At 46.5% G+C, this 72,089-nt stretch overlaps 2 protein-coding genes across 4 annotated transcripts; both read right to left on the bottom strand.

The window, feature by feature from the left end:
- Window positions 1-34,053: 34,053 nt before the first annotated feature.
- LOC148453616 (ciliary microtubule-associated protein 2-like) lies at window positions 34,054-37,945 on the bottom strand. 2 transcript variants are annotated; one of them, XM_088461890.1, is made up of 4 exons: window positions 37,880-37,945; window positions 36,085-36,213; window positions 35,591-35,712; window positions 34,054-34,336 (listed from the first exon to the last, which is right to left on the bottom strand). In XM_088461890.1, the coding sequence occupies exons 1-4, from the start codon at window positions 37,928-37,930 to the stop codon at window positions 34,246-34,248; spliced, it is 393 nt and encodes a 130-aa protein (XP_088318016.1). In that variant the 5' UTR covers window positions 37,931-37,945; the 3' UTR covers window positions 34,054-34,245. The 2 variants fall into 2 exon arrangements, 1 of the variants encoding a protein (XP_088318016.1); XR_015874883.1 differs by having other exon boundaries at window positions 34,055-34,336; window positions 37,794-37,920.
- An 8,493-nt stretch (window positions 37,946-46,438) lies between these two features.
- LOC148453615 (ciliary microtubule-associated protein 2-like) lies at window positions 46,439-56,743 on the bottom strand. 2 transcript variants are annotated; one of them, XM_088461891.1, is made up of 6 exons: window positions 56,483-56,743; window positions 48,144-48,231; window positions 47,485-47,648; window positions 47,290-47,412; window positions 46,587-46,722; window positions 46,439-46,520 (listed from the first exon to the last, which is right to left on the bottom strand). In XM_088461891.1, exons 3-5 carry the CDS (start codon window positions 47,572-47,574, stop codon window positions 46,609-46,611), a joined length of 327 nt encoding a protein of 108 aa, XP_088318017.1. In that variant the 5' UTR covers window positions 47,575-47,648; window positions 48,144-48,231; window positions 56,483-56,743; the 3' UTR covers window positions 46,439-46,520; window positions 46,587-46,608. The 2 variants fall into 2 exon arrangements, with proteins under 2 accessions (XP_088318017.1, XP_088318018.1); XM_088461892.1 differs by having other exon boundaries at window positions 47,490-47,648.
- Between the last annotated feature and the right edge of the window lie 15,346 nt (window positions 56,744-72,089).

Genomic DNA, 72,089 nt, shown 5'->3' with positions numbered 1-72,089 from the left:
CCCTTGGAATCAGCATTGTTGGTGGGCAAACCGTTATAAAACGCCTCAAAAATGGGGAGGAGCTGAAAGGGATTTTTATTAAGCAGGTCCTGGAAGACAGTCCCGCGGGGAGAACCAATGCCTTGAAGACTGGAGATAAAATTCTAGAAGTAAGTGTAATAGCAAATACAAACAATACAGTCTTACCGACCAATTGAATTGGAGACGCTGTGCCGCTGTACACATCCCGCAATGTTTGGCTGCGCTCCTATTTGCCTATTAGGGTAGGCTGAGCATCGCTAGTTTTCTATGGGGTGCAAGGAGAAACTAGCGATGTTGCTGGTCGCGATGTAACTTTCCTGGACAGCACTTCACGGCCAGGCCGCTAATTGAATTGCCCCATTATCCAGCTTTTTCCTTTTCAATTCTGCACTGTATTTGTAAATTTGCAGTATGGTTTGCAGAACTGCCACGATCATTTCATTCTACCGGGTGATGTGGTTGGATTGGGAATAGGAGAATTTAAGAGTAAATTCCAAAATTGAAATGTTCAAAACTTACAGCTACAGTTCATCCGGAAAGTATTCACAACGCTTCACTTTTTCCACATTTTGTTATGTTCACCCTTATCCCAAAATGGAATAAATTAATTTTTGTCCTCAAAATTCTACACACAATACCCCATAATGACAACGTGCAATAAGTTTTTTTGAGATTTTTTTGCAAATTTCATTAAAAAAAAAACACTGATGGAGCATACACACGGTCAGACTTTTCTTCAGATCTGAACGATAATGATTTAAAAAATCGTTCAATCGGTCATATCTGAAGGAAAATCTGACATATCTGTCAGATGAACGATTTGAATGATGCGCGTTCCCGATGGTCAGATAACTATATCTGACATCTGATGTGTTTGCAGTCAGACTTGGACGATTCCATTCATTTTAATGCGGTCAGAAATCGTTCAATCGTTCATCTGACAGATCTGACAAATCTGACCATGTGTATGCTCCATAAGAAATCACATGTACATAAGTATTCACAGCCTTTGCCATGAAGCTCAAAATTGAGCTCAAGTGCACCCTGTTTCCACTGATCATCCTTGAGATGTTCCTACAGCTTAATTGGAGTCCACCTGTGGTAAATTCAGTTGATTGGACATGATTTTGAAAGGCATACACCTGTCTATATAAGGTCCCACACTTGACAGTGCATGTCAGAGCACAAACCAAGCATGAAGTCCAAGGAATTGTCTGTAGACCTCCGAGACAGGATTGTCTCGAGGCAAAAATCTGGGGAAGGGTACAGAAAAATATTTGCTGCTTTGAAGGTCCCAATGAGCAGTGGCCTCCATCATCCATAAAAAGAAGAAGTTCGGAGCCACAAGAACTCTTCCTATAGTTGGCCGGTCGTCTAAACTGAGCGATCGGGGGATCGGGGGATCTTGGTCACCTCCCTAGTCAGGGAGGTGACCAAGAACCCGATGGTCACTCTGTCAGAGCTACAGCATTCCTCTATGGAGAGAGGAGAACCTTCCAGAAGGACAACCATCTCTGCAGCAATCCACCAATCAGGCTTACATGGTAGAGTGGCCAGACGGAAGCCACTCCTTAGTAAAAAGCACATGGCAGCCCGCCTGGAGTTTGCCAAAATGCACCTGAAGGACTCTCAGACCATGAGACACAAAGATTGTACTCTTTGGCATGAATGCCAGGCGTTATGTTTGGAGGAAACCAGGCACTGCTCATCTCCAGGCCAATACCATCACTACAGTGAAGGATGGTGGTGGCAGCATCATGCTGTGGGGATGTTTTTCAGCAGCAGGAACTCGGAGACTAGTCAGGATAGAGGGAAAGATGAATGCAGCAATGTACAGAGACATCCTGGATGAAAACCTGCTTCAGAGCGCTCTTGACCTCAGACTGGGACGACGATTCATCTTTCAGCAGGACAACGACCCTAAGCACACAGCCAAGATATCAAAGGAGTGGCTTCAGGACAACTCTGTGAATGTCCTTGAGTGGCCCATCCAGAGCCCAGACTTGAATCCGATTGAACATCTCTGGAGAGATCTGAAAATGGCTGTGCACTGACGCTTCCCATCCAACCTGATGGAGCTTGAGAGGTGCTGCAAAGAGGAATGGGCGAAACTGCCCAAAGTTAGGTTGCCAAGCTTGCGGCATCATATTCAAAAAAGACTTGAGGCTGTAATTGCTACCAAAGGTGCATCAACAAAGTATTGAGCAATGGTTGTGAATACTTATGTACATGTGATTTCTTAGTTTTTTTTATTTTAAATAAATTTGCAAAAATCTCGAAAAACTTTTTACATGTTGTCATTATGGGGTATTGTGTGTAGAATTTTGAGGACAAAAATGAATTTATTCCATTTTGGAATAAGGCTGTAATGTAACAAAATGTGGAAAAAGTGAAGCGTGGTGAATACTTTCCGGATGCACTGTAAATGCACCATGGGACTAATAGTTTGTGGAACAGTTCTGTAAATTTTGTTCCTCCTGGTGACGTCGCCTTCCCGTCTTATTCCACTGAGCTGGACGCCTACCGGTTCCTCACCCCTGGGACTTCCATGGCATAGTTACCAACTTACCCTAAGTTTCAAGGCTTTAAAGATTTGTTCCTGTACAGTTTCTGTATTTTTCAATCTAACCATTTGTACAGTACAATTTGTGGAGCCTATGATCTAATCCCCCGACCATAGGCACACAAGTGCGCACAAACAATAGGGAAAAATTAGTCAGAAGCGAAGCCCAATAACCCAACAATATATTTTTGACTTGTGGGAGGACCTTTTAGAATATGATGAATATACAAACTTCATTTAGGTAGCATCTTGCATTGCAAGGAAGCTTAATCGTGTAGTGCAGGACTCTATAGGGTGTGGTTACATGCATCTGCTTAGCAGCGAAGTTTGAAAATATCTGTAAATATTAAAGTATTACATATGTCAATTGAGACGTTTACCAGGTTCAATGTTCTTCATGTGTCTCTTGCCAGGAGTATAAGGACCTGTCGGATGACTTATGTTCTGATACAGGGCTCTTTTAGTCTGCTGCGGCCCTTCAAAGCTTTTTTTTGCAACCCCCAATATTTGTGACGATCTCCATAATCTTCTGTATGACATAATTGTATTGTTAGTATTTAGCATAGTCATAGCAGAGACCGTAGGAGAGGTAACCAAGTTGTTGGATAATAGTTGCAATTACATAAATTATCTGCCTCTATCGCCGCTGGTGTTACTTACAGGTGCTAACCATTCTGTTACCATTCTAACCATTCCGTTACCATTCTAACCATTCTGTTACCATTCTAACCATTCTGTTACCATTCTAACCATTCTGTTACCAGTCTCACCATTCTGTCACCAATCTAACCATTCTGTTACCATTCTCACCATTCTGTTACCATTCTAACCATTCTGTTACCAATCTAACTATTCTGTTACCATTTTACCCATTCTGTTACCATTACAACCATCCTGTTACCATCATGTTACCATTCTCACCATTCTTTTACCCCAGACAAGTGTGGGAATTGCATCCCACGAACACAGAGTACCGTAAAACCTCTGCCTTCGTTATCAACTAGTGAATTTAAATATTAGTTTAAGCTATGGTATCTAGAATTATTGCATTTTATTATTGTACTCCCTGTCTGGCCATTATGTAGATCATTCCCCCCTTCCAGTTGCATTGTTTTAAATGTTGGTACTAATTTGTACATTACTAAATTTGCAATAAAACTGATTATGTGTTTCAGTTGTTAAAAATGTTTCCTATGATAGAATAGTGACACAGAACCTGTATTTGAGGTGTATAATTTGCCTCTGAATATAATTTCCAGGTGTCGGGTGTAGATCTGAGAGAAACCAGACACGATGAAGCTGTGGAGGCCATTAAAAATGCTGGAATTCCCGTCGTCTTCGTCATCCAGAGTTTATCGGCTGCCCTACGGGTGAGAAAGCGCCAAATGCTGAGAGATCATTGTATCAAATGGCGTATTAGTTATTCGTCCCTGAGCAAGGGAGCTCTATATTTTGTTGGGTTGCTGTGCATACGTAACAGACCTGGCCGTGAGAGGAACACTGGTGGGAAGTACATAAAATAATGTGTAACAGACCTGGCCGTGAGAGGAACACTGGTGGGAAGTACATAAAATAATGTGTAACAGACCTGGCCGTGAGAGGAACACTGGTGGGAAGTACATAGAATAATGTGTAACAGACCTGGCCGTGAGAGGAACACTGGTGGGAAGTACATAAAATAATGCGTAACAGACCTGGCCGTGAGAGGGACACTGGTGGGAAGTACATAAAATAATGCGTAACAGACCTGGCCGTGAGAGGAACACTGGTGGGAAGTACATAAAATAATGCGTAACATACCTGGCCGTGAGAGGAACACTGGAGGGTAGTACATAAAATAATGCGTAACAGACCTGGCCGTGACAGGAACACTGGTGGGAAGTACATAAAATAATGTGTAAAAGACCTGGCCGTGAGAGGAACACTGGTGGGAAGTACATAAAATAATGCGTAACAGACCTGGCCGTGAGAGGAACACTGGTGGGAAGTACATAAAATAAATAGTTGTAACCTAGCTGCCTCCACACGTTAATGAGTGATAGTTTGCACAGAAATAGTCTTTTAAATTATATACATGGTAAATGGTCCTACCATTATAGGTGGGAGTGTGTCCCACCCTGTACTCTTTCTGTGGCTCACAACCAGTGAGAGAAGGGTCAAGGATGAAATGAATGTGACTGAGGCTACTCCCAAAATCTGGTCCTGCACGTGTATTGTATACCATACATGCTAAACTGCTATCTGGTCCTGCACGTGTATTGAATGCCATACATGCTAAACTGCTATCTGGTCCTGCACGTGTATTGTACACCATACATGCTAAACGGCTATCTGATCCTGCAAGTGTATTGTATGCCATACATGCTAAACTGCTATCTGGTCCTGCACGTGTATTGTATACCATACATGCTAAACTGCTATCTGGTCCTGCAAGTGTATTGTATACCATACATGCTAAATGGCTATATGGTCCTGCACGTGTATTGTACACCATGCATACTAAATGGCTATCTGGTCCTGCACGTGTATTGTACACCATACATGCTAAATGGCTATCTGGTCCTGCACGTGTATTGTATACCATACATGCTAAACTATCTGGTCTTCCACGTGTATTGTATACCATACTTGCTAAAATGCTATCTGGTCCTTCACGTGTATTGTATACCATACATGCTAAACTGCTATCTGATCCTGCACGTGTATCGTATACCATACATGTTAAACAGCTATCTGGTCCTGCACGTGTATTGTATACCATACATGCTAAACTGCTATCTGGTCCTGCACGTGTATTGTATACCATACATGCTAAACTGCTATCTGGTCCTGCACGTGTATTGTATACCATACATGCTAAACGGCTTTCTGGTCCTGTACGTGTATTGTGTACCATACATGCTAAACGGCTACTATTGTCTGAACATATGAATTGAGATGTGTAGGTAACAGAATTAAAAAATTTTAACCGGGGAAACCAGGATTAGGGGTTTCAGATACGGAATGCGCTTGGATTGGTCATCTCCATGATACAAACCCAACATTGGGCCTGATTCATTACCGTACGCAACGGCGATTACGCACGCGGTCGCCTGATTGTTGCGTCCGCGCATGCATATGCTTTGCAGTGCGCAAACTAGCTTTTGTGATCGGGACTGCGATCGCAGAGGCTACGCAGACTGACAGGAAGCACCGTTTCTGGGTGGTGACTGGGGGTGGTGGTCAGGGAAACGCAGGTGTGCCAGTTCGCACGCCGTTGCAGGGGCGTGCATAAATTGTCCATTACCATACATGGTCTCAAAGTGTGCGTGGTTGTTAGCAATTTCTGAGTAAGGTCAGGGCTTGTTCAAATGTGCATGAGTCTGCGATGGTACTCGATTGTACCGATGGTTTCGCTATTCTGCTAAGTATTACGCATGTGTGCAATGTAAAGTTGGCGTCCTTATATAGTGCTGAGTTTGCATTGCGATTGCAATGGATTTGCATGTTATCGCAGTTGAACTGCATGCATGAGTGCGCAATATTGCGATCCGTAATGAATCAGGCCTGTTATCTCTTGTCTGGACTTGGCATTTTCTAACACTGACCACTAGATGGCATCAAAACAACCATTAGTGCAGATTTTGATACTTTTTTTTTTTTTAACTTAAAATAAATAAAATTAACTTCTACACCCTAGAATGCAATTATCGGAGCGACCCACCCGATATCCACTAAACGCCCCGATAATTGTAGTGTGTGATTTCTTGAAAATGCGCAGGGCCTCTGATTTGAAAATACCTGGAAGCGACCTATATCTCGTGATAATGATTACTTGACTTTGGTTTCTTTCAGCTGCTATCCATCGTGGCTCCTAAACCCTCAAAGTTTGACAAAGCGAGCACAGACCCTGCAGAAAAGGTGAGATCCGCAGCGAGATAGGATTATAGCATAGAGTAACTTGTGCACAAAAGCACAGTCTCATTCCTTACATGTAGTGCTATCTGTGGGTCATTGCGTGGTGCTTTGTAGACACTACCAAAAGAGTGTTACAGGTACAATACGGGATAGCTGTGAAGTTCCTCAGTGGTGTCGCTGGTTCCGTAACGGCGTTCTTGTGTATCGGTTGACAAAATAGCTGCTACAGTTGCTTGTAGGTGACTGCTGCAAAAACAATTTATTTTAAGTATTGGTTATTTATAATTTGTTTTAGAAGTTTTCAGAAAAATTAGTAGAATCGTGAGCAACAAAACTGAAGTTGTTGGTATGGAGAAAGAATTGCGAGGGATGAAGTTGATGGGTTGGAGAAGGTAGAATTGTGAGGGACAATGTTGAAGTTGATGGGTTGGAGTAGGTAGAATCGCGAGGGACAAAATTAAGGTTGATGGAGTCTATGGGTTGAAGAAGGTAGAATCGTAAGAGGCAAAGGTGATGATGATGGGTTGGAGAAGGTAAAATCCTAAGTGACAAAACTAAGGTTGATGGGTTGGAGAAAGTAGAAATGTGAAGGATGAAGTCGATGGATGGAGAAAGTAGAATAATAGTGAAGGACAAAGCTGAAGTCGATTGATGGAGAAGGTAGAATAGTGAGGGACAAAGCTGAAGTCGATTGATGGAGAAGGTAGAATAGTGAGGGACAAAGTTGATGGATGGAGAAGGTAGAATAGCGAGGAGGAAAGCTGAAGTCGATGGATGGAGAAGATAGAATAGTGAGGGACAAAGCTAAAGTCAGTGGATGGAGAAAGTAGAATAGTGAGGGACAAAGTTGATTGATGGAGAAGGTAGAATAATGAGGAAGAAAGCTGAAGTCTATGGATGGAGAAGGTAGAATAATGAGGCAGAGAGCTGAAGTCTATGGATGGAGAAGGTAGAATAATGAGGGACAAAGCTGAAGTCGATGGACGGAGAAGGTAGAATAGTGAGGGACAAAGCTGAAGTCGATGGATGGAAAAGGTAGAATGGTGAGGGTCAAAGATGAAGTCGATGAATGGAGAAGGTAGAATAGCGAGGAAGAAAGCTGAAGTTGATGGATGGAGAAGATAGAATAGTGAGGCACATTGTCGATGGAGAAGGTAGAATAGTGAGGGACAAAGTCGATGGATGGAGAAGGTAGAATAGTGAGGGACAAAGTCGATTGATGGAGAAGGTAGAATAATGATTTATAATGAAGGAAAGGGAAGAATAATGAGGCAGAAAGCTGAAGTCTATGGATGGAGAAGGTAGAATAGTGAGGGACAAAGCTGAAGTCGATGGATGGAGAAGGTAGAATAGTGCGGGACAAAGTCAATGGATGGAGAAGGTAGAATAATGAGGCAGAAAGCTGAAGTCGATGGATGGAGAAGGTAGAATAATGAGGCAGAAAGCTGAAGTCTATGGATGGAGAAGATAGAATAGTGAGGGACAAAGCTGAAGTCGATGGATGGAGAAGGTAGAATAGTGAGGGACAAAATCGATGAGACCCCCATTCACACTACACCAAAACCCGGGAAATTCCAGGGTCGGATACATTAACACTAAACCCGGGTCTGCCCTGAAATTTGGTATGGATTTAAAAGGAACATTTTTATTTTAATTTTTTTTATTCACAGTAATGACATAGTATAAAAATTACCATTTTTAGAGTAAAGGCCACAAACTTTGTTTCCAATGTGTTTTTTTTTTTTATTGAAAACCAATAAATGTTTACATTACAATATAAGATAATTATGAATATAAGTCTTGGTCTATACAAAGACAAAATTTTCACATAAAAAAGTTAAACGTAAAATAATACACACTTAAATTAATTTGCTCCCCTGTCGTGGTCCGGGTGACTGCAGTTGATGTCATCTGCAGGTGCACGGAACAGCCAATGAGAAAGATTTCTTAAAACCCGGGTCTAGAAACCTGAGTTGGATGTATTCACACTACAGCCTACCAGGGGTTCACCCGGGAAAACCCTGGTACAGAGCAGGGTCATGGACCCAGGACTTCGACCCGGGTCATTTCTGTTCACATATAGCAAAAACCCGGGTTTTTGGTGTATGCCTGAAAGGGGTATGAGAATGCTGTGCAGTTGTTACATAACCTCATGACAAATGCAGCTATTTTGCATGCTGATCTACTTGTTCACTGAATATTAGGCAGGCCTCATGAATATTAGGCAGGCCTCATGAATATTAGGCAGGCCTCATGAATATTAGGCAGGCCTCATGAATATTAGGCAGTGCCTTTATGATGTCACTGGTTCCTAGTAAATGATTAGGTACATACTGGTCCAGCTAGCATGGTTGCCCCCATAATCTGTATATGTCCATTCCACTACCAGACCCAGATGTGCAATGTTGTCCACGCCTTATGTTCACGTAGAGTGCAAGCGTGGACTTCATCCTTCTGTTTAATGCCAAATTAATCATTAGAGCAGATGGGCATGCTTTATAGCTTGGTGCATCATGTTTTGCTGTAGTTTGCAGCTATTTTACTAATAGCCTTAATCATTAGTATAATTATATTGCTTTATTTACTCAGACAAATCGCTCACATCTATTCATTTTTTTGTGACTAAGCGTTTTCGAGGCGTCTCCAGATGGCGCTTACTTTTAAGTAAACCATGACTTATTCAATTAATATTTCCCAAAGAGTAGCATTGATATTCAGAAACCAGTAATTATCTTCTCTAATCAGGCTTCCTGATTGCATGTCACTCGTTAGTTAGCGGACGTGTTTACTTGCAGGATATTCATTATTAATAATAATAATAAAAAATAATATTATGTATTTGTGCTCTGGTGTTATATTCTTGTTCAGCTAATGTCAAACGGAATATCTCAAAGTGAAAGCCGTCTGCTAGACTGCAGCCTAATTCACTAGGTACCAGTGACCTCACGCAAATGTATGCAACTAATACCTCTGACTTCTGTTATCATGTAGGATTCAAGTATTTTTGCCAATATTGCTGCAGTGTGCTGGAGGGAATATCCCTTTTTTTTCTCTGGTTCAGTGTAAACCCCGCCCTTTACAAGCACCTGGGCAATATCATTAAGCTGATTTGAGCGACCACCATACTTTCTATTTGTAGATATGTCAGATTTTCCTTCAGATATGAGCGATTGAACGATTTTTTAAATAAAGAAAAATCTGACAGTGTGTATGCACCATTAGGCACTAGAAGGGACTGTTAGGCTCAGGCACCTACCCTGACGGTTAGGGTTAAGCACCAGGAGGGAGGGTTAGGGTGAAGATTATGGCTAAAATAAATATAAAAAAATCATGTGGCGACAATTTTTGTCGCTGATTTGTACATGTCGACCTTCTTACATGTCGACATTTAGTGTCGACCTATTGACTGTCTAACATCTGGTGTCTATCTAGACACTGTCGACCTTTTTACTGTCTATCTGTTAATCCACACCAATGGCCGCCAATGTGAGCGATTAAGCATCTGTGTGTGCAATCAGTTCAGTGGCACGCCCCTGACACTCCCATAACACGCCCACAAGATGGACCATCTCCGTGTCTGTGAATAGCCGCCTCACAGTCACCGCCCAGCAAATTTCCAGTACAATTCTGATACCTTGCTTCTCCGTGTCATCTGCCCCTCTCTGAGTACACACAGTGGAACGCATGCACTGTAAGAGTTCTTAGGGGTTTTTTTTGCGTATGCACAGTAGCAGAAAATCACTGTACTCCGGGAACATCGGCGTGGAGTGCGGCTCAGAATCAGACCCCATGGCTCGATGGCATACGGTACTTTTGCGTGCACTTTTACTAACTGATCGGCCATTGGCTTTTAACTGGTGCAAGTTGCAATTGCCTTTTTGGTTTCTTATAGAGCAGTGCAAACGCTGATTCCTAAATTCAGGCTTAGCAAGTTATCTGTCCAGAATATAGCCATATCATTGGCCGGAACGTCAGAGGAACATCTGTCCATTCAGTTGTAGGTTATCCTCCACAGCAGCCATTTTGTTGTTGCTGTGAGATGAGGAGATGAGATCCAACCTCCCTCTGCCTATCAGTAACAACCAGAAGGAGAATTGTGGGATAGGAGAAAATAAGAGAGCTGGCACCGCAGGCAGTCTTTATTTGAAGAGCGAAGACAGACCGTCTGCAACTGGCAGTACAGCAGTATACGCGTCAGATATCCATAAATCGTTCCTGTGATATCATTGGTGACGAACGTATATCTAAGCGGAAGGAGGTATCTGAAGTTGTTCCCTGGTGGGAAGCCCTGAAGCTGATTGTTTAATGCTGTCCATCCACTACACGATGCGGGGATGACGGCACGATTACGACGTCGTCGTCGTCTCCCGCGGGGTGAAGTGCATACACTGAACATTCAGTGTATGCAGATCAATTGTCCCCTGAACTTGGCAACATGATGGCGGTCGTCAGATTGACCGTCATGTTCGGGCGATGACTGATGTTAAAAACGACCAGCGGGCGTGCGTATCGCTGGTCGTTTTAACATTTTACTGCCCGATTTGCAGGCGATTACCAAGCGACAGAGCGATAACGACCGTCGTTATCGATCCATCACTAGGTTTAATCGCCTAGTGGATGGGCAGCATTAGATTTGCTTTATATGCTTAACTGACAAGTGTATACATGGCATGCACAGTGGCGTATCTATAATGGGTGCAGTGTGTGCGGGGCACAAGGGCCCCCGGGTCCAGGGGGGCCCCGCACCGCACACACTGCACCCACATTTTTTTTTAAACTTACCTGTCCGAGGTCCCACATCGGGTGTCACTGCTGCTCTGAACACCGTAAAAATGGCCACCGCGGCCATTTTTCCGGTGTTCTGCGCATGCGCAGTAGACTCCGGGCACACTCTAGTGCCCGGAGTCTACTAATGCTCCAGTGGCTGGCCAGCCGCGTCAGTCGGCTGCCAGCCACCAGGGAGAGAGGAGGGGGCCCCGCACGAGGAGTGCACACGGGCCCCCTCCTCTCTTAAAACGCCCCTGGGCACGCATATACATCGGAATACCTAATTTGGACTAATTGTTACTTAATACTGTATATTACACTATCAGGCGCTTGTCCTTCTCCCCCTTTTTTCCGTAGGTTATCCGTTATTTGTAAGGAGACACAAAACTTCTCAGTGACGGACGGTCGGTTTAACAAATCATACATTAAAAAAAAAAAATCCTACAGCAGAACCACAACATATGAGGCAGCTAAAGAAGGAGCAGAACTGAAACAGAGGGTAGAGAGGGCCCTGCTCATGAGAGCTTACAATCTAGCGTATTAGCCAGTTCTGCCTGAGATTGGCCTGGTACCCATCTTCGTCTGCTCTGTTTGGGTCTAATTTAGGTGCTGAATAGATGGCGTGATTTACATGCAGGCAGCAGCAGAACACTTTGTCAGCCCCGTCTACTACCGCAATGTCCAAGTCCTGTCGAGATCAGTTTTAGCCCTGGGCTGGGAATATAGGCGGTGGAAGCAGTGGTGGTTTGGCACAAGGGGGTCTATTCACTAAGCCAGGGGTTCCCAACCACGGCCCTCAAGGCACACTAACAGTCCTGGTTTTAATGATAGCCATACTTGAGCACAGGTGACTTAATTAGTATCCCAGTTAATTTGATTTAACCATCTGTGCTGCAGCATGGCTCACTGGTGGATCCAGGGGGGGGGGCGATTGTGGCGATCGCCCCACCCTAGAAGTCACCTCCTAGCAGCACAGACTCCGCTGCCGCTGGACAGTGCTCCGCGTCCCCATAGAATCCAGCAGCTGGTCATGTCACGCTGAAGCAGGCACTAGGGGGAGGTCTGGGCACTAGAGTGTGAATATGTATAGTAACAGGTGTGTGTGCAAGAGTTAAGGAGTGGCAGCCATTTTCCCGAGGACCATCTCCCATCAGGATAGCATGCCCGGCTCCCGAGTCCCGCATGCTGAATACACCCCCACCCCCCCTTTCCTTCCTCTCTGTTAGGTGAGGTCCAGGAGCTGTGGGGATCGAGCTATTAGTGAGACTGTAAGAGGGAACTGATTGGGGAGAGTGCTGAGGTGGAGACAGGCAGAGTGCAGGCTGTGGAGGTAGTTGTTAAGTACATCACAGGAGAGCACCCGGCTCAGGGATAACGTGGTACCATAACAAGGTAATAATAGCACATATGTTCCTTATATTTCAGTGTTGGTATAAATGTGGCTGTGTGTATATATATATATATATATATATATATATGGTTATCTGTGTATATATGTGGCTATGTGTGTATATATATATATATATATATATATATGGTTATCTCCGTTTATATGTGGCTGTGTGTATATATATATATATATATTAGGGGTGAGCGGGTTCGGATTTCTGAAATCCGAACCCCTCCCGATCCGAGTCAGACTCGACTTTTCCCGCCTGACTCAGATCTGAAATCGAGGCAATACGTCATCGTCCCGCCTTCCGGGTCTTGCGGGTTTTGGATCCTATATAAGGTACCCGCGTCGGCGCCATTTTCTCACTCGGCTGTGGATAGTCAAGAGGGAGGGTGGGAGTTAGGGCTGGCTGGGCTGTGTAGTGTAGTGTAGTATAGTGCAGTGTAGTGTTGTGCTGTGCTGCGCTGTGCTGCTGTTGTCCATAGGGGCTGTGTCCACTCCTCCAAAGTCCATAGGGGCTGGCTGTGTTGTGCTGTGCTGCTGTTGTCCATAGGGGCTGTGTCCACTCCTCCAAAGTCCATAGGGGCTGGCTGGACTGTGTTGTGCAGTCAGTTGTCCATAGGGGCTGTGTCCACTCCAAAGTCCTGTGCAGAGTCCCAGTCCTAAAGGGGTGCTGTAGTGTTGTCCAGGGGGTGCTCTGTCCATCAGGGGTGCTCCCCCCAAGTGCAAAAAAAATAAACATTTTCTGTGTTTGTGAATTGTGTGCGCAGTAGCTGCACGTGCATCAACAAAGTAGTGCCAAGCGTGCGCCTGTGTCATAAGTAAAGGGCCGGCTGGCTTGACCGTTAAAGGGTGCTGTAACCCCCAAAGTACACTCCAAACAAAATAAAAAAATATTTTCTGTGTTTGTGAATTGTGTGCGCAGTAGCCGCACGTGCATCAACAAAGTAGTGCCAAGCGTGCGCCTGTGTCATAAGTAAAGGGCCGGCTGGCTTGACCGTTAAAGGGTTCTGTAACCCCCAAAGTACACTCCAAACAAAATAAAAAAATATTTTCTGTGTTTGTGAATTGTGTGCGCAGTAGCTGCACGTGCATCAACAAAGTAGTGCCAAGCGTGCGCCTGTGTCATAAGTAAAGGGCCGGCTGGCTTGACCGTTAAAGGGTGCTGTAACCCCCAAAGTACACTCCAAGCAAAATAAAAAAATATTTTCTGTGTTTGTGAATTGTGTGCGCAGTAGCTGCACGTGCATCAACAAAGTAGTGCCAAGCGTGCGCCTGTGTCATAAGTAAAGGGCCGGCTGGCTTGACCGTTAAAGGGTGCTGTAACCCCCAAAGTACACTCCAAACAAAATAAAACATTTTTTTCTGTGTTTGTGAATTGTGTGCACTGTGGTTGCACGTGCATCAACAAAGGAGCAGCGCCAAGCGTGCGCCTGTGTCCCATAAGTAAAGGGCTGGCTGGCTCATTTCTTAAAGGGTGGTGTAACCCTCAAAGTGCACTCCACAAAAAATAAAAAATTCTTCTTTTTTTTCTGTCTTTGTGAATTGTGTCTGTCTGTTAAAGGATTACATCGGTGACAGCATCCAAGTAGGCATGTCAGTCCTGTACCTGTACTGGCAGGAAAAAGAGGCAATTTGGAGGTCCCTGTACAAACTGGCTCTATTTTACCTGAGTTGCCCCCCCTCCAGTGTGTACTCCGAAAGAGTGTTTAGTGCAGCCGGGAACCTTGTCAGCGAAAGGCGTAGGAGGTTGCTTCCACAAAATGTGGAGAAGAAGATGTTCATAAAATGAATTATCAACTCTTCCAGGGAGACCAGCCTCCAGAACGTACAGAGGGACCTGTGGTTGTGGATTCCAGCGGGGACGAATTAATACTCTGTGAGGATGAGGATGTACACAACACTGAAGAGGGTGAGGAATCGGTGGATGAGGAGGATGAGGACGACATCTTGCCTCCGTAGAGCCAGTTTGTGCAGGGACAGATTAATTGCCAGCTTGTTTTGTGGGGGCCCAAACGAACCAATCATTTCAGCCACAGTCTTGTGGCAGACCCTGGCGCTGAAATGATTGGTTTGTTAAAGTATGCATGTCCTGTTTATACAACATAAGGGTGGGTGGGAGGGCCCAAGGGCAATTCCATCTTGCACCTCTTTTTTTTCTTTGCATTATGTACTGTTTGGGGCCTAGTTTTTCAAACTGCCATCCTGTCTGCCACTGCAGTGTCACTCCTAGATGAACTATGTGTTTGTGCCGCCCACTCGTGTCGCTTAGCATAGTCATCCAGCTACCTCGGTGCAACCTTTTGGACATAAAAACACTATTGTGAGATATGAGGTGTTCAGAATAGACTGGAAATGAGTGGAAATTAAGGTTATTGAGGTTAATAATAGCATAGGCGCAGAAAAACCAACAATGTACTAGTTAAATGATAGCTACACTCTTAATTGGTTGCTACAGGCAACACCTGCACTTTTTAGAAGTTTTAGTAAATCTACCCCCAAGTTTCTGCCTCTGCTTTCTTAGTAAATCCTACATGTCAATGCAGAGAGAGCATTACAATTATTAAAGGGTATTCTGACAATTTAAAGCCGCTTATAGAATTGCTTTACAATGACTATTTGTGAGATCCAATGACTATGAATGGGTTACCATTATGTACTTGTTAAATGTACTCACTGTGGACTTGTTTTAGAGTTAATGTTAGTTGGTTGCAAGTGCAGCTGCATTGTGTGCCCGGAGATAAATCCGGATCTTGTCCCATATTCAGAGTTGGGCGCATCTATACGACTGCACCTATCCATCCTACCGTGAACGTAGCCGTCATCACTATCAGCGTCAGTCCTATAAATGGTGTAAAAGATCCGTCTGCTATCAGATGGACCTCTGCAAATGCTCAACACTGCTTAGATCACAATTTTGCATATACGCCAACGACACGCCCCTCTGTAAACCTCGTCTACATGCGAATGCCCAATTGCTACCCAGTTACACCCATTCAACCTCTAGTAAAACGTGACTGAGATTTGCATGGCCCAGAATCACCTATAGATACATTTCAGCTCCTGTTGCTAAAAATTGTAAGATCTGTCTGTGAAACTGACTCACATTTAATTCTGAATCGGGTCCTGTCTACTTCAACATTGGAGAGGTGTAATACCAGCATATTGTAATGTTTTGCTTAGGGATTTCCCATATCTAATATTCTTTTATAAATTGTCTTATTTTTTGACCCAAACCTAATCCTTAACTTTTTTTTATTTCATTTTAAAGATCAATAATATTGGAAATTATTGGAAACCTTGGTTTTTCCAACATGTTAAGTCTTATTTGAAGAGTAACCGAAGTGGAACAGAGTACATCCCCCTACGGCATTACTATCACAGACACACACGGAGTATCTTCTGGGAGTTGCAGGTAGGTGTCCAGCTCCGCCAGTGCACAAGTGCTCTAGAAAGATAGGATTGTACCAGTGCTGCTAGTAGGACTAGATTTGTAATATCATGTCGATAAACATCGCCTGTTCCAAAACGTTACAGAAGTATTAAGAGCTTTATCGTTTATTAATAAATTATTTATTAACCGTGTGTCAAAAAATTTGTAATAAACTTTTCTTTTTGTTCTCCCTTTGTTTTAGGACATAGGGCCTGATTCAGACCCACTCGCGAGTGGCTGTCCGCTCGCAAGTGGGTCGATGGTGTGCACTGCGCATGCGCACGACGGAGGGAGCTCCATTGTGCGCATGCGCGAGACGCGACGAGCGAAGGACTTTCCTTCGCTCGTAGTGTCTGATCAAAGGGGGCGTGCTGTCGATGTTGATTGACAGCACGCCCCCTTTGTTGGGTGTGCCAGGGGCATGCCTGCCAGACGGAGGCGTTCCCAAGGGGACGCCTACCGTCAGAAGCCGGCCCCACTGACATCACTAGTGATGTCAGTGGGAGTGATTTTGGCTCTGATAGAGCCAAAATCACTCCTGGCCTTGCGGTTGAGAAACTCAACCACAGGCTTCTGGTCGCACTGGCGATGGTCACGATGGTCAAGACCATCGCAACCATCATCCTGCACGCTTGTATAGGCTGTGGGTGGTGACCCACAGCTATGCGAGCGTCCAGGAGGACGCTCCATAATTATGGAGGTGGGCCCTGATTCAGAGCGAGCGCTCTGGTCAGAGCGTCCGGCTCTGAATCAGGGCCATAATTCCTTTTGGTAATCACCCAGTGTTCCGGTACCTGTTTGGTTGGATGGTTCCTCCAAAAATCTCCTTATTAAAGCTCACCCAGGGCGAGACCATCCGAAGGCTGTATGAGCAGCACCACGTGGTTCAGGATATGCTTGTTCCCATGAAATGCCTACAAAAATCCATCACTGCTTTCCACAAGGAGATTAATGTGAGTTCTAAACAATTATTACTGCAATGTACAGAGAATATGGCAAGCTTCAAAAAAAATACATTTTTGTTATTGATAAATGATTTCCTCTGTGTCCTTTTTTTTTATTGTTTTGCAAAAAATTTTTTTTTAAATGTTCAGACTACTGGATCTGATTTGGATGCTTTTCTTGCCCCAAAACGTTATGTCCCACAATCCTTGAAACAGTCTTCCATGATTATTCCCTACCAGTTAGGAATTGGTAATCAGGGGTGTTCGAGGAGTTTAGGCGCCCAGTGCAAATCGAAAAATGGCGCCCCCTCCAAAAAAATTTGTGGCCTGGTCCTATTGCCCAAGGTCACTTACAGGAGCATGGGCCTGATGCCCACTAATCAGTGCCACAGACCTAAGGCCTGATTACAACCACGGGTCTAGTGCCCGACAACCTGGTGGTCTAGGGAGGGGTTAATGACGGGAAGGCCTCATAGAAGGCTTACCTGTCTGGCGGGAGAGGCTGCAGTGGAGAGCTTCGTTAGCTCTTTTACTTTCCCACTCTCCAGTCCTCTGCTGCATTCTTCTGCTAAATCAGCCACGGCGATTGCATATGCAGCTTGAGAGCCCACTGTGTGCTAAGACACTTGCAGTGTCTGCATCAGGTCAGACCAGCTGTAAATGCTGCGTGAGTGGTCGATGTGCATCAATGGTACCGATGTTTATACAGAAGACCGACAGTGGACGGATGTGAGATAGCAGCAGTGGGAGTCTTTATGTCGGCGGTGCTTTGGCAAGCATTAGCCAAATGCTTGCCAATTAGCGTTCACAGCTGTGATCGCCCGCTGAATCAGGTCCACTGTCCCAGCGCCGGCCACTGATGTGTCCCACTGGGGACCTCTCACTGGACTGCTGGTGCTGGAATCACACACTCGATCCCAGTGTGTAGCACATCTACACACTCTACATTGCCCTGGCCGGCGGCGCTCCTCTCTTCCGGGCCTGTCATGGCACCCAGGGCACGTGCCCCGCTCACCCTGGCCTCGTTACGCCACTGTTGGTAATGGCTCACCTGTAGACAGATGGTGCCCCTCCTGCTACCACAGGAAGGAATACTTAATATTTTGTGAGAAAGTGAGGCTAGTAAGGAATGGACATTGGAGGTCAGCTGAAACCTGGGTTTTGACAACCCTCATGCACTGAAAACCTGAAATATATCGGATCCCAGAGTCTGAACCCTTTCCAGAAAGAAAAAAAAATTGTGTGCGACACCCCTAATGTGGACAGTGGTGGAACTTGCACCCCACCACCCAGAGATGGAATTACCTCCACCTTTTAAACACACGTCCAATTTTCGCTGGGAGTTCTGCTTGCCCTGTCTACTAGGCCCCAATAGAGCCACACTCTGTAGCCTGTTAGCTGTTGGAGAAGACTCTCTGCTAAATCATTCCCTTATCTATAGTAGGAAGGCAGGTTGCCCTGGGTTGCTATCCAGGACTGCAGGAGGATACAGGCAGGACAAAGTCCTGATTAATCTGCAGGTAGTTTACTCTGACATTTGTCACAGCCATTATCTGCATCAAGCAAGGATTAAGGCTCAAGACAATCCTGTAGATCACTAAAATGATTTAGGCTTTCTAGTTGTCAGAGTAAAAGGACAAAACCCTTCCCTGAGTAGGTAAGAAACAAACAGGAGACCATCCTCATTGGGTAGTTACCATTGGTCCGGTCCATATGCAGGCTGATGTGGCAGGACAATTGGGAGGAAGAAGCACTGGGAGACTGGTTATAGATAGTAGGCACATGCATCTGTAAAGTGCAAGGTCCCCGACCAGTCCGAAACTGCTTCTATAACTCCTACTATTGAACACGTCATGTGTGCAAGACTCAAATGCTGCTGTGTTTATTTGTAGCCTGATTTGTTGCTAACTCTTTTAAATGTGATATACTTAGATATTAGTGAGAGCTTATCATGTTGATGGATCTTTGGTGCAATATTTCTACATACAGTATATCCTGTTTGTATTTCATTTCAGTTGTAGTCAGTGTTAGTGGTATATTTACTGAAGATCATATTTAATCGATTGAAAATCATTCAAAATCCATCAACATTTTTATTGTGTTTTTAAGTATTAGTAAATGTGTGATTTAGCCCCACACACAACATCGATGGTAATCTATTTTGAGTGATTTTCGAAATCAATTAAAATCAACTTTTAGCAAATATTCCCCTAATGCTGGGTACACACTAGACGATTTCTCGGAGGATATGGCGAATTGGACGGACATATCATCTGGATCGTGTAGCGTGTATGCACTATGCGCACCCCTGCACAGCGACATGGGGGTCATTCCGTTGACCGTGCATGTATGGCAGATGGAGCGAGCCATCTGCCGAAGCCAAGAGGGTGAACAATGTATCGGTCGGTGGGACACCGGATAGTGCAGTGTGTACGAACTGCCCGGTATATCGTTCCAATCGTACCATCAGGTGCCGCATTGGCGGGTCGGGTAATGTGTACCTGGCTTTAGTGTCAAGAATTCTAGACTAAGGGCCTGATTCCCTACGGATCGCTATTGCGATTACACACACGTCTGCTGTGAAAATATGCTAATGAATGCAATCGCAAAGCCGTCGTACAGCCAGCATAGAGATGCCCACTACCACTATCTCACATCTGTAATACCTTGCAGTCCTGTGTCTACATTGGGAACATCGAGTAACATCGGCCCCTCACGCACAATTACAGCAGGTCTGACCTTACTCGGAAATTGCTATCCGCATTGCACGCAGTGAGTACTCAAGTTGCGTATGCTTTCGCAATGGCTAATTTATGCACGCCCATGCAACGGCGTTCAAAAGGACTGGCACGCCTGCGTTTCTCCGACCACTCCCACGTCACCACCCCCAAACACTGACCTCCATCACTCACTCTGCGATGGCTTTCTTTCTGCGTGGGTGATCACTGTGCGATCACAATGCTATCACGCACACGGCGTTTCATACGCAAGTGCAGTACGCCCCATCGACCAATCTGCGCACGTGGTTGCAATTGCGATTCGTGATCAATCAGGCCCTATGAGTTGAGCTTGATGCAGCTATGTCCAGGAGCAATTTTGTTTTTACACTGGAATTTAAATTTGAGCTAGCACGTGCTCTTCCCAACTAGGGGATAAAGGGCCTGGTTCAGAGCTGAACGCTCTGAATCAGGGCCCTCCTACCTGTTTTAGGAGCATCCTCATGGACGCTCGCATAGCTGTGGGTTACCACCCACAGCTTATGCGAGCGTCCATGATGATGGTCGCGATGGTCAAGACCATCGCGACCATCGGGCTTGCGACAGAGACCCTGCAGTAGGGTCTCGCTGCCGCAAGCCCTGGAGTGATTTTGGCTCTATCAGAGCCAAAATCGCTTCCATTGACATCACTAGTGATGTCAGTGGGGCCGGCTTCAGACAGTAGGCGTTCCCATGGGAACGCCTCCATCTGGCAGCCACGCCCCCGGCACGCCCACCAAAGGGGGCGTGCTGTCAATCAACATCGACAGCACGCCCCCTTTGGTGCAAGACCCGGAGCGATGGAGAGCCCGTCGCTCTCCGGGTCTCGCGCATGCGCACGACGGAGCTCCCTCCATCGTGCGCATGCGCAGTGGGGCAACATCGACTCGTTTGCGAGCATCCTTTGCTCGCGAACGGGTCTGAATGACCCCCAAAGTTACTTATGGTCGTTTTTAATCTATTAAAAAAATCGATCAATATCGATGTTGTGTTTCAGAGACTAAATCACATATTTACTAACAGACAATTTTTTATATACATTTTTCAGTGTTAGTAGATGTGTGATTTAGCCCCTAAAATCAATCTTGATTGATTTAGAATTAAAATCGACCTTTAGTACATTTTACCCCTAAATCTCTCTGCAGATTAAGGGCCTGATTCAGAGCCGCTCATAAGCGGCCGGTCGTTCGCTCCGAGCGATGTTTGCCCAACTGCGCATGCGTACGGATCGTTATACGCATGCGCGAACCAGTCAGTGCGGCTGAAAATCGTTTGTTCGCTAAATAGCGAATGCCTGCTAATGAGTGACAGGAGGAGGCGTTTGTGGGTGGTAACAGGGGAAGGTGCTTGAAAACGGGGAGTGGAGATCCGAACGCAGGCGTGCTTAAAGGTCAAAACGGGTGTTTTAAGGGTGTGCATAATTAATACTGGAGCGTCATTGACCACGTCACTGGGTTATTTTATAGCCAGAACTGCTCGCAAATTTGTGGTAGCAAACACCAGCCACAAGAATAGCAAGCAGTTCATACGCTGGTCGATGTACTCGATTAATCTAATAAATAGCAGACATGACGTATGATGCGAGCGGCCAGGGGGCGTCTCTTTCAAAATTACAACCGCAAGTTTTGTTCGCTCGTTCAGACATAGAGGCGTGAACAGACCGCAAAGAGCGAACGGTTCATTTGAATAGCCACCCCTTTTTGTTGAACGAACGACCGCAAATAGCGACCGGCTCTGAATCAGGCCCTAAATCTGCCCTGTCTGCAGTGCAATGTGGTTTTCCAAGGCTCAAATTCCTTTTTTTGCTTTGTTCCTAACCCTGTATCAGCCCCTTTGTTGGGTTTTAAATCATGTAAATCTTGGGTAATAAACCGTGGTTCTTGGGCTTTTGTCAGGACTCCTGAGTCCCAGGTTGCAGCACATTTATCTTTCTGCTCTGTAACTGTATATTACATTTTGAGGCATATGTTCTTTTCTTTATTACAGGTTTACCCACTTTGGCTTTGTCCATTCATATTACCAAGTCAGCCAGGCATGGTACATCCCAAGGGCAATGAGGCTGAGCCTATGTAGATATTGGAGCATATGGGGAACCCAAGACAAAGCACTTTGATGCCAAGGCTTCAATGCGCCAGTTAGAAATGTTTGTCAGAGATGCTCATGGGTAAGTTACCGATATAAATTCCAGTTGTAGCCTCATTGGGCAGTTACTTTACCTGTATTATTTGCCTGGACTTATTTGGTCAGTATCACAAAAAACTATATTATTCCAGTACAAATGTGCAATACTACACTATTTTACCCTTAATCACTGATCTGCCTATTGAGGAAATGGATAGAATTTTGGGGCCTATTCATCATCGATAAATGGCCCGGTAATCATGTGGAAAAGCTAGTTTCCGCATATTTTAGTTACCGGGCCATTCATCATTAGGGGTCCCAAATGGGCCACCTGATATTCAGCAAACTCCGAAAACTTTTTGGAGCTTGCTTGCAAGAACAAGCGCCATGTTCAGATGGCGCTAGTTTTCTGATCCCCCGCTCCTTCATATGGGTTCCTATGGGAAGGAGTTCCGGGGATGCGAAGAGGGATCCAAGCGGATCCCTCTGCCGCCTTCTCGCTACCTTTTCACATGCGTAGCCGCGCCAACGTGGAGGAGGTAAGTAATGCAGCTACTTCTCTAGTTGCGATACTAACCGAGGGGACAGTTGCCTTTCAGAGCAGTTGTCCCCTCACCGAAGAAATGATTAATTAAGTTTTCCCCGCTGCGAGTTGGATACTTAAGTATCCCTTGCAGCGAGATCAATACTTAATCATCAGGGGCCATGCGGCCTCCGATGATGAATAGGCCCCTAATTGCTGTAGCATCCGTTGTACAGCTGCCGGAAGCATAGAGTGTGATTTGTTTATTATAACCCTCCTGTGGTTGCTTTAACTGGTGCTTTAACTGATGTTGCAACATTAATTTACTTGGGGTCTGATTCATGAGATGTACGGAAACCCGTTTACATACATCTCTGATGTTTTTAGATCTGCGCAGAGACCGCACTACGCATGCGCAGATCTGGGGCTGTGATGTTGCTTGCAGTGCCCCACATGCTGCAGCATGATTGACTTGCTGCTGGCATTTGGGGGTGGCAACAGGTAACGTCCTCGGATGCATCAGCGAATCAGAGAAGCCTACAGGTGACGTCTATTTACAGAAGACGCCTCCTGTGGCATTAGTCTATTATCACACAGCTGCTGAGTACAAAGACGCGGCAACTGTATGATTTCCATCCGTTTCTGACACAGGCCATTGGTGCGCATATACAAGCAGACCAAATGCATATTTACATCCTGTAGTTGTTTATTTGCCTCCAAATGATAATTATTTCTTTCTCTGTTCAGCTTCCAAATGCTGTATGCAGACTGTTACATGAGCCGTGATGAATTCTGGGAGATGTTTGACTCTTCTTTGTATCAGAAGCTGCGAGAGAAACTGAACTGCAAAAACGCTTTTCCAGAGGTGTATAATAAAATCTGTAAAGCCGCACGTCATTGATGGCAAAAGACATAAGCTACAGAAATGGACTGTATACAAAAACCCATACTACAAGCCTTTTCCCAGCCGCTTGTAGGGGCTCTGAGCCTAATATTGTGCCATCACTGACGCAAAGACTCTTTAGAAGCTGCACCTTGTACAACCTTGTGCAATTACACCTTGGCAGTCCCAGAGTAACCTATTGTTGTCCAACGCCACAGATTTTTAGGACCCATGTAATTCAGACATAATAATTGTGATGAGGTCCAAAACGGAACACAAGTTTGGGAAATGAAGACCGAATTTCTATCCGGGGCTGAATGTGAGTTTTTTTTTTTCAGAAATGTGAAACCAAATAATGGTAATGTTTGTGTATTGGGAAGTGCCAACAAGCATAATGGTTTAATCAAGTGCTTTGTTTGTTTCTCTATATTTTATTATGTCATAATAAATATTGAGTTGTGTGTAGCCACCTATGACTATTTATGAAATGCATATGAGCAATGCTCGTACACCAATATACTTACAGCATCTGCCTGTACAAATCATTCCGTGGGCCCGATTCAGAGCAAAGCATTGGGCACAATTGCGCATGCGTCCGAGAAGCACTACACGTGTGTCCTGATGGTTACCAGTAGGGATCGCAGATCAATATTGCATAAAGATCCATGCAATTGCAGTGGGGCTCTTGGGCGATGACTGTGGGGTGGGGGCTCACGGCAGCGGTCATGCCCGTGACACTGGCAGCCATGGACCCACTGCAGGTCCAATGGTGCGGCCATGGATTCGCGTTGCAGCCGGTGAGCTTCTCTATAAAACACACATCCGCCGCAGCATTACCCTACAGCCGCTACCTTCCTGCCTCCACCTCGGAGTAAGGCCCGTTACCTCTGTTTGTTATGTTTAGTAACTTCCATAATTATAGAATCTCTCATTGTGCAGTGAGAGAAACATTTCATTGGGTGATCTTCTCGCATCTACATCTATATCTGCCTGTTATCTGCGTACAGCTCAGTCTTTCCATATGACTTTCCATGCAGTTGCTCATCATCTTAAAGTGAGATTAAACTGCTAATTATCTTTGCTTTGCTCTAGAGCTGTGGTGTTTAACTTCTGGGAAGTAATTTGGGGGGAATTCAGGGCCTGATTCAGACCCGGTCGCTCTGAAAGCGCTCGCTCTGAATCAGGGCCGGGGTTTTTTTTTTTTTTTTAGAACGGCCTCCTGGCCGCTCGCATAGCTGTGGGTGACCACCCACAGCTACAGCGAACGGCCATGATGAGGGTCGCGATGGTCAAGACCATCGCGACCATCGGGCTTGCGATGAGACCCTTGTGGTAGGGTCTCGTGGCCGCAAGCCCCAGAGAGATTTCGGCTCTAACAGAGACGGAATCTCTCCACTGACATCACAAGTGATGTCAGTGGGGTTGCCCCCAAACGACAGGCGTTCTCATGGGAACGCCTCCGTTTGGGCAGCCACCCCCCCGGCCCGCCCACCAAAGGGGGCGAGCTGTCACTCAACATTGACAGCTCGCCCCCTTTGTTGCAAGACCCTTGGCGACGGAGTGCCTGTCACTAGCCGGGTCTCGCGCATGCGCACGACGGAGCTGGCTCCGTTGTGCGCATGCGCTGTGGGCCACCATCGACCCCGTTGCGAGCGCTCAGCGCTTGCGACCAGATCTGAATCAGGCCCTCAGTTCTATGCGATGTGATATCAGGCAGTTACAGGAGTGCCCACATCACAAGTATCCTCTCATTTCTATCTGGTGGAAGAAGAGATTTACGATGCAGGCGGATGCTATATGCCGTTTTGCGACGGTAAAGCGCATGGATGGTGGATAATTTTATTTATTAAATGAAATAACCTCTCTCTTATTGACAGTACCAAGCCTGGCATTCCTGCAGGTCTCGCTGTATTCCATCTCGTCTCTGATGATTACCGGTCATTACTCCATGTATTGGCTCCCCGGAGATCTATGAATGAATGCTGACTCAGAGCTGTGCGCTATTGCTGCCACAGATGAGATTTTCACAGTTGAGGATTTGTGAGAATATGCTAATGGCACAGCGGCCGGGACTTGTACTGAGATGCCCACCTGAGCCATCACACCTGCCGCAATTGCGTGCACATTCGCTGCATCGGACACAGATAATGCAAACATCGACTCCCTGAGTGAGTCTTTGGCCAATCAGAATGTCCACCAGAGCCATGTTATCTGCGTACTGGATCACAGACACAGCTGGAGAACCGCCCGGAACATACCTCCATTTTAGTTGACACTCCCAGTTACCTCCCACAAAATGTTCGCTTCCTGTCCATCACTTGCAAATCACTGCACCGTAATCGCAATTCAATCGCCACGTGTGCTCATTGTGGCTGTGACGCATGCGTAGATCATCGATAATCGCTCAATTGCGTGAACATCAGATTAGCGTACAACTTTGAACCCTACACTTGCTAATGACTGACCTTTGGTTTGTGTACTGATTCCCAGTGCTGTGCTGCCAGCTCCTGACCCCCGGCCTATCCCTAACAACATGTCTCATGATTCTATTGTCACCTCGGCCCAAACTTCTCAGTTGCTGCCTGGAGGAGCCAGGGGGCCACAGAATGTGCATAGCTCACAACAAAGCAAATTATGTCCTTAGGGTGGCCCTGTTCTATACTGGGGTATTCACTAGACCCATCCCCCATGTGAGCCAGCACAAACTACTAGTAGAAAGTGGGTATATTGCTGGTGCTGTGACAGCAGGTGTTTACTTGGTTCCATCAAAGACCACATCAAACTGTAAGTCCTTTTAACAGAATATTACAACTTTCTACTTCAGGGTCCATAGGGGGTCCACAGGGTTGACCTTGGGGTATAGCTGGATCTGGATCCACGGGCACCACGCAGTTAAAGCTTTGCTGCTCCCAGGATGCACTTGGGTCCGTCCTCCTCTATACCCCGCCCCGGCCACAGGCACCTCAGTTTTAGTTGGTGCCCGGCCGGAGTCGGGTCACCTGTCGCAGTGGGGCTGCAGGAGCAGCCCCTAAGCTTTATTTTAAAAGATAAATTTTTTATTTTTTTCTTCTTTTTTTACACTGTTAGAGCGGCAGCATCAGACTGTCCTTTAGGACGTCCACGCTGCCGCTCCTTCTCCCCGCTGGCGCCGCGACGCCAGTACAGCTCTGGGGATCGCGGCGGGACCCCAGAGCCTGTACTAGCCGGGCTCTGGGGACTCCCTTGACTGCTGCCGGACGCGACGGGGATCAGGTAAGCCGCGGGTCGCCCCGCGGATACTTCAATGCAGTCAGGAGCCTCCGGTCTCTGGGGACAGACCGGAGGCGCTAGCGGCGGCGGCGGGCTCCCCCTCAATTGAGGAATACCCCGCGTGTCCGCTAGACCACCAGGGTATCAGGCTGGTAGCGGGACCGGCAACCCGGGGGTTAATTGCTAGCCAGGGGAGGCAGCCTTCCCTGTCTAGCGGCTCCTCCCCTCAGCTCAGCGCGCCTTTCAACTAGGAGTCTGGCGTCGCTGAGCTGCTCTTATCTTACGGCCACTCCTCCTCTGAGGTCTCCGGCGGCCATCTTTACTGGCACATCGCAGACTCCCAGGCGGTATCAAGTGGACCGGTCCCCCTGTGTACCTCTCCCCTGCTAAAGGACAGTGTACACAGCGCTATAGCCCGCCCAGACACTGAATCTGGGCGGTTGATTGTAGCGGAAGGTGCAGTGAGTATAACTTTTCTGCATTGTATGTGACTATTGCTAGTGCTGCCTGTCTGTGACTTATTCTCCTTTACTGTCAGCTTATACCTATCCCTTTCCTTCTCCTACGAGCCCGGCAGGTGTGTGGGGGAAGGGCGTTTTTCTGAGACCCTCACTTATATAAAACACGTATTTGTGGGGTCAGTCACATACTGTTGTGTGCTACACAGTACCATATCTGGGCTGTTGTGTCGCATACTGGTGAGTGCGCGGGTGTTAAAACCGTAATTCCTCTGGTGATACCTGTTTCTTGTGATTTACGGTATCATGTCTGAGGAGACTGAGCGCTCTGTGGCTCCTGTGTTATTTTCCTGCAGACGCTGTGCTGCTGGAGTTGATGGGGAGGACTTATCTCAGGATGGTCTGTGCGGGCGGTGCCAGCTGGTACCGGGCCCCTCCAACCCCCCTGTATCACAGGACCCTCCTTGGGCGATGTTTTCACAGGTGCTGGCGTCTATTGCGGACCGGTTATCGGTCCCATCAGCGGTCCCTTCTAGGGCGTTACCGCAGCCCACCATCCCCCATTCCCCGAGGGTTCCACAAATGTTGCGGTCTTCCCCCGGGGCCCAGACTGTGGGTCCTTACTCGGGACTGCCTGTGTATGTGCAGTCTTCCCCAGGGTCGTGTCAGTCTGTAGTGCCTTTGCAGCCTCCGCCTTGGGTGGATGTTCTATCCAGCTCCGTACAGAGCCTGGCGGCTTCATCCTCGGCGTTTCAGTCCATGTTGCAAGGTGATGTGCCACCAAGGGTGTCTAAACGTCCGGTTGTGAGTTCACTAGCTGCGCAGTTGTCGGACTCGGAAGTGTCCTCAGATGATGGAGAAATCCATGAGGACTCTGACTCTGATGTCATGGGGCAGGAGGTGGAAGCTAAGTCTTCCATTAATGTTCCAGCCTTAGTTAGGGCGGTGCGGGCTATCCTACATGTTGAGGATGATGCGCCGGCTCCTAGGTCGAAGTTTCCTAATTTTAAAAAGGCCAAGGTGACCGCAACTGTGTTCCCCCTGTCTGATCAATTATCGGATCATATGGCGGCGGCCTGGCAATTACCTAGTAAGAGGTTCCATCCACAGAAGAGGTTGGCGGCGAACTATCCTTTTCCTGAAGCTCATTGCAGGAAATGGGAAACTCCGCCGGCGGTGGATTCCCACGTTACCCGCTTGATCAAAAGCGCGACGTTGCCATTGCCGTCTATCTCCTCTTTGAAGGATCCCACGGACAGGAAGGTGGAGACTTGTTTAAAGTCCATTTATTCTCTTTCCGGGGCGGTGGCTCGCCCGTCCATGGCTATCTCCTGGGTGGCTAAAGCCATTGAGGCATGGGCCAATGCCTTGGAGGATACCTTTCCTGATGAGGCTCCGGATATCCAGAGAGCGTTAGTGGGACAGATGCGGGATGCAGCTTCCTATATTGGGGAAGCGTCTTTGTATGCCAGCCTGCTCACTTCTAGGGTGTCGGCTGCAGCGGTATCTGCTCGGCGCTCCCTGTGGCTGAGGTCCTGGAGGGCTGATGCAGATTCAAAAAAGGGTCTGGAGGCCTTGCCTTTTAATGGTGATTTACTATTTGGTCCGGATTTGGACAGAATAGTGGATACTTTGGCTAAGTCCAAGTCGGCTTTTCTCCCTTCGGCCTCTGCGCCGGCTAAAGTGAGGAGCTCTGCCTTTCGGTCCTTTCGGGTTCAGGGTAAGGCCAAGGGCCAGTCCTTCCCGAGACATTCGGCGACCAAGGCCGCACCCAAGCCCAAGAAGCAAGTATGGAGTGCTCGACGCCCTTCTTCCAAGCAGGAGGATAAGCCTGCTGCCTGATGGGACGGGCCTCTCTCTGGGGGACCCCAGAGTGGGAGGCCGACTTCTCCAATTCGCCCAGTGTTGGCACAATACCACCACGGATGCCTGGGTTCGAGAAGTAGTCTCTCAGGGGTACGCCCTGTCTTTTTGGTTCAGGCCGCCCCACCAGTTTTTCTGTACGAGTCCTTCTCTGGACAAGACCAAAGCTGGTCAGATTCAGGTAGCTATAGAATCCTTGCTACAAGCAGGGGTCATTGTTCCCATTCCTCAGTCTCAGCGCGGGACGGGGTACTATTCTACTGTTTCTGGTACAGAAACCCAATGGTTCTCATCGCCCTATCCTGAATTTGAAGTCTCTGAACAGATACCTCAGAGTTCCCAGGTTCAGGATGGAAACGTTACGTTCCATCATTCTGGCGATGGAACCCGGGGATTATATGGTCTCCCTCGATATCCAGGACGCCTATCTCCATGTGCCCATAGCACCGGCACATCAGCGGTATCTGAGGTTTGCTATCCTGAACCATCACTACCAATTTCGGGCGTTGCCTTTTGGCCTTTCCACGGCTCCGAGGGTGTTCACCAAGGTGATGGCGGTTATGGCTGCCCACCTTCGGGGTCAGGGTCTACGTCTGTTGCCGTACCTGGACGATCTTCTGCTGCTGGCGAGCTCCCCGGAGGTGCTTCTTCGACATCTTCACCTGACCATTGCTTGTCTTCAAGCACACGGGTGGTTGATAAACTGGAAGAAGTCCTCCCTGATTCCATCACAGCGTATGGTTCATTTGGGAGCCCTGCTGGATTCTCGTCAGCAGCGGATTTTCCTGACTCCAGAGAAGGTCTCCTCCCTGCAGCTGCGGATACACAGTTGCCTGAGCAGTTGCCGCCTGTCGGTCCATTCAGCTATGAGAGTTCTGGGGTCCATGGTGTCGACATTCGACATGGTGGAATTTGCCCAGTTCCATTCCCGGCCCCTGCAGGCGCTGATTCTATCGGAATGGAACGGGTTACCTCACCGGATCCGCTCTCAGATGCTGGTGTTGTCCGCGGAGGTTCGGCAGTCTTTGGCTTGGTGGCTTCAGACGGTGCATCTGGTCGAGGGGCGCCCCTTTTGGATCCCGGACTGGGTCCTGCTCACGACGGATGCCAGTCTTCGGGGTTGGGGGGCAGTGACCGGCTCATTATCGCTTCAGGGTCGTTGGTCCGCGGAAGAAGCACTTCTCCCCATCAACATCCTGGAACTGCGGGCTGTGTACAGGGCCCTGCAGTCGTCCGGCCCCGCTCTTCACGGAAGGGCGGTTCAGGTGCAGTCCGACAACGCTACCATGGTGGCGTACATCAACCACCAAGGGGGAACTCGCAGTCGGGCAGCAATGTCGGAGGTGTCTCGCATTCTTGCTTGGGCGGATTGTCACGTTCCAGTGATCTCGGCAGTCTTCATTCCCGGAGTCCTCAATTGGGAGGCGGACTTCCTCAGCCGTCACGATGTGCATCCCGGGGAATGGTCGCTTCACCCAGAGGTGTTTCAGCTACTCGTGGACAGGTGGGGGCTGCCGGAGCTGGACTTGATGGCCTCCCGTCACAATCACAAGTTGCCCGTTTACGGGTCAAGGACAAGAGACGCAGGCGCCTGTCTGGTAGATGCTCTGTCGGTGAAATGGACGTTTCACCTGGCGTATCTGTTTCCTCCGATATCCTTACTTCCTCGGGTTCTGCGGAAATTCAAGCAGGACGGCGGCACGCTCGTGCTGGTGGCTCCGGCGTGGCCCAGACGTCCTTGGTACTCCGATCTGAGGTGCCTCTCCATCGACGCTCCGTACCTTCTTCCTCAGCGTCGGGACCTGTTGTCTCAGGGGCCCTGCCTTTACCCGGATCTGGGTCGGCTGTCTTTGACGGCGTGGCTCTTGAGACAGCCGTCTTGAGGTCTAGGGGTTTCTCCAGTTCAGTGATTGGTACCATGCTTAGGGCACGCAAGCCTGCCTCCGCGCGGATTTACCACAGGGTGTGGCGCACTTATTTTCAGTGGTGTGAATCCAGAAACTATGATCCGCAGGTGTTCCGGGTTTCCAGAATCTTGGAATTTCTTCAATCGGGTTTGGACCTCGGCTTACGCCTGGCCTCTCTGAAGGTTCATGTGTCTGCTTTGTCCGTGTGGTTTCAGCGACGGATTGCTACACTGCCAGATGTTTACACCTTTTTCCAAGGTGTTCTCAGGATCCAGCCTCCCTTCGTGCCTCCGGTGGCTCCGTGGGACTTGACGGTGGTACTGAGGGTCTTGCAGGGTCCTCCTTTTGAGCCGCTTGAGCTCAAGTGGCTGACGTTTAAGACCATTTTTCTCCTGGCGATTGCTTCGGCCAGGAGGGTTTCAGAATTGGGGGCGCTTTCCTGTCGCCCTCCTTTTCTGATTTTTCACCAGGACAGGGCAGTGCTCCGCACGCATCCTGAGTTTTTGCCCAAAGTGGTTTCAAAGTTCCACATTAATCAGGAACTTGTTGTGCCAGCTTTTCAGTCACCTGATCTTTCTGCTGGTGAGGCTTCCTTGGATGTGGTCCGGGCACTTAGAATCTATGTGGACCGGACTGCTTCGGTTAGGAAGTCGGATTCTTTGTTTGTCCTCTTCGGTTTTCACAAGAGGGGTTGGCCTGCCAACAAGCAAACGTTAGCCCGTTGGCTTCGTTCAGTTATTTGTGAGGCTTATGCGCAGGAGGGTTTACCTGTGCCAGCCTCTGTTAAGGCTCATTCCACTCGTTCTGTGGGTCCCTCTTGGGCTGCTAGACGTGGCGCCTCCGCTGTTCAGCTGTGTAAGGCGGCTACTTGGTCTACAATTCAGACGTTTTTGAGGTTTTATGCGTTTGTCACCTTCGCCTCTCAGGATGCATCCTTTGGGCGCCGGGTACTCCTTTCAGCACAGGAGCGTCCCCGCCCTTAGTTGAACTGCTTTGGGACATCCCCAAGGTCAACCCTGTGGACCCCCTATGGACCCTGAAGTAGAAAACAAGAGATATGGTAAGAACTTACCTTTGTTATCTCTGTTTCTACGAAGTCCATAGGGTCCACAGGGCGCCCGCCCTGACGCACCTGGCTTCAAATGGGCTGTGTGGCTGGTCACCGGTTTTCCGTCTCCCATTTCTGTGAGTATGGTTTCTTGTGTGTTCCAGTCTTCCTTCTCTCTGTTTAGTCTCCTCCTCCGGCCTTAGCTGCTTACCAACTGAGGTGCCTGTGGCCGGGGCGGGGTATAGAGGAGGACGGACCCAAGTGCATCCTGGGAGCAGCAAAGCTTTAACTGCGTGGTGCCCGTGGATCCAGATCCAGCTATACCCCAAGGTCAACCCTGTGGACCCTATGGACTTCGTAGAAACAGAGATAACAAAGGTAAGTTCTTACCATATCTCTTGTTTTCGCACATTTAGTTATTAAAGATTCCACATATATCTCTCTTCTGTGCTCCTGTAACACTTTCATGGGTGCTCTGATGTCCTACAATATGACTTGCAGGATCACGCCACCTATATTAGAGCTTTAAATACTAGGGAAAAAAATACAAAAGAATTGAACAGAGGTACAGGAAAGTGAGAAAGATGTAATTATAAGGCAACCTTGTGAGAAGTAGCGTAAGCCTCCACAACTCTGTGTGTGAGATGTGATGTGTGTAGTGTATGCTATAGTAGATGACTTGGGGGGTGATGTATCAAACATTCTAAAGAGTGGATAAGTTGGGCTTAGCAACCACTCAGCTTCTACCTATAATTTTATAGAATATACTAGATAAATGCTACCTCGGAGCTGATTGGTTGCTATGGGCAACTTCACTTGTCCACTCTTTTTAGAGCAGGGGTTGGCAAAAAAGCGGCCCTCCAGCTGTTGTTAAACTACAAATCCCAGCATGCATTGTAACAGTTTTAGTAGGGCATGCTGGCATTTGTAGTTCTACAACAGCTGGGGGGCCGCTTATTGCCCACCCCTACTTTAGAGGGTCTGATTCATTTCCCTCTAACAGTCATAAGTCCTCCTTTTTAATTAATTGTATATCAATTTATGTGGTATGAATATTTGCATTTCCTTACAGTGCATAATTGCAGGCTATACAAAGTTGGATGGAAGCGTAAATACAGCTAATTCAGACAATTCTTTTACCCCAAGTATAGGCTGGTGCACGTGTGAGCTGATGTTGATAAGTAATAAGCTACGCATATGGATAGTGGGCAGGGCAGAGCACAGATGCGTACAGCTCTGCTTCCAGGCGAACATACGCATCCTTTTCCATGCACGTAAAGAGGGAGCATCTGCGGTAGAGTTGCGTTCAACTCTGAATTGACCCTGTAGTTTGTGTAGGAGAACTATCTCCTCTATAGACCATGGGGTACATTTAATAAGTGGTGGGTTTGGTTCTGGTTCTGGCTGCGATTGTGGTGGAAAATGAAGGGAAACAACAGATCTGGTATTCTGCCTTTTACAGATACATTTTTCACATAAAAAACACTCACATTTACAACAATAAAATATAGCCCTGCATAAAATCTTTGTTCTCTCCAACCATAGTAGTGCACATCTTCCTACCAGAGAGTAGGGTTATGTCCTGCACCACTAGGAGATTCCTCAGATTCGTTTCCTTTGTCATCCACATAAGTACAAGTAGTGAGATCTGCTTCTACTGTGCTGTCATTCATTTATACTTCAAGTTGGAGGCACTCATGTATATAAAGTGTGGTTTTAAAATTGGATCCTTCTAGTGTGTTAAAGCATAATACTGTGAGTTCTATTCGCTGAAAAACTTACTATGGCTTTCCTTTGTTTACCTCTTTTTCTTGTTTGTTGGGCTTTTAGTATATTATTATTTAATATATCATTAAAATTTGTATTGCAGTATATAATTAGTGGGTTACTTATGTACACCACCATAGTATAACTTCCTTTCTCATTTCATTGAACATGATCATGTTGTAGTTATTAGCGGTAGCACCCTATGAGTTGAATATAAATCTGTTATAGTGTCAATGGTGAAGTTATTTAATCGGAGGGGGATATCATTGCCAACAATTATTATTGAAAGATAACAGCAGTGACTACTCCCTCATAGGACTCTAATTCATTTACCCATCCATGCTGAATCCCTCAATTACACTGAAGGACAGTGTTATGAATTGAGCTGTTGGAAAACCTGGGAGTGCTTCATAAAATAACAAGAGGTAATAACTATTGAATATCTCCTGGAACATATAAGAAACAGACCACTATATATAACAATTATCCTGATGAAAATGAGTAACGTGTGCAATTAATAGCAATAGACAGATTTTTGCATTAAGATGTTAATGATTAATTCCCACAGTTCCTCTTAACACATAAAACATTAGATTATCCATCATTTCAAGTTCTCAGCCAAAATGATGTCCGGTAAGCCTCATCCTCTCTCTCATGTAGTAGTAGATTGTAGTAGAGGACCATTAGCCGGTGCTACTAATGGCTGAACAGGCAAAGTACTGTGTGATCTCTGGATCCGTTCCCTAGAACAACAAACAGTGGAATTAGAAAATATAATGGCCGTCAGAATGAGAATTCAAGTCCATCTTCTTGTAGGGCACAACTTACATGTTAAGAGGATGTATAAACAATACACTACTGAGGGGGACATTTCTGAGACTGATGCACAGATAACAGAACACAAAAGTTGCTGTAACTCAGCAACCAATCAGTTTTTCTAGTACAGTTTGAATAAATTAAAGGCAGCATCTAGAGCTCTTTAGCCTCAGTGAGCCCACTGGTTGCTAATCACATGTTAGTATATATTATACTAAGGATGTGGTTCCCAAACTGGGTTCTGTGGTACCTGGGGTGCAAATAAATTACTTGGGCCACCATATTTGTAGGCTGGGCCATGTGCTACCTGTTAGCCTTAGAACGTCAGAGTGCAGCCAATTACACAGGCTGCACTACTTGTGTGTGGCTGTGCTGTACAGCCCCATCTGTCTTCTCATTTCTCCTCCCTCCTTCTCTGTGCAGCAAAGTGAGAAGAGGTTAATGAGCACCAAATATTTGCTGCCAATACAACAAGGGTGAATGAGCGCTCTGCACAGATTCCTGTCCTGATGGGAGAATTCATTGTTGTCTCTTCTTCACCAGTCCAGCCCTGACTTTGGTCCACCCACCCAAGTTTGTCACATCCTCTGTGTGCATCTCTGCTCCCTCTCTGTGTCCCTATCTGTCCCTCTCTATCTCCAAAATGTAATATGTACCTGTTTCTCTGTCAATCCTTTGTGGGTATATCTCCCATTGTCCCTCATCCCAGCTATTCCCCCTATGTTTTTTTGGGGGGAGATTCATTTAAGTATGAAGTTCCAACTGTGCACACAGCAGGTTATTACTGATGAAAAGTCTAGCTTACTCTTGCTTGCACCTCTATGGGGTGCAAGAAAAAACGTGTTAGGAATTCCCGTCATAGGACCCACATTGTATTAGTGCACAAGGTTCCAACAGAACCTCGAAGCTAATGGAGGAGTCTATTTACTAAGCTTTAGATGGAGATAAAGTGGACAAAGCTAAAGTACCAATCAACCAGCCCCTAGCTGTCATTTTTCAAACACAGCAGTTAGGAGCTGATTGGAATGCACTTGATCTTAGTAAATAGCTCCCCCCTGGCCTAGGGATGCTGTGAAAAAAATGCTGAGGACCTAAGGGGACCATGTACCAAACAAAGTTTGGGAACCACTGTACTAGGGTATGTTAACCATTGAATGCAAAAGAACCAAATTGTAACTCACTTGAAAGCTTTTTCTTTTTCCCGATCAGAGAAAGAGCGTGCGGTTTTTGAGAGAAATGCAGATCGGTAAGTTTTGCCACTTGTGGGTTTGTTGATATCGTATCGACCAACGCCGACTGGGTTCTGCAATGTGACAAGTACAGTAGATTAACTGAATGTGAGAAACAAGGGGACTGGATAATCCGGAGGTTCTAATACTCTGTCTAAGACATAAGCTTTCAATTTGAAGACAGTACTAATTCAGGGTCCATATTCATAAACGTGGCGAACAGAAGGAAAATGCTAAAAGTATTTGAAACTATTTTTATACTATAAAGCAAAAAAATAAAAAGCTTGCTGTAAATGTGAGTGCGAAATACCCATAGATCTCAGGGAGTTAATGTGTAAATTTGTGCAGAGCAACCCAAAATCTTAGGAAGAGCTAACTTAGGCCGAGTCAGCACCAGTAATGCAGAAATAAAAAGAACATCTATATTCTATGCACAATAAACTTACATTACTTCCAAAGAGGACTCTGCATGACTTTCTGTCAAATCGCTTAGCAGAGGTCAGGAAGGGAACCGAGGACTGCCTCACAGAAGCGAACACTGATTTTACATCATAGGAACCAGGACCTGGGGAATGCTATCATGAAAAACAATAGATCAAGATGCAGTGACACACAGTATATTAGTATAACACAGGCATAACAGGCCGCACAGACACTTCCTGTAAGAACTCTTGCTGCGCGTACATAAACATTGCAGATGTTATTGCCTAGGTGTCATTAGTATTGATACTGGAAGCTAGTCACTAGGAGGACTGTCACAGATCACCCCACTAACCATGTGCACTTTATTGCTCCCTCTAGGGACTGATTCTGAGCCAGACAAAGTGGCGTACGTGTTTGCGCTCTTCTGTCACAGTCTCACCTGTGACTTTATGCTAATTCTACAATAAGCACTTGGTGTACAGCCGTGCGCAGGAATGTGCAAGGACTGAGACAGCCACTTTGTGCATCTGTAGGTGCTACATTACTGCTTGGTGCGTCACTGCTAGGTGCAGATTCTCCGTCAGAGTGTGGCCTCCAATGCACGCAATTAAGCATCTGATTCCAAAACCCCTCCTGCGACACACCCGCAAAACTCCCATAACACACCCATAAGATGCATCTTCCTGTGTCAGAAGAGCCACCTCCCAGTTACCGTTCAGGAATGCCCAATACATTTCTGATTCCATGCAAAGGTATCATTGGGTCCTGCGACTTTGTACCCACATACTGTGGGACGCTCAAGCTGAAATTTAAACGCATGCAAAGTTGAAAAAACATTGACCAATGCGAGAATATCGGCATTGGAACATACTCATAATAGGGCTCAATGGGTACATTTACTCAAGTGAGTTTTTAGAAGTGGAGATGTTGCCCATAGCAACCAATCGGATTCTAACTATTAGATTCTAGTTAAATGTTAAGTAGAATCTGATTGGTTGCTATGGGCAACATATCCACCTCTAAAAATTCTCACTTTATTAAATATATCCCCTAGTGTCTTCATTTACCTTTATGTAGCATATGTGGTGTAGCACTTGCATGAAAGTACGTGATCACCAGCCAGCATCAGTGAGCTACTATAATTATATATGAGACGCAAGAGTGGGATGGCCAAGTATAAGCTTCCCCAATATATCATTTCTGCACGATTCATGCTGCCCAATAGACACCAGCACAGCAGTTCCAATGCCTTATTTAGCCCCTCAGTTCCTTCCATCTTTAACATACTGTATGTGCAGTCCTTTTAAATAACCAGCTCTGGAAAGCTGTGTTCTATATGTACAGTACATACATTTTGTATTAAGGAATGTATCAAATTCAGGATTCTGTTGGAGACTTGGATGGACCTTAACAGCAACTCAAACATTTGGGATTCATTTAGATCCATGGGATTCAGCCAACTAAACCCAAATTCTGAGCTTACAGGAATGTTAGTGCACAAAACACTTGTTACAGCCAGGAGTCAAAATACTATTTTATCATGCTAAGTCTTAATATGCAATTAAGTAATGGAAACATATTATATGGCCCATCCATAGTTGTGTACATTTGCATAAAGGGTGCATTTGTATACATTCACACCCATCCAAGTTTCCATGGTAATACAGGCTAGATTTTGAAGCAGACATCCTGCAAATGGTTTGTACTGGATAATCAAATCCTGAATACTGACAAGTGGCCGGGGACAGTGGGCAAGCGAGCTGTAGAATATCCTGTCCGTTGGAGTTTTTGGAAAGCGATGAATTGTTCCAAACTTGCCATGTTTCTTTTTTTGATCATTTTCAAGATCTTCAATGAATGACTTTGCATCAAAGTATCCTAGCTCTGTCTGATAACATTCCTAGGGATATAATGAAACAGACATAAATACACACACAGAATAACCACCATATTCTGGCCACTTGTTTTTGCCTTTTTGGGAGAATGTAGGTGGGTTGAGTCTAGCACGTGATGTTCTGAAGCTATATCATGTGCACTGTGAATATATTTCATACACTTCTATTAGCACATTCAGTCATATTTTTAACCTCCATCTGTATTGAATCAGGAATACTAGAAGCAGAATTTAGGGTTGGCCATCGACCATTGATGATTGGCAACCATCAATGGTCTGATGTCGATCATAACTAGTTTTACCGTCAATCGGAGGCCACCAATGGTGAACATCAATGGCAAAATCCAAATGGCTAATGCCGGCTGTGTTCAGCGCATGCGCAGAGTTAAACCATTGATGGCTCAATCATTGATGGTTTCTTACTGATGGTTTGAAACCATTAGCCATGGATAACAGAGCCGTTGTTGGTCGACCCTAGTAGAATTTTGTGCACATGATTGGCGTAGCAGCACTGATAGCAGAAAGGCCGAGTTTTGCATAAAAAAAAAATCCTGTGGATATTCATGTCCCTGATGTCCACTCAAAGCACTAATCTTATAGGTAGGCATGGTATGTAAAACAGTATCTATGCTTATAAAGTAAATGCAAAAAAGATGAGGCAGTTTGTGTCCAGTTCTCCAAAGAACAGGAAACCCAATGTAAGGGCCGATGCAGATTTGAACGTAACTTTGTTTTGCAATTGGCTTCTGAGTGTTTTTGTGCTGTGTATGCTCCATAGCCGAGTCCTATGCAACTCAGTCGCATGACCGCTTCGCAGGCCTATCAACAGAATTGCGTGCTATGCAGAGTAGTGTGTACACAGCGATATGGCTGTTATCAGACTGGTGCATTCATAACAATGGTGTCTATGAAAGCGAGCAAATGCATAGGGACAGTGGGCTGAACAGATGGGACAGCACAGTTGGTATAGTGGTTAGCATTGCAGACTCACAGTTCCAAGATCAGGAGTTCAGTTCCTGACCAAGGCCTTCGGCTCTCCCAGTTTCCTCCCAGACTCCAAAAAACATAGCGTAGATTTACTGACTTCTGATAAAAAAGGACCCTAGTGTGTATGTATGTTCATGGGATACGGACCATAGATTGTAAGAACCATTGGGGCAGTGAAGGACTGAATTGTTCTTTGTAAAGCGTAGCATTATATATTCTAAATGTAAATAAATAAATGCGTACAGCTCTGCAAACAGGTGATCAACCACATTAGTTTCCTGTGCGCACAGTAGCGTATAACTGCATCCAACTTACATTCAACCCCTCATCGGCCCCATAGTGTGAAACTTGTGAGATTATTATATATATAAATAATATAAAATAAGAGATATGGTAAGAACTTACCTTTGATATCTCTATTTCTGCAAGGTCCATAGGGTTCCACAGGGATACCTTGGGTTATAGTCATGGCTTGGCCATCGGGCACCACACAGTTAACTTTGTGCTCCCAGTATGCACTGGGTCCCCCTCCCCCAGGCCAAGGCACCTCAATTCAGTAATAAGCCAAGGCCATAGGAGGAGAGAAAAAGAGAGAAGGAAGTCTGGAATACACAAGAATCACATTCTCACAACAGGGAGACGGAAAATCGGTGACCAGAACCAGACCCATATGAAGCACAGGGCGACAGGGTGGGCTCCTTGTGGAACCCTATGGACCTTGCAGAAATAGTGATAACAAAGGTAAGTTCTTACCATCTCTCTTATTTTCTGCAGCAGGCTCCATAGGGTATCCACAGGGATACCTTGGGAGTTCCCAAAGCAGTATCCTCAACGGTGGGGGCGCTCCTGTGCAGAAAGGAGCTGCCCATGATGGACCCACAGACCTCATAGAATGAGCAGTAACAGAGGGCGGAACAGGAATGCCCTCATGACTGTAAGCCTCAGAAATCGCCATGCGAATCCACCTGGCCAACGCTTGCTTGTTGGCCGGCCAACCCTTCTTATGGAAACCATAGAGGACGAACAAAGTGTCCGACTTCCTAAGGGAACTGGTATGGTAAAACCGTAGAGCTCGTACCACAAGGTCTTGTGAGTTAAAGGCCGGCACTACAATTTCCCCATTAATGTGGAAACTATAGACCACCTTAGGCAGGAACCCAAGGCAAGTCCGAAGCACTGCCCTGCTGCTGTGAAAAACCAGAAAGAGCCCCCAAATCTGACACCCTCCTGGCGGAAGCAATAGCCAGGAGAAACACAGTCTTAGCTGTGAGCCATTTGAGATCCACTGAGCCCAGTAGTTCAAATGGAGGTCAATTCCCAAGGAGCCACAGTAGGCACAAAGGGAGGCTGTATGCGAAGAGCACCCTGCATAAAAGGTGCGAACATCCGAGAGTGGAGCAATCCTCCACTGAAACCACACAGACAGTGCGGAAACATGTACTTTCAATGAGGCTAGACGAAGACCCTTATCTAATCCTGCCTGGAGAAAAGCCAGAACCCTGGATATCCGAAATACCTGGGAATCGTACCCCCTGGGGCGACACCATTCAAAGAAGGTATGCCATACCCTGTGGTAAATCCTGGCAGAAGCAGGTTTCCGAAGCATGGATGTCTCAAGACCCACGCCGTCAAAGACAGACGACTCAAATCCGTGTAAACACAAGGACCCTGAGACAACAGGTCCGGACGTTGAGGAAACAGCAACAGAGCGTCTATGGAGAGACTCTGAAGATCTGAGTACCAGTGACGTCCGACCACACTGGAGCCACCAGCAGGATCATGCCTCCCTCTTGCTTGAACTTCTTCAATACCCGAGGAAGAAGGGAGAAAGGAAGAAACAGGTACGCAAACTGGAAGGTCCACCGAACCGACAGAGCGTCTACCAGGAGAGCCTCTGCGTCTCTTGTTCTGGACCCGTACACTCTTAGCTTGCATTTGTATCTGGAGGCCATGAGATCTATCTCTGGAAAACCCCATTTGTCCACCAGGAGTTGGAAGACCTCCTGGTGAAGTGACCACTTCCCTGGATGTACATCGTGTCGACTGAGGAAGTCCGCTTCAGAGTTGAGTACTCCTGGAATGAACACTGCCGTATGGAATCTCATGCATGAACACCACACATTATGCACAGTTAAGCTGCTAACATGACGCTCAGTAGCGAATGCACAATATCCTGCATGCGAACGCTGTTTATTAGCTGCATGCGTGCACATCTGCCCCAAATCAGATAAACCTAACTAGCGTCTTTACATCAAACCCCACATACTCACACATTACATATTCACATACAAGGTTCCAAAAGCTTTAAGGTATAAGATTCAAGTATGCACATTTACTATAATTGCTATGAAATAAAGATTATTTTGTAACTAAGGTTTTATATGTGATAAGTAAGCCATGTTTGGTATTGTACTGATGCATACTCTCTCAACAGTATTCCGGTAACATCGATGTAGAGATCGCAAAAGGCATTCTCAACTAATGGACCGCAGAGACTTCAAGCAACAAAATGAACATTATATGACCAACCATTAGGATTTGCATGAGGTGGGAAACCAGAGACCACCAGTTGTTAGAGGCTGGACTGTGTATATTTGAACCAACCTGTTAAATGCCTTGTAACATATGCCCTCTCCTTTAGGACCAATGGTATTAGCAACAAACTTCTCTATTGTGTTGTCTATTTCTGGAGGGTATAAATATGTGTGCTCTGACCCTGGGTTTCGAGTCTTCGTGCTGAATGCTGATTGATGAGGGGTTTCTTGCTGATGCCTACATCTGGTCCAGAGCGCTGCGTATGTATAACTGTACTTGGGTCTGTATAATTCCTTTGCGCTAAATTTGTACTTATAACTAGCGTGTAACTGACTGTACTTTTGCTTGAATAATATTTTGTGCTTTGGAACCACAGGTTCTAGGTCTGGAGTCTTTATTTACTGTATAACTGCGTACGCAAAATAGCGTCGTCCTTAGAGGTTTATAGGCAGGATATCAGAAGGTATAGGCAGGGGTGTATAGAGGTTCAAAGGCAGAATCCTTAATCCGACCATGTGATCCATCCCATCTGAAGAGGATCAGCCTCTGTAGAGGTCTTGAACGAAACTGGGCATATTCCACCATGTCGAATGTCGACACCATGGAAATCAGTAATCTCAATGCCAAGTGAATGAACACCTGGCGACCCTGGAGACAGGAACGTAACCTGGTATGTAGGGCTGAGATCTTCTCCTCTGTAAAGAAGATTCTCTGCTGCTGAGAGTCCAACAGTGCTCCCAGATGCATCATCCTCTGAGATGGCATCAGTGAGGACTTTTTCCAATCGATCAGCCGTGAGTATGCAACACCGATATTGTCAGTTGCAGATGATTGCGAAGTACCTCCGGAGACCCTGCTAGGAAAAGCAGGTTGTCCATGAAAGGTAACAGGCGAACCCCCTGTAACCGCAGGCGAGCCACCATGACCGCCATTACCTTGGTGAACACCTGCGGAGACGCGGAAAGAACAAACGGCAGCGGTTGAAACTGGTAATGGTGATCCAATACAGCAAATCTGAGAAACCTCTGAGGAGCCGTAGCAATGGGGATATGCAGGTAGGCATCCTGAATATTCAGGGACACCATGAAATCCCCAGGTTCCATAGCTAATATAATGGAACGTCGAGTCTCCATACTGAACCGAGGGACCCTCAGAGACTTGTTGAGAGCCTTGAAGTTGAGAATAGGACGGACAGAACCGTTCGGTTTTGGTACCAAAAAGAGATTGGAATAAGAACCCATCCCCCTGAGGGACGGGGGGACTGGAACTATGACCCCGTCTTGGAGCATAGAACTTACCACTTTCTGGATTTCCAGAGCCTTTGTGGAATGAAGGCCTACCTCCGGAGTGTAGGAAACAAAACTGATGGGGAGGCCTTCTGTTGAAGGAGAGGGCGTACCCGTGAGAAACCACTTCTCTGACCCAGGTGTCTGTGATAATCATCCACCAGTGCTGGGCAAACCAAAGAAGTCGGCCTCCCACCCTGGGGTTCCCCAAGGGGAGGCCCAACTCATGCTGAGAGTTTGCCCTAGGCTTGGTGACAAGGCGTCTAGCACTCCAAGGTCGCTTCTTGGACTAGGGTGTCTTCCTGGTGGCTCCTGATGGCCTGGGAAAAGACTGCACCTTCTGCTTACCTTGAGGACGATCGTCTTTTCAGCCTAAGTAGCAGTCCTAGACGGAGCCTGAGGCGATGGCAGACATGCAGACTTTGCAGCTGCCAATGTACTTACAATTTTATCCAGGTCTGGGCCGAAGAGGACCAGACCATTAAACGGCAAGCCTTCCAGGCCCTTCTTTGAATGCAGACGTGGAATCTAAGAACGTAACCACCACGATCGGCAAGCCGAAACTGCTGCTGCTGAAATCCTGGAAGTAAGCAGGCTAACATCCAACGCTGCTTCGCTAATATAAGTAGCAGAATCACGGATACTACCAGCACCGTCTGCTCCTCAGAAGCATCAGAGGAGAATGACGATTAAAAAGCATCAGCCCATTTTTCCATGGCCCAAGCCACCCAACAGACCGCCATGAGCAGTCTGGCGGATCCCCCGGCCAAAGAGTAAATGGATGTTAAGTAAATCTCTACCTTGCGGTCCGAAACGTCCTTAAATGAGGACATAGACGGCATGGGTAAGATTGCACTCTTAATCAGGCGTGTCACATGGGAATCCACCTGAGGAGGGGTGTCCCACTTAGTGAAGTAATCCTCTGCAAAGGGATAAGAATATGAGTCTCTTTTGGGGCTGAAACATTCTGCCTGGGAATTTCCACGCTTCCTCCATATGGTCCACCAGCTGACCAGAGAGGAAAAACTGACGCCTTACCTTTTAAAGTATGCGTAAGACGATGCAGTCTCAGGGAGACAGTCATCCTCCATAACCCTGCGGAAAGCTTTAATTAGCCCGGATACATAAATCCTGCACTTATACTCAACCGCTTAAGTGGGTCGTTCAGAGTCAGATTCCGGGAGCTCCCCTTCATCTGACATCATCATCGTCATAATGTGGTAACAGTGGCGCTACTAATGGTCTCTCAGCAGGCCGTAGAGCGGGCACCTGCAAAACGTCCGTTAAGTTCTGTACTGTGGCGGACCGAGGGCCTGATTCAGAGACGGATGCTCTGAAAGAGCGCTCGCTCTGATTCAGGGCGGTTTTCTTTTTGTGCGGCCTCCAGGCAACTCGCATAGCTGTGGGTGACCACCCACAGCTATTGCGACCGGCCAGGCCATCGCGACCATCGGGGCTTGTGGTAGGGTCTTGTGGACGCAAGCCTCAGAGAGCTTCCGGCTCTAATAGAGCCGGAAGCTCTCCCACTGACATCACTGGTGATGTCAGTGGGGCCACCCACAAACGGCAGGCGTTCGCTTGGGAACGCCTCAGTTTGTGAAGCCACCCCCCCGCCACGCCTCCAAAATGGTGCGAGCTGTCGATCAAAATTGATAGCCGCCCCGTTTTGGTGCAAGACCCGGAGCAACGGAGCGCCCGTCGCTAGCCGGGTCTCACGCGTGCGCACGTCAGAGCCGGCGCTTGCCTGCATGAACAGCGCTATCATCAACCACTCAGATGCTAAGTCTGAAGTGGGAATAGCGCTACCTGACCAAACATTAAGCTGTAGGAGAGGTAGGATGGTGGGGGACCCAGGCTCCACATTCCTACTCAGCGTTGCTGTGCATCCAAGATGGCCACCGTGCGTTCTGTAGGCGGAGCCGTGGGGAAGGATCCCAAGCACCAGCGCGCCAAGCCTCAGTAGAAAGGCAGCTGGTGCAGTGAGAGAGGGGTCTTTCCCATAGTCTAAAACCGGAAAAGCACCCTCTCTGGCAGGCCATTAACCCTCAGGATGCTGGAGCGCTTCCTTAATGCTCCAGCCCCATATCCCTGGTGGTCTAGTGGTAGCGCAGGATGAGTACCTGGCTCCACTAACTGCACCCCTCAGGTAGCCCCCAGCCCTGAGGACACTGGACTGTGCCACAGTGGGCTCCGTCCGCAGACGCCCCCTGTGCTTACCTTGTTGCTCCCTGTGCACCTGACCACAGTCCTGCTAGCTGGGACCCCCAGAAAAGCCTGCCGAGTTCCCTGGTTCAGTACCGGTGGCTCAGCGCCAGCAGGGGTGTAGGTGGGGGTAGTGGGGGCTTCCGCTGGACTGTCCCCACTAGCCGCACTTGCAGTCTTCTTAACTTCGGGGCTGTTTTTGCCAGCAGCCCCCATGCAGTGACCCGACTATGGCCGGGTACCAACTGAAACTGAGGTGCCTTGGCCTGGGGGCGGGGTTATAGGAGGGGGGCCCAGTGCATGCTGGGAGCACAAAGTTAACTGTGTGGTGCCCGATGGCCAAGCCAGGACTATAACCCAAGGTAACCCTGTGGATACCCTATGGAGCCTGCTGCATAAATATATTTTAAATAAACAAATTCAAATGTTGTTTTCTGTATTAGTTCCCTAATCGTAAACAATTATAGACATTCCACCCATAACTGCACCAAGTGGGACAATAATAACACCAATTTGACCTACAATGTTACAAGTTTCTCCAGATAAAGTTGGCCAAATCTGGCAATTTCCACATACAATTTATTCATTTACCACCCCTGCAGTGTCTTTGATCAAGAGGTCATAAAATCTTGTGGGTGGCTGTATTTTATTGTACTGTATTGTATTGTATAGGGTGCAGTTATTCAACCTCACCTCCTGATGGTCAGATCTGCCTTATTCAGAGATGTACGCAAACCCAATGGTGTGAGATCTGTGCATGTGCAGATCTCGTTCTGAGAGATCGCTAGCAGTGCCCCCTAAGCCACAACATGAATGACAAGCTGCGGCAGTTTGGGGACTGGGTGGTCTTGAAAACAGATGTGTCGGCCCCATTTTTGAGGCACGCCGTGGCCAGTGTCTGCGTCTTGCAACACAGGGTTACTCAGATGGCAGATGTTCCCACAGAGTGAGCCGATGCTGCACCCCTCGGATCTGCAATGCATACAGTAGGCGTCATTTTAAACTAGACGCCACCTGTGGCATAAGCATATTATTGCACAGCCGCTGCATGCAGAGTCGCAGTCTGTGCATTATCACCCATCTCTGATCAGGCCCAGAGTCTTCTGGATTTCCAAGTTGGCCACAGAACAGAGAAGATTGCTTTTTCTTATTTTTTTAAACAAGGGAATATTGTGATCATTACATGGTAGCCATAAATCACAAACAATACTTAAAGAGAAGTATACCATTTATATAATAATTGAAAATAAAAAAGTACAGGCATATACTATTGTATACCTCCTGTACCGTTCGTCATATACTGGTTCCCTAATTTCTTATATTCAGTTTTATACATGTACATACTATATGTGGTCAGCATCTTCCATTCAATGACCTCTAATGGAAGCGTTCCACTTTGTAGCATACTTACAGGTGTAGCAAAGTGTCCGTACAGGATGTGCTGTGATCTTGGCCCGGTGAATAGGTCATAAGGTCCTCTTTTACCCACAACGTGCTTCAAGGTTTCATCTATGGAGCATTTTAGGTTGTAGGTTCCTGGTCCCGGCACACATTCCTGAAATATGAGCAGTGCATTAGGAAAGCAATGACACACGGCCCCTCTCATCCCATAATCACTTACATTGCTGCTTGCTGAGCCACATTTAGTCGTTTCGCTGTCCATTATACCCTTGGAGCTGGCAGACTCTGAAGCCCTCTCTTCTATGAGTGTGTGGATTCCCTGCTTTGCCGTAAGTTCCAGGTCCTGGGGTACAATTCTGTGTGGAGGACAGAAACAGGAATCATGAACAAAATAGATCACATAGCAAACATTCATCTGCATGTGACATCATTCACACACTGCCAGGAAGGGGGTACAGAACTGATTCAGGTGTCTATTTATTAAGATGAGAAAAGTCCTTTCTCTGGTGTTTTCACCAAAGGGCTTTTCTGTGCTTTTATTACATTATTAACAGATTAGCACCAGTGAAATCAGTTTGTGAGGCTTACCCCCGCCCCTATAAATCTCTATGGAGATGGCAGCTTACTGTAATTTATTCAGATTGCGTTACACTGTACCCGACAACGGGGACATGCAAAAATGGAAATACTTTGCTTCGCCAGCGTCGGGTCAAGCTACCGTGTAAAACAGAGGGGGCGCTGCCAGGGCATGCTTATATTACTGTGACCGTTCGCCGGCAGCACTAGGCTGGGAATTGGTTAATCGGTCCCATAAATGCACAGTGTGTACCTAGAACTAGCCTACAGTTTGGCTGACCCACAATGTGTAGAGGATCATTGTGCATATTCCTAGAACTCCTCTATCACTGTTTAACATGCTCTACCTTTAATTCGTCCTTGAATCGCACATCTTTAGTGTTACACAGTCCTCGCACGCTGGCAGGTTTCTTTTCCATTAGCTCCAGAAATGACTTTATGTTGTATCGACCCGGCCCCATGTTTTGCTTCTAAAGTAATCAAGCATACAAACGTTTCAGAAAATTGATTCATGTTTCCCAGAGTGTAAATTACAGCTTCACCTCACCAGCAAACGGTTCCTCTCCCATGTTTCCTTGTACAGGACATGTGGCATCACAGTCAGCCGTTCTGTTTCTTCTGCTCTTTTCCATCCAGGCGTAGATGCAACTCGCTCCAGAACGAAAGGATTATAGGGATTATAGGTTCCAGGCCCTAAACGTCTTGCCTGGATTAAATCACAGTCTTTTTACAGATACAATTTATGTCCAACATTCACATTCTTACTTAAAAATAAGAAAAAACGTGAAAAATGTTTTCTTTCTCAAGAAAAACATATAGAGAAAACCAGTCTTACCCTATAAAATACAGCCCTGCAATCAACAGAGGCTTAGGTAGATGAGGGACAGAGGGGGTAAGTGGTGTCCTGTGACCTCTAAAAGGACATTATTGTTATTCGGATGTAGCCTTGAACTGTACATCTTTCATAAACTTTCTTGAATCTAAAATCAACTTCATCAACTAGATCTTATTTAATAACATGGTGCAATGAGCATGAACTGTTTCAATCCACAGCAACCAACCAGATATCACTTTACAGGACTCTAGAGACACAAATTAATTTATGTAGTTGCCATTGGCTACTGCATGTTCCCCTCCTAATATTTTATGAAATATGTTCTTTAGAGTTTCTTAGCCAGTGGTGTATCATATATGTACTCACTGTCTCTGAAGTTGCCCTCTTGCAGTAAGGTACTTGTGTGTAGGAACCAGGTTTCTTAAATTCAGGATAAACCGCAGATACATCAAATCTATGGGATAAGATAGAAAATCTAAATGTAACTATTTATGTAAAAAAATGTATTTGTTGTTCACTCATTGGTTCGTGGCTAAAAAGTGTGTAAACATTAAAGAACAGTGGGGCCTGATTCACTACGGATAACTATTGCAATCGCGGCTGCGATTACGCACACAGGTGTGCTGAAACAATATGCTAATGAATGCTATCGCAATGCCGTCGCACAGCCAACATACAGACGCCCACTACCGCTATGTCACATCCGTAATACCTTGCAGTGCTGTGTATACATCGGGAACATCGAGTAACATCGGCCCCTCACGCACAATTACAGCAGGTATGACCTTACTCATAAATTGCTCGTTGCACGCAGTGAGTACTCAAGCTGTGTATGCCGTCGCAGTGGACAATTTATGCACGTCCATGCAACGGCGTTCAAACGGACAGGCACGCCAACGTTTCTCCAGCCACTCCTCCATCACCACCCCCAAACACCCTCCTGTCCTTCAGTCTGTGATGGCTTTGTATCGATCGCAATGCTAACTCACGTACGCGCACTGCAATGCATACGAAGTACGTACCATCGGCCGATTTTCGATCCGTAATGAATCAGGCCCAGTGACCGCAAACCATGACTGATTCTACATAAGTAACTAATTGCTTCCTGACCATATGATAGAGGTTCCCAAACTCCGCCATACAGTCCATGTTTTAAGGATATCCATGCTTGAGCACAGGTGATCTACCGTATATACTCGAGTATAAGCCGAGTTTTTCAGCACAAAAAATGTGCTGAAAAAGTACCCCCTCGGCTTATACCCGAGTCAAGTGTAGCGCTGACCGGACGGAGTTCGGTCAGCGCTACACACTGCCAAACACACAGCCGCCGGAGCCGGCTGCTGCGTGTTTGGTGTAATCAGCAGCGGCTGAGAGTCTGTCAGACTCTCAGCGGCTGCTGCTGCTCCCACTGCGGGAGCCATCTTCCGGCTCCCGCAGTGGGTGATGGGAGACAAGTCGTCATGACGACGTCTCTCCCATGAAAGCGGCCGGAGGAGCGGACAGCGGCGGGACCAGGAGCGGGATTTTCAGGTAAGTGTTTTTTTTTTTTATTCTTGTTAAGTCTCTCTCTACTGCGGGGGGGGGGGGGGGGGCGGACTGTATAAATCACCGGGACTCTTGGAAATGGTTGCACCAGTTGTTTAGCAGATTAGAACTTAGATGCTGATTAAGTACCGCCGTGTGTAAAGTGGAATCCAGTTCCGACTTATATATTAAAGTAGGGTCATATGTTAATTTTTCATATACTGCAGTGTCCAAAAGTTGATTATCTAATTCCTGTTTGTACTGGAGAATATTTTGAATATTCAGGATTGAGGATGTTCATGGACACCATTGTTAATACACCGCTATTTAAGGTAAGCTTCCTTATTTGTCACACTTTTGCACCCTGATGACAAGACCGCCCAGGTCTTGAAACGTTGGCGAATAAAGTCACTTTTCTTCATTTATAAAGACCGTGGAGTGCCGCCTGTAGCTGTTTTCTGACAGACATCGCATTTTTACATACATACACATATATATATATATATATATATATATATATACACACTGTACAAAAAAAATAGGCAGCACTCGGAGACTGGATAAGACTCGTGAAACCCTCAGCCGAGGGACTTTTAATCAATCATAGGTCGACGTTTCGGGGTCTTGCACCCCTTCCTCAGGACAGCAGAATAACACAATTCAAACAAACAGACATATTTATATCATAACTACTCACCACTAAACAGGCGCCATGCACACCTGAGCTCCGTCCAGCAGCCGCACTTCCGGTCGCGGCAAGTCCGCAAAAACCGGAAGTGACAATTAGATATCAGGTCTAAAAAATTTGAGAGGAGAGGGTATCCGGTGGAAGAATTGATTAAGGCTAGACAAAAAGCATTGTCTGAGTAGGGAAGAGTTATTGAGAATTGATCCTAAGGACAAAAAGCTAAATCAGCTACCATGGGTCCATGAATACGATGTTAAGAGCAAATATACCAACAAAAGAGCTAAGAAGTTATGGCCCATTATTACATCTGATCCAGAGCTAAAGTGTTTGCACAATACTAAACTATTACCTAGCTATACCAGAGGGAGAAATATCAAAGATCTGGTGGTTAAAACTGATGTGACAAATTTTTTAAAACCTATGCCTAAGCCCAATTTCTTGACACGTAAAGATGGATGTTTTAAGTGCCTAGGGTGCACGACGTGTTCATATCTTGAGACCGGGGATACCATACTCCATCCATACTCGGGGAAAAGATATAAAATTAAGTGGCCTTTGACATGTACCTCTAGATTCATCATCTATGTTATTATATGCCCATGTGGCCTATATTACATAGGCAAAACTGAATGCCAATTTAAAATCAGAATGGCTCAACATAGATCGGCAATTAGAACAGCTATCTCCACTAATGGTAGTGAACAACCGGTAGCACGCCACTTTGCGCATAACAAACACAGTATAGCGACCCTCAGATATAAGATTATTGACCATGTACCCTTGTCACTAAGGGGTGGTGATAGAGGAAGGAAACTCCTGCAATTGGAGACACAGTGGATCTGTAGATTGGATACTCTTTTTCCTCGAGGGTTAAATGACTCTTTGGGTCTTATTAATTTCTTATAAATTTGTGTAATTTTGGATGGCTTTATATGCCAATGTTGTGGATCTTCTATGACATGAATATGTTCATTAAGGATTGTATATGCATTTAAATTTGGTAGTAGTGGTGTTTTTTTGCCCACTAGATGGCTCCATTTCTCCATTATGTAGTATTGATTTTTTACTTGTCATATTGATGACAATAAGACGCAATGTCATTAGTGGCAAAATGTTTTTTATAGTGTTACTAATGCATTTTTTATCTTTAGTTATATGTCCACGTTAGAATATGTGTATTTTATTTGAGTATTTATATGTATGTGTATTCACTTTACACTTTTTGTAAGTATCACTTTTTATACACAACAAAGTTTGTATAATCCTTTCTGTGCATGATATTTGTACGCAGATCTTATGTTTTTTACACAGTGTACATGTGCTGAGATATATACACTTTATGGATCTATTGCATTATGATAATGACTAAGTTTGTTCACGATCGCACTGTGTATGTTATTGCAGGTTGCCATGGCGCTGGGTCCCGCCCGGGTGATGTCACTTCCGGTTTTTGCGGACGTGCCGCGACCGGAAGTGCGGCTGCTGGACGGAGCTCAGGTGTGCATGGCGCCTGTTTAGTGGTGAGTAGTTATGATATAAATATGTCTGTTTGTTTGTATTGTGTTATTCTGCTGTCCTGAGGAAGGGGTGCAAGACTCCGAAAGGTCGACCTATGATTGATTAAAAGTCCCTCGGCTGAGGGTTTCACGAGTCTTATCCAGTCTCCGAGTGCTGCCTATTTTTTTGTACAGTGTGTATTGGGGGTGCTGTCCTCCTAATAAGGAAGGCACCGGAGCAAGGTGTGGGCTGTTTGTCCAAGTTACACTGCGTGAAGGAGTGCCGGAGTTGTTGCTTATATATATCTATACACACACACACACACACGTATAATACGAGGGCAAATAGCACCCTGCCCTCCAGGAGGGCAAAAAGCGCCCTGCCCTCACAGCCTGCGGGTGCCGTCTTCACCCGCGGGACGCAGTGTCCCGCAGGGGGAGAAATGTGCGGTGACCCAGTCACCGCCGGAGAATAGACGCCGGGTAGCATCTATTCTCCCTCTCTGCAGCGCTTGGGGGCTGCCCGGCGTGTCCGTAAGTGCCGGGCACGCCCCCAAGTATGACGAAAAGGGGACGCGTCTTATACACACACCCCCTTTTTGGGCGCGCGCACAACGTTGCCCTCTCTAGCTCCGGCACCCTGCCTGCCGCCGGAGCTAGAGTGAACACTAGGACACTAATATATATATATATATATATATATATATATATACACACCCACACAGGACACTATAGAATTATATATATTTCTGCTGGTGCATACCTGGTGCTGCAGTACTGTACAATAATATTGGGCAGTTTGCTGCTGGGCGCTGGCAGCCTGGCTCAGTGCTGCATTACATCTGCTGCCTGGTCTGAAGTCTGAGGCTGACGGCGCAGGGGCTAGAGACAGAGCAAAGGCTCCGTCAGCCATTTTTTTTTTTAACTCCATCAAGCATCCAGCTGCCTGATCGCATGGAGGGGGATCAGATATTGAAGGGCGGGCTGAGTGTGAACTGACCTGGCGTCCCGGCAGCCCAATCCACCCCCATCCACCCCCGGAATCAGTCCAGGAGGGGCGCATACATAGCACCAGGACTCAGGGAACATTGAAGACTGGAGGCGGAGCAGCAGACTGGGCCGGCCAATGACATCGCCGGCACAGGACCCAGGCAGCTGCCGCAGCCTCTAGCATTGTGAGCCATATTCAAGTAGAGGTGTAGTTTTCACCTGTCCGACTGTTCGCTTCATTCGCCTGTTTCAGAGGCGAATTTATTCCATGCTCGTCCCCGCTTTTCGCCTAATTCAATTGCAAGACAGGCGAAAACGGAAATAGGCGACTGCGGAACAGGCGAAAAATACTGAAAGAATTGGGGAAATGAGTCTGTACCCCAGAAAAAGATATATTAACCTAGGGAATCAATATAAATGTGTACTAATAGCCCTAATAAGACTATTTTGGGTACTTAAGTTGTGTAAATTGCTTGCTATTAGCGTCTTTGTAAAAGTGGTGAAGAATGGCATAAAGCTGTATTTTTTGGTGAAATTAAGTAAACCAGTCAAATTTGGGGTGCTTGAAAAGGGTGCTAGCATGTTTTTATGTCTCTAAAGTGAACTTTTAAAAAACGTGAAAAATCCACCTGCTGCATGCACCTGCAATCCCAAAAACCCCTGACCCATACTTGGGGACCCCCAAGAAGTCTATTTCGATACTTTTAATGTTTATCCCCCCACTTTTTAAATTCTCACCCCAAAAATGACATGTCTTTTTTGGGGTGTTCTTAGGTTTTTGTTTCTGTTTTTTTTGCAGATTTGTCCTTTGGTGGGCTGTCCCAAGGGGTCTGAGTTTTTTCACCACGTTTACACCCCAAAATAAAGATTTTGCATTTCTTTTCACCAGCTATTGATTGGAGAATCATTTTTGGAGAATTGTTTCCACTTAGGCGAAATTGTCCTGGAATTGAATTTGGCGAATTTTTTTTTAGGCAAATTTTTCACAAAAAAACAGGTGAATATGGCTTTTCGCCTCTAATTGAATTCCCCTCTATGTGTGTCTGTTTAGTTTGTCTTCTCCGCGGTTGGGTGGGAGGGAGCGGGTGTAATGGGCGCCGCCACTGGGATTCACCGGGTCTCAGCCTGCAATAGTGGCTTCTAAGAGAGGGAAGGCAATGCCCTCTCTCCAAGACAGCCTCAGCGGGCCGCCCATCAGGTCCCGACGCTCTTAGGCAGCTGCCTAAAGCTGCCTAATGGAAGCGCCGGCCCTGGAAGTGTCAGCTTATAAAACCTGCCACTACGTAAATAAAGCCCCTATAGTGCGAAGTTAGAGTTCAGCTGGAGACTATGGTGTATCCCTTCATGAGTGTTGGTGCAGTATTATATACATCAATTACCAGACCATATTTCAGTTTTTCGGTTATTCCAAAAAAATATATTTTTTAAAATGCTTTTTGTGCCCTGTTGTATGACACCTGACAGGAAGATCTCAACAGAAGGACAGCACTAGAGCATTTCATGGTAAAAAAATATTTTTCTAAGTTGGTTTAATTTCACTTTATTTTTCTATAAACATTTAGTTCTAATTTTAAGTTGCATAACATATCTGCAACTGCACGTTTAAATGTATTAACATGGGTGGGAGCTTTCATACTGCTAATCCTGCCACTAGCTAAAATACACTATAGGATTTGACGGCAGATAGGAACCACTTGGCCCATCTAGTCTGCCCATTTTATTTTGGTAAAAGAACCGTATATGATGCTTTAGAAACATAGGCCCTCATTCAGAGCCGCTCGTTAGCGGCTGTACGCTCGTTCCGAGCGATGTTTGCACATCTGCGCATGCGTACGCGTTTTAGTACGCATGCGCGAACCAGTCAGTGCGGCCGAAAATCCTTTGTACGCTATATAGCGAGTGCCTGCTATTTTGAGTGACAGAATGAGGCGTATGTGGGTGGTAACAGGGGAAGGTGCTTGAAAATGGGGAGTGGAGATCCGAACGCAGGCGTGCTTAAAGGTCAAAGCGGGCGTTTTATGGGTGTGTATATTTAAAACAGCAGCGTCATTGACCACGTCACTGGGTTATTTTATAGCCAGAACTGCACGCAAATTTGTGGTAGCAAACACCAACCACAAGAATAGCGAGCAGTTAATACGCTGGTCGATGTACTCGATTAATCTAATAAATAGCGGACATGACGTAGGATGCGTGCGGCCAGGGGGCGTTTTTAACAAATAAACGAGCGTATGTTTTGCACGCTCGTTCAGACTTAGAGGTGTGGACAGACAGCAATGTGCGTACGGATCATTTGAATAGCCACCCCTTGTTTTTAAACGAACGACCGCAAATAGCGAACGGCTCTGAATGAGGGCCATAGACTCTAGGGAAATAGTGCACATTTATCAACAACATAAAAAATTATATTTCCATTTAAAATTCGATTCGCTGTTTACCAAACATGAAACTGGCATTTCACCTAAAAATTTTCAAAGTGTCTTTTCAAGGTCATCAAGGCAAATTTACATCATTATTGGTAGAGTTCAGTATAAATGGACTTTGTCATTGTGTAATGTCAAAATGCCAAACTATTGGAACAGTGTGGAGGGTCAAAGAGCCTGATTCATTACGGATTGCACAGCGAAAATATGCTAATGTTTGCAATCTCAGTGCCATCGCAGCCTAAAATAAGGATGACCACTTCTCCTTACTCACATCCATAATACTTTGCAAATCTGCATAATCATCGGTAGCAACGAGTACCATCAGACCCTCACGCACACTTGCACAAGGTCAGAATTTGCTAACCTCATCGCACGCAGTGAGATCCCAAGCTGCATATGCCATCGAAGTGGCATTTATGCACGCCACTGTAATGGCGTTCAAATGCACTGGCATGTCTGAGTTTTGCCGACCACCCCCCCAATCACCACTCCCAAACACTCACTCTGTTATAGGCCTGTGTAGTCACTGCGATCGCAGTCCGATCGCAGTGACATTTGCGCACTGCAATGCAAACGCAACAATCGGCCGTCTTCGTGCATAATCGCAGTTGCGATCAGTAACGAATCAGGCCCAAAGTGCAAATAGGGGTGTGTTTACTTAATACAGAGTATTATCCTTTATTTCTTGCGCTGCTTATACATGAATGACTTTCACCAATATTGTACCGTGTAAACCTTTTTTTTATCAGGAGACATCTGGGCATTATAGAACAGTTCTCTACTTGAAAGCAACTTCTATTACTATAATTGATGCTGCTATTATTCTGGTGCCATTTCAATTATAATCTATGTGATTCCCACTGTTGTCACATTCTCATTATTGCATATATTTTGCCACATTTTGGACTCAATTACTAAACATTATTTGTCCATATTATCTATTGTAGGCATTATTATTCTTTATAAATGATTGTCTATCTCCCCTTTAAAATACCTTGGGCTCATTTCAGCCATCTACTTAACGCAGGGGTGTATCTAGGGGTCCGAGCACCCCTGGCAAAGTAAAGGACCTGCGCCCCCCTCCCGCTCCCCTCCTTTTTATAGGAATAATTATACTTTCTAATTATAACTTAAATATTTGCAAATAAAAACAAAATTAATCAGTTTTAAAAGAACTAAAAAACTCTTTATGAAGCTATCTGGGGCTGCTATGAATAACAGGCACACAGGAAATTAACTACTGCACAAACTTCTTACCCCGTTACCCTCCTGCTCATCCCCCTTACTACACTATGGGTGGTATTCAATTGTTATAGTACTCCCAATCTCCCGTCTAGTGACAGGAGATCGCAGGGCGCTTTTCAATTGTTGCAGCTGATCGTGAAGTGTTCAGGTTTAGCCGTGTAAAGCAGCTTCCCCCGACCAAAGTGCTGGGCGCGAGCGCGAAAAGTGATGTTTGGGTGCCCAAACAGGTCACTTTTCGCACATTTCAGCTCGCAACCCGCTGGGGCTGCGAGGGGCGTAACAATTGAATACCGCCCTATAAGGACAAAGCTATCAGGGGCTACCCACTCCACTTACTTGAGTTGCAGATTGCTGGCAGGTCTCTGGTGGGCTGGAAGACTGCTGGGCCCTGTCACTGGTAAGCGGGCTGCTGGGCTCCCTGGCTGGTGCTGGCTGCTGGGCTCCCTGGCTGGCAGGTTGCTTGTCTAACCAGATGCAGCATGCAGACTCAGCATAGGGAAGTAGAATCCATGTGCAGGTGGAACGCATAATTCCTTTCTACTTCCCTTCCTGTGTACACACAGCACAAGTCCACTCACCACTATACAGGCAATCATTTGTCCAGTAGCCTGTCATTTAAAGTTTGTCCCACCCCCACCATTGGACCTTATCCAATCAGCGTGGGGTGTAGTGGACGGGTGACAGAGAGGACAGAGACAGAGACAACTTCAAGTACTGTATGTAATTTATGTGTTTAACACTTTGCTGCCAGCCAATTTTATGCGTTGGGGAGGAGGATTTGTGCTATAGAAGCTGCTGCCTGTGACTAAGAGCAGACGCTGCCTCTTGCCTGTCTGCTCTAAATCAGTGATCCCCGCAGCAGCAGTACACACACGATACACAGAGCAGTCAGGGAGGAGGGAGGACGGGCTTAGGCTGCTCAGCTCCAGGACAGCGTGTCCTGTCATGCTGCAGCTACATTGTTTCACATACATGATAGAAGAACTAACCAGCCAGCTGCTGTGTGTGTGTGATAGCGCTGGATGTAGATACGCCCCTGACTTAACGATACATTAAAGAAAGTTAGGCTGTAACATTATAGACCTTCTCATACACCAAGGTGTGCTGTTATGTCTCTGTTTGCTTTAGTTTCCCACTGTCCCAAAAGCATTATATTCCCGCAGCCTGTGCGTCCTGGGCTGGACATTTGTACCTGGCCTCCTGGCTGCCGAAGGGAGCTCCACTAAACTTCTTCTTCTCCGCCATACCTGCGCCTGGTCACCATAACAACGGAGACGCCTGTCTCCTTCCCTGCTACTACCGCATCACGTGATGACACTCACTAGCCAATCAGAGCACTGGCACAGTGGTGTGACGTCAGATGCCATGCAGCGTCCTGTGTGTGTTAGCGCCTGTCTCCTCATAACCTGCAGATGATGTCTCCTCCTGCCCTGGCTAGTGGCTACCTGTCAGTGCATTTTACTGTGATTGCTCTACAGAGAATATGAACTGCTTTATGTACCTTCCCACAAATACTGAGCCGGCCCTAGGCATACTAAGCAAATGCCTAGGGCGACTGAAACGCCTTGGGGCGGGGAGGCATTCCAGGGCTCTGATGCTGCCCCCACACCCTTCGCGACGCTGCCTCACCCCCTCCCCTCCCGTTGCAGCTCCGATCGGGCACTACAGTACGGTAGTCAGCCAGTCAGGTGACTGACTGTGAGCCAGGTCAGAAGAATGAGCGTCTGCATAGAAGCTCATTCTGGCTATTGGCTGCAGTAGGAGAGAAGATGGCCGCGGAGGGAATGCTGCGCATGCCCAGTCACGGCCACTCTTCCCATGTGCCTTTGCGGAACAGAGCCATGTGTGACCTCACGGCTCTGCTCCCAGACTAACCGCCGGCACTCCACCCGCATTGCCCAGCGCCCAGCCCTTGCCCAGCAGCATTACCTGCATCAAAAAGTAAGTGTAACCTGCGTAGGCAGGCAATGTTGGCAGAGAGGGGGGCTGAGCTGTCATATATATATATATATATATATCCCCAAAAAAAACAACAATGTCATAGATATGTGTGTGTGTGTATTTATATCTATCTATATATAGATAGATATACATACACACACACAAACATATCTATGATATCTTTGTTTTTTTGGGGATATATATAGATATATATCTATAGATATTTATAATATATATATATGTTGACAATGGATCAGCGGCACTCAGGAGTCTTTAAAAGTTAGTGAAGAAAAGGTGTCTTTATTTCGACGTTTCGGGGGTTAAGTGACCCCGTCTTTAGGAACCTGTGTGTGTTCCTGAAGACGGGGTCACTTGACCCCGAAACGTCGAAATAAAGACACCTTTTCTTCACTAACTTTTAAAGACTCCTGAGTGCCGCTGATCCATTGTCGACTTCATTGAGGGGAGTGATCTCTACCCTCTGAGGGCACCTGGAGCAAGGTATATACCCTGACTAGGGTTTGCAGAGTGCCGGGCCATTTGCATATTATATATATATATCTATATATATATATATAATGTATCTCAAATAGATATATATATATATATATATATATATATATATAGATAGAGATCTCTCTCTCATCTATCTCAAATGAAGTAATTGCAGCACTCTGTGGACTTCAAGGAAATAACCACGGCACAAGGCATAGGGCCGTATTCAATCACCCGATTTTTCGGCGATATTATCGCCATCATGTAAAAATGGAGAAAACTTTCCTTCATTTTTAAAAAGGTGGAAAATGGGCAAAATCCCTATTTTTGTGTAAAAATGTGGGGATTTCTTACAGAGCCCTTTGGACAGCCCCCCCAATGATACTTTGGCAAAACATTTTTACATAAATTGCGTGCTTTGGCGAAAAATGACAGCTGAAATTTATTTATTTTTTGTGAAAAATGCATTTAATGTATTGGGACTGGTATTTTGAAGGGACATAAAGATGCGCCAAGTGTTTTAAACATCGTACGTTGCCGGCACAGGTGGTTTTTTAGTGGTTTTAAAGAACCACCTGCGCCAGCCACGTGCGATGTTTAAAACACTTGGCGCAGCCTTATGGCCCTCCGAAATACCAGACCCGATACGTTAAACACATTTTTTACGGGGAAAAAAAATTTAGACTGAAATTTCAGCGCCTGATTTTTGACAAAGTACGCAATTTACGAAATATGTTTTCGCTAAATTATCATTAGGGGGGCTGTCCAAAGGGTTCTGTAAGAAATCCCCACATTTTTACCCAAAAATAGGGATTTTGTAAATTTTTTCGCCTGCCCTAGGCTGGAGAAAAGGTTTCTCCAGTTTTTAGGTGAAAAATGTCAGTTTTTCGCAGTTTTTCACAAATCGGCCGATTCGCAAACGAAGGCGAAAACGGCCGATTTCGCCTCTGATTGAATACGGCGCTTAATGTTCGTAAAATTATGCATTGTGCTGTGGTCATTTCCTTGAAGTTCATGGAGTGCTGCGCTTCTCTGCGTTTGGGGTCAGCTTTGGTCTCTGGATGTGCACCCTTGCCGTTTATATTTTGTGGCGCCGACCTCTGTCCGTATAGTATATACATACATACATACATACAATACTGCGCACCGGCACTCCCACTATCCGTGTCATAGGGCAAGAAGCCCAATACTTGCTCTGGTGCCCTCCAAGGAGGACAGCACCCCCAAAATGTAATAGTAACAAAAGTCAGGCGGCACTCAGAGTCTCAGTAAATCCAATACCCTCACCAGAGGGATTTAATGGTCAATGGTCGACGTTTCGAGGTGATCCACCCCTTCCTCAGGACAACATAACAAAGTGAAACACATACAACAAGGCATATAAACACATAAAACAATATGCACTTACCCCACTGTACAACCATGCAACCATGGATTTACTGAGACTCTGAGTGCCACCTGACTTTTGTTACTAATATATATATATATATATATATATATATTGTATATGTATATATGTAAATGTGTGTATATATAAAAGATAGCGAGAGCTATAATGACAAACAGCGGTAATCTTTGATTATAACTGTTTTCTCTAGAAAAGATGGCATAACCCCTTTAGCAAGCGCTAAAGGGGTTATACTTCATTGATAAATAGGGGCCTTAGATTGGTGGTGGGATTATTTGATAGGGAGACCAGTCAAAATTTTGCCTAGGGCACCAAATTGGCTAGGGCCAGCTCTATTGTGCAGCCTTAGAAAGTTTACCTTATGTACATATGCTTAGTCTGGGAGCCTCTGTCTGGTCTTTCCTACTGTTAGAATTGCTAGATTACATGTGACAGAGCTAACAGCATCTGACATCTCCTGAGACAGATCTCCCTTGCAGCAGCAATGTCTGTAATAAATCCCTGCTGACAAAAAGTGCTAAAACTCATGGGATAGATGCCTAGTATCGTGTAGAAAGCCCTCTAGACTGGTGAAGTGCAGCAACTCGACATGACATCGATTTCACAAGTGGACGGAAGACTTCTGGAGAGATGTGACCCATGCTGTCTGGATAGCTTCCCACAACTCCCTGATATTTGTAGATGCAGGAATGAACCTCTCCACCACGTCCCATAAATGCTAGATTTGATTTCATGTTGGGAGAACATGGTGGCCACACCATTTGTCAAATCTCTCCAGAATGCTCCTCGAACCAATACTAGACGACTTGGGACCGATGACACGGTGCATTATCCTGCTGGAATATTCCATCATTGTGGGGGTGCATGAAATCCATGAAGGGCTGCAGATGGTCATAAAGCTATGCAACGTAGAGGTTAACGGTCAGTGACATTTTCAGGTGGCCCCAACCCATGCTAGATGAACACACCCCACATCATTATGAAACCACCACCAACCTAGACGGTACCTTGTTGACAACTGGGGTCCATGGCCTCATGTTGTTTGCGCCATATCTGAACCCTACTATCAGCCCGAAACAACTGGAACCGTGACTCACCGGACCACGCCACATGTTGCCAGTACTCCAGTGTCAAATTAGCTACAGTCAGGTGGATAAATATTGGGACATTGACAGAATTTTCATATTTTGGCCTCTATTCACCACCACAATGGCTTTGAAATGAAACAAACAAAATGTGCTTTAACTGCAGACTTTCAGATTTAATTTGAGGGTAATTACATCCAAATCATGTGAACGGTGTAGGCATTACAACGGTTTCTATATGTGCCTCCCACTTTTTAAGGGGCCAAAAGTAATGGGACTATCAACTCAAAAGCTATTTCATAGACAGGTGTGGGCTATTCCCTCATTATTTCATTATCAATTAAGGTCTGGAGTTGATTCTAGATGTGACACTTGCATTTGGAATCAGTTGCTGTGGACTCTCAATATGAGATCCAAAGAGCTGTCACTATCAGTGAAGCAAGCCATCATTAGGCTGAAAAATCAAAACAAACCCATCAGAGAGATAGCAAAAACATTAGGTGTGGCCAAATCAACTGTTTAGAACATTCTTAAAAAGAAAGAACGCACCGGAGAGCTCAGCAACACCAAAAGACCCGGAAGACCACGGAAAACAACTGTGGTGGATGACAAAATAATTATTTCCCTGGTGAAGAAAAACCCCTTCACAACAGTTAGCCAAATCAAGAACACTCTCCAGGAGGTAGGTGTATATGTGTCAAAGTCAACAATCAAGAAAAGACTTCACAAGTGTGAATATAGAGGGTTCACCACAAGATGTAAACCATTGGTGAGCCACAAAAACAGGAAGACCAGATTAGAGTTTGCCAAACAACATCTAAAAAAGCCATTACAGTTCTGGAACAACATCCTATGGACAGATGAGACAAAGATCAACTTGTACCAGAGTGATGGGAAGAGAAGAGTATGGAGAAGGAAAGGAACTGCTCATGATCCAAAACATACCACCTCATCAGTGAAGCATGGTGGTGGTAGTGTCATGGCGTGGGCATGTATGGCTGCCAATGGAACTGGTTCCCTTGTATTTATTGATGATGTGACTGCTGCCAAAAGCAGCAGAATGAATTCTGAAGTGTTTCGGGCATTATTATATGCTCATATTCAGTCAAATGCTTCAGAACTCATTGGACGTCTCTTCACAGTGCAGATGGACAATGACCCGAAGCATACTGCAAAAGCAACCAAAGAGTTTTTTAAGGCTAAAAAGTGGAATGTTATGCAATGGCCAAGTCAATCCCCTGACCTGAATCCGATTGAGCATGCATTTCACTTGATGAAGACAAAACTGAAGGTAAAATGCCCCAAGAACAAGCAGGAACTGAAGACATTTGCAGTAGAGGCCTGACAGACCATCACCAGGGATGAAACCCATCGTCTGGTGATGTCTATGCGTTCCAGACTTCAGGCAGTAATTGCCTGCAAAGGATTTGCAACAAAGTATTAAAAGTGAAAGTTAGATTTAGGATTGTTTAGTTTGTCCCATTACTTTTGTCCCCTTAAAAAGTGGGAGGCACATATAGAACCGTTGTAATTCCTACACCATTCACCTGATTTGGATGTAATTACCCTCAAATTAAATCTGAAAGTCTGCAGTTAAAGCACATCTTGTTTGTTTCATTTCAAAGCCATTGTGGTGGTGAATAGAGGCCAAAATATGAAAATTCTGTCAATGTCCCAATATTTATTCACCTGACTGTACGTCAAGAGCCCAGGTGAGGCGCTGTGTCTGGTGTCGTAGTGTTAATGGGCACTCTGGTGGGTCTTTTGCTGCCATATCTCACAGATGCTAAAGATCGCTGCATTGACCTTCTGCATTTGCGTGTCTTCTGCCAGGGGTGGATTGGCTGTTGGAGTCAGCAGGAAGATTCCCGGTGAGCCGAGGCAGCCTGCAGTGGGGCCGGACCACATTAAATTACACACGGCAGGCTAAAGTGTGAGGCCAGGCATATATTACAGTCTGCAGTCATCCTGCGGGGCTGAGGGGCGGGCTGACAAATGAGGTGGGCGGAGCTAAGTGGGCCGGAAAGTGCTCTACAAAGCTCCGTACACACGGACCGATCAGCCAGCGATAACGATATCGCTGGCTGATCGTCCTGGTGTACTGGATGATCGATATCGATCATCCAGCACACCAATGACTATAGCGAGGTCCCTATAGTAACCTGCTCGATATCGAGCAGGTTGGCCAGCATGCATGGCCGATGGACGGTATCGCTATCGTCCATACGTGCCCGCACATCGCTGATCGTTGGTAGGCAAAAAATGATCGATAACGATATGAACGATATCGTTATTGTTCAAATCGTTCATTTAAATTGCTGCGCGTATACGCAGCATACGTCAGTCAGCCGGTTGTGCTGGGAGGCCACGCTGACAGATGAGCTGGGCGGCAGATGGAGCTGAGGGGTATAAAGGAAGGGTAGTGGATAGATCCCTTTCATTATTTGTACCCTGACATTAGTTACTGTCCAATGTCATTCCTTACTGCACTCAATCCACGTCACTTCCATAGTGTTCACTCTAGCTCCGGCGTGACGCAGGGCCGGAGCGAGAAGGGGGCGTGGTCATCAAAAAGGGGGCGTGTCTATAAGACGCGTCCCCTTTTCGTCACTCTTGGGGGCGTGCCCGGCACTTACGGACACGCCGGGCAGCCCCCAAGCCCTGCAGACAGAGAGAATAGATGCTGGGCGCATACGCCCGGCGTCTATTCTCCGGCGGTGACCGGGTCACCGCAAATTTCTTCACCCGCGGGACACTGCGACCCGCGGGTGAAGACGGCTCCGGCAGGCTGTTAGGGCAGGGCGCTTTTTGCCCTCCTTCTGGAGGGCAGGGCGCTTTTTGCCTTCCAGAAGGAGGGCAGGGTGCCGCGCCCCGCTAAAACAGCCTAGCGGGAACGCTACTTCCAAGTACATATATTGAAGGGGATCTAAACACTCCCATAAAGGAAAGTAAAGGAAGCGCCAGGGCACAGATCTGACAGATGGGCTGCTGGTGCTGATGATCGCAGCTGCAGCCTGCCTCTCGCTCACAGCCACATGTCTCTGTCTGTGAGTCAGAAGCCGCTTGGGCTGGGATCGTTAGCACCAGTGGCCCCTCAGTTTTGATCATTAGACCCAGCCAGATTTTAGATGGGGGCATTGGTGGTGTGTGCTCTCCTCCCCCACTCTTGCAGGGGACTTTAGTCTCACTGTCCGGCTGAGTTTCACTTTCCTCTCCCGACTACTCTGCATGATGCCCCACCCCAAGGTCCCCCACAGCTCCTCCTTTCTCCTCCGCCCCCTGCTTCCCCTCGCTGGGCTAAATAGAGGCACTCAGACGTTCCTCACCTGTGCCTCTCCACCTACCCACCCCACGTGTTCCCCTAAACCGCCACCAATGTGTGCCTCTGCCACCGTTATATGCTGTGCCTCTGCCCCTCCCCTTACAGGTATGCCTCATTCCTGTTTCCCATCCTTTGCCACATTTTCCTTCTGTCCTCCTCTATCTGTGCCTCTGATACTTCCCCCTGCTATGTCTCTACCCCCTTTGTCATCTGTACCTCTGCAACCATCTCCATTTGTCCCTATGCTTCTTTCCCCATCTAGTACCTCTGCTACCTCATCATGTGTGCATATTCCACCTCCCCATGGCTGGTGTCTGCCATCAGAAGTGGTGCAGACCATAGAAATACATGTGTACAGCACCACTTCATTCATCTAAAGGATGGCAGCTAAGCACAATGTTATATTTTATGTATTTTATGTATTTTATTATTATTATTATTATTTTATGACCGGACAGGAAAATTAAAGGAAAGGATGGCGGTCCACAGATCAGCCATCCGGGCAGCACTGGTGTTAGTGAACAACCGGTGGCAAGCCACTTTCTAGAATATAATCATCCCCTTACATCGCTAAAATACAGAATGATAGACCACATCCCTCCACTTAAACATAGGGGTGATCTGGGCAAGATGCTGCTTAGACGGGAGGCACAGTGAATTTTAAACTCGATGTTGTCGCTCCTTGGGGCCTAAATGTAAGTATTTCGTACTCATGTTTTCTGTGACAGTTAGACTGGCTTGGACGGCTGGGTTGCAGACCAGAGAGAGGTGCCTATGGATGCAGTCTCCTGGTTCGGTCCCCATACATACTTCTGGCCAATATGTTTCTTCTGGGACTATTCCCTCATTGACATCAATGATAGTGACATGAATATGTGTTGCTTTCCTCATATGGTGTATACTACATACTATACTTTTTGATATTATATTTTTCTTTATGGCTGCTCTATCCTATTGACAGGACCCCCGGCAGGAGGCTGAGCATGGTGAAGGGGAGCACATATAAATGGTGAATACACACTTATTCTTTATTTCTGATGAAAATGTTGGTTTAAACATTGAAACGTTGACATACCAAAGGCTGCTGTTTTATTCTTTTGAGAAACCCTGAGTGCCGCAGTCAATACCTGCATACATCCTCATGTTGGAGACATGACATAATGAGAGCAGCGGGGTGAAGTATAGAATTAGAGAGAGTGCCGGTATGCACTGAAAAAAAACAGCACTTCAAATAACTATGCCAAAATGTAATTTATATATAATGCATGCTCATAAAACAGCCTCCAGTATGATTCTTCAGTCACAAATCAAAGTGCTACATGCAGAAAATACCAGTTAATACTTAACGGACTTCATCTGCCTGGAGCCGATACAACAGCAATTGATCATGATATATAGATAGCCCGACGGCCGCTTCGGTGGCCACTGGCATATTCATCACGGGGCAAATCACAGTTAAACAATAACACACACTACTTGTTTTTAGTGCATACCGGACTTTTTCATTTATCACCTATGACTGAGCACCCATCATTCATTTGATTATTGAGTATGCAGGATTTGACTATCTTTATATATATCGTGGTCTGGCGCTTCAAATACCAAACCTTTAACTGCAGACGGTGCCTTCACATAAAATCCAATAAGTATGTCATAGGTGCAGCACTCATCCATAAAGAACCACTCCACTCACAGTTCGTTTCAGTGCTTTAATGCACTATCTTCAGGATGCAAAAGAAGACTAATATAGGGTTAAGGTGCATACACACAGTCAGATCTTCCTTCAGATCTGTACAATAACGATTTTAAAAATCGTTCATATCTGAAGGAAAATCTGACATATCTGACATGTTGGTCAGATGAACGATGCGCGTTCCCGCTTGTCAGATAACGATATCTGATGTCTTTGCAGTCAGATTTGGACGATTCCATTAATTTTAATGCAGTCAGAAATCATTCAAATCATTGGTAAAATCGTTTAATTGTTCATTTGACACATCTGACCGTGTGTATGCACCATTAGAATACCTAGCGTTCCCGCTAGGCTGTTTTAGCGGGGCGCGGCGCCCTGCCCTCCTTCTGGAGGGCAAAAAGCACCCTGCCCTAACAGCCTGCGGGAGCCGTTCTCACCCGCGGGACGCAGTGTCCCGCGGGTGGACAAACATGCGGTGACCCGGTCACCGCCGGAGAATAGACGCCGGGCGCATGCGCCCGACGTCTATTCTCCCTTTCTGCAGCGCTTGGGGACTGCCCGGCATGTCCGTAAGCGCCGGGCACGCCCCCAAGTATGACGAAAAGGGGACGCGTCTTATAGACACGCCCCCTTTTCGTAACCACACCCCCTTTTCGGACGCGCGCGCCTTCGTCGCGCGCACAACATTGCCCTCTCTAGCTCCGGCGCCCTGCCTGCCGCCGGAGCTAGAGGGAACACTAAATACCATAGATTATTATGGTACCATGATGGGATGGAATTTATCCTTATCTTTTCTCTGACTATTACCCTAACATACAGGTGTATTCAGGGGGTTTCCAATGCCTCACTTCTATAGAACTAAGTATTTGTGAGGTTTGTCACATACAGGAGTTCGTTGCACTGTGCCATATTTGGGCTGTGGGCTCATGCTGCTTAGCCAAGCATAAGACAAGACCAGTATTTTGCATCGCTACTAGTATCCTACAATAACACAGAGGTTGCATTATACCCAGTGCCATATTGTGTGCAATTTACTCTGCAGCTATGTTTAGCAAAGGCAAGAGTAACAACAGGCATCTGCTCACATACTGCTATCTTGCAAGTTATGTGCTGCAGGCTTAAGTGAGGAGGATTTCATACAAGATGGGCTATGTAGTAAGTATTATACTCCACCTGGCCCATCAGACAGAGCCGGTGCTAGGGCCCTCCTGAGCTTAATTTTCTCCAAGGTACTAGCCACTATTGCGGACCGCATAGCGGATCTGGCTGTAATTCCCCCTATGGGGTTATCACAGCAGGCAGTAATGTCCCCTTTGGGGTTGCCTCAACAGGTTCAGGCGATACAAGCCCCCTGTACTGCCACCATGGGTAGATGTACTTTCTAACTCGGTGCAGAGTCTGGTGGCTACATCTAATGGCTTTCACTCCATGTTGCAGGGTAAGAAGCCCCTTCCCAGTAACCCCTTTAAGCGTCCTGTGGTATCGTCACAGTCCACGCAACTTTCAGATTCTGAGGTATCATCCGATGAGGTAAAAGATGCTGATCTCTTTAAACCTGACTCCCTTCTGGAGGAGAATGAGAGTCGGTCAAAAATAATATTCCTGCTTTGGTGCGAGCTGTCAGATCCATCTTATTAATAGAAGATGACGAGCCAGCCCCTAAATCCAAGCACCCGCTGTTTAAATGGCAGAAAGGGACTTCAGCAGATTTCCCTATATCGGATCAGCTAGCTGAACACATGGCTGCAGCCTGGCAATCGGTCTGGTAAGAGGTTTCAACCACAAAAATAGCTAACTTCATGTTACCCTTTTTCTGTGGCTCATTGTGCAAAGTCAGAAACACCCCCTGTGGATTCCCATGTTACGTGTTTAATTAAAATACGTTGCCTATTCCTACAATTACTTCCTTGAACTACATAGGAAGGTGGAAGATTGCCTGAAATCGATATGCTCTCTTTAAGGGACTGTTGCCCGCCCACCCATGGCTATCACATGGGTAGCTAAACCTATAGAGAGCTGGGCTGACGCACTTGAAAACACTTTTCCCTCAGAAGCTTCTAGGAATCAGATGTCTTTTGTTGCTCACATTCGAGATGCAGCTTCCTATATTGGTGAAGCAACCTTAGATGCCAGTCTCCTAACCTCCACAGTTTCGGCCGCCTCTTTGTCTGCCTGCCGTACCCTGTGGCTGTGATCATGGAAGGCAGATGTGGATTCCAGGAAAGGCCTTGAAGGATTACCCTATAATGGGGAGATCTTGTTTGACCCATTGACAAATATCGTAACCACGTTGGTAGTATCAAAAGCGGCATTTCTGCCTTCAGCTACCTCTACTACAAGGCCTCGGACTATGGCCCTGATTCAGAGCCGGACGCTCTTTCAGAGTGCTCGCTCTGAATCAGGGCCTTTTTCTTTTATTTGTGTGTGTTGGCCTCCTGGCCGCTCGCATAGCTGTGGGTGACCACCCACAGCTTTTGCGAGCGGCCAGGTGATGGTCGCGACCATCGGGCTTGTGACGAGACCCTTGAGGTAGGGTCTCATCCATCGCAAGTCCCAGTGGACTTCCTGCTCTAATAGAGCAGGAAGTCCACCTACTGACATCACTGGTGATGTCAGTAGGGCTGCCTACAAACGGCAGGTGTTCCCTTTTGAACGCCTCCGTTTGTCAAGCCAACCCCCCCTGCCCACCTCCAAAACAGGGCGAGCTGTCAATTATAATCAACAGCCGACCTGTATTGGTACCAGACCCGTAGCGACGGAGCACCCGTCATGCGCAGGGGCCAAACATCGACCCGCTTGTGAGTGCTATGCGCTCGCGAGCGGGTCTGAATCAGGCTCTAAATCTTTTTAAGTCCTTTCCTCCTCAAGGAAAGCCTAAAGGAAATCCTTTTCTAGGCATTTGGCTTCCACGAGGGCTCCCCAAAACCAGAACCAAGCAGACGCCCTGCTTCAAAACCCGAGGATAAACCCCTTAGCCTGGTGGGACGGGCCTCCCTCTAGGGGTTCCCAGAGAAGGAGGCCGACTTCTTCAGTTCGCCCAGTATTGGTGTCAAACCACCACGGATGCTTGGAGACCATGAGAGGAGTGGTCTCTCATGGGTATGCCCTCTACTTTCTCAGACTGCCTCCCCACCAGTTTTTATACAAATCCAGAAGGCCATACAGTACTTGCTGCAAGCAGGGGTAATTGTGCCAGTCCTGCTATCTCAGCGAGGGACTGAATATAATTCTACTCTTTTTGGTTCAGAAGCCGAATAGGTCTCATCGGCTTATCCTCAAATCCCTGAACAAATCCCTAAGGGTGCTAAGGTTCAGGGTGGAAACCATATGCTCCATCATCCTAGCTATGGAGCTGGGAGACTTTATGGTATCGCTGGATATTCAGGACGAGTACATACATGTACCTATAGCGCCCTCTCATTACCGATATCTCCAGTTTTCTGCCCTTTGAACTGTCCACAGCTCCATAGGTGTTTCCAAAAATTATGGCTGTCATAGCAGCCCACCTGCATGGTCAGGGTGTCCGACTGCTACCATATCTGGGCGACTTCCTGCTATTAGCAGAATCCCCAGAGGGGCTTAAAAAGCCATCTATAGCTAATCATTGCTTTCCTTCACAAGCACAGTTGGTTAATCATCTGGAAATAAGGGCCTCCCTGAATCCCTCACATAGAATGATTCATCTGGAGGCCCTGCTGGATTCTCAGGATCAGAGAATCTTTCTGAAATCAGACAAGATCTCCACACTTCGAGTACGAGTGCACAGATGTCTTCACAGTCACCGAGTGTCGATCTACTCAGCAATGCAAGTTCTGGGATCCATGTTGTCCACCTTCGACATGGTGGAATATGCTCAGTTCCATTACAGGCCTTTGCAGAGGCTAGTTCTCTCCAGATGGAACAGGTTAAGACATCGGATCAAAGCTCAAACGATGGTGCTCTCTCCGGAGGTGCTTCTGTCTCTATCTTGGTGACTACAGACATCTATTCTAATCAAGGGTTCGCCCCTTTTGGATCCCGGACTGGGTAATCCTAACAACGGACTCTAGTCTCCGGGGCTGGGGCGCAGTGACCAGTCCGCATTCCTTTCAGGGCCGTTGGACATCAGTCCAATCAACCCTGCCAATCAACATATTGGAACTTCGAGGTGTCTACAGGGCCCTCAAACTAGCCCAGCACATACTTCACGGAAAACCTGTACAGGTTCAGTCCGACAATGCCACAACAGTGGCTTACATCACTCACAAGGAGGCACTCAAAGTCGGGCAGCAATGACAGGAGTGTCACACATTCAAACGTGGGCTGAGGGTCACCTTCCAGCCATCTCTGCTGGGTTTCTTCCGGGAGTTCTCAATTGGAAAGCAGACTTCCTCAGCCGTCACGACGTCTATTCCGGGGAATGGTCTCTTCACCAAGTGGCATTTCAACTCCTAGTGAACAGATGGGGCCTCCCAAAGGTGGACCTCATAGCCTCCCGGCACAGTCACAAACTGCCAGTGTACGGGTCCAGAACAAGAGATGCCGAGGCAACCTTTGTAGACGCATTATCAGTGAAGTGGACCTTCCAGTTTGCGTACCTATTCCCTCCAGTCTCTCTTCTTCCTCAAGTTCTTCGCAATTTCAGACAAGACGGAGGCACTGTCCGGCTAGTGGCTCCAGCTTGACCCAGGCGTCATTGGTACTCATATCTTTGGAGTCTCTCCATCAACACAGTTCCTGCTGCCTCAACGACCGGACCTGCTGTCTCAAGGTCCTTGCCTTTACCCGGACCTGGGTCGTCTGTCTTTGACAGCATGGCTCTTGGGACATCCCTCCTAAGGTCCAAAGGATTCTCTAGCTCTGTCATCAACACGATGCTTAGAGCACGTAAGCCAGCTTCTGCTAAGATCTATCACAGAGTGTGGCATAGGTATTTCCAATGGTTTCGTCCCAGAGGTTACGACCTCCAGGTGTTTTGGATTTCCAGAGTCCTGGCCTTCCTTCAAGCTGGATTGGACCCTGGTCTCATTGAAAGTGCTTGTCTCTGCTCTGTCAGTATGGTTCCAACGTAGACTTGCTCCGCTAATGGATATCCACACCTTCCTCCAAGGTGTCTTATGGATTCAACCTCCCTTTGTCCCCCCAGTGGCTCCTTGGGATTTTGCAGTAGTTCTTTGGGCCCTCCATTTGAACCACTAGAGTCGGTGGAATTCAAGTGGTTGACGACTAAGACTCTTTCTCCTAGCAATTGCTTTGGCCAGGAGGGTATAAGAATTGGGGGCGCTTTCCTGTCGTCCTCCCTTTCTGATATTTCACCAGGACAGGGCGGTGCTTCACACTCATCTTGGTTTTCTACCTAAAGTTGTTTCTAATTTCCATATTAATCAGGAAATTGTTGTACCGGCCTTTCAGTCACCAGACCTCACAGCTGGTGAGGCCTCCTTGGATGTGGTCCGTGCTCTCAAAATTTATGGGACCGGACCGGTTCCCTTCAGAAATCTGATTCCTTATTCGTACTCTTTGGATTTCACAAGAGGGAATGGCCAGAAAGCAAACACACTTTGGCTAGATGGCTTCGTTTGGCTATCTCTGAGGCTTATACACAGACGGGCCTGCCTGTTCCAGTTTCTGTTAAGGCTCATTCTACTCGGTCTGTGGGCTCCTCGTGGGCAGCTCGCCGTGGTGCCTCGGCTGTCAGCTGTGTAAGGCGGCTATGTGGTCTTCCATCCAGACCTTCCTGAGGTTCTATGCTTTTGACACCTTGGCCTCTCAGGATGCTTCCTTTGGGCACTGGATTCTACTCTCAGCGCAGGAGCGTCTCCATCCTTAATTGGACTGCTTTGGGACATCCCCAAGGTCAACCCTGTGGACCCCCTATGGACCCTGAAAAAGAAAATGAGAGATATGGTAAGCACTTACCCTTGTTATCTCTCTTTCTTCGAAGTCCATAGGGTCCACAGGGCACCCGCCTTGATGCACCTGGCTTCATATGGGCTGTGTTACTGGTCACTGGTTTTCCA

This window comes from Taudactylus pleione, unplaced genomic scaffold (assembly GCF_031769625.1).
Source record: "Taudactylus pleione unplaced genomic scaffold, aTauple2 ptg001123l, whole genome shotgun sequence".
Classification (NCBI taxonomy): Eukaryota; Metazoa; Chordata; class Amphibia; order Anura; family Myobatrachidae; genus Taudactylus; species Taudactylus pleione.
Note: the sequence above shows the minus strand (reverse complement) of the source record. Positions and strands in the feature narration are given on the sequence as shown.

What these genes read in the sequence shown, in the direction of transcription:
- LOC148453616 (XM_088461890.1), bottom strand. Translation starts at nt 37,930, where the DNA reads ATGCAAAGTCATTCATTGAAGATCTTGAAAATGATCAAAAAAAGAAAC. An exon ending in TGATCAAAAAAAGAAACATG is followed by an intron (nt 36,214 to 37,879) that starts GCAAGTTTGGAA and finishes TTTTCATGATAG; the next exon opens with CATTCCCCAGGTCCTGGTTC. An exon ending in GAAAAAGAAAAAGCTTTCAA is followed by an intron (nt 34,337 to 35,590) that starts GTGAGTTACAAT and finishes TTGTTGTTCTAG; the next exon opens with GGAACGGATCCAGAGATCAC.
- LOC148453615 (XM_088461891.1), bottom strand. Translation starts at nt 47,574, where the DNA reads ATGGAAAAGAGCAGAAGAAACAGAACGGCTGACTGTGATGCCACATGT. An exon ending in AGGAACCGTTTGCTGGTGAG is followed by an intron (nt 47,413 to 47,484) that starts GTGAAGCTGTAA and finishes TGATTACTTTAG; the next exon opens with AAGCAAAACATGGGGCCGGG. An exon ending in GATTCAAGGACGAATTAAAG is followed by an intron (nt 46,723 to 47,289) that starts GTAGAGCATGTT and finishes TCCTCCACACAG; the next exon opens with AATTGTACCCCAGGACCTGG.